Below are 72,089 nucleotides of genomic sequence, written 5' to 3'. Positions count from 1 at the left end.
GGGTTTCAGCACATACAGTATACCACCAGTATTACAAGCTAATATAGTTTTAATGTGTGTTTTCACGTTGGTACACTTAACATGCCCACAGTTTAAGCACACCACTACGGCCATAGTGTGCTCCATAGTCAGAGTATTTAAGGAGGTGTGATACTGTAACTAGTGATGGCTGATCGAGGCTTTGTCGAAGCTTCGACACTTCATTCAAAACATGGTTCATTACTCGAGGCCTCAATGACACACAGTGCTCGAGTAGGACATCTAGTGGTCAATAATATGAAGTGCAATCAAGACGTGGTCGTTGGTTCATGGATTGTTTTGGATTTGATTCGCCATGCACACATTCCTGTTTGACTACACTAGATGATTGTATGGGTTGTAGTGGACACAAAAATAATATTACTAGTAATAATAATGACAATAACTATTGAAGAGCACGTTTCTTATTTCCCATGTTTGTCTGTATCCCTATATACTCTTTGCTTATATTCTGTGTTATGAAACATTTAAACGGTGCTGCTACATTCATGAGATGCTCTACAAATACAGACTGATGTCATTTTCACATGGGGCTGGTGCAAATAAAGATTTTATGGATTATTATGGATTTTGGCAAAGTATGTCTTGGGGTTTATTGGTAAAGAGGTCAGTAAAGAGGGTGTGCTTATGTAACTGGTTATGAAGTTTTATTGAGAAATAATTTATCAACAGTTTTGGGACCACTGTTCCCTCTAAGCTGCGTGCGATACTTTTTTTTTTTTTTTTTTGCGCATTTATCATCTATTTTTTTTTTTGCCATTTTCGAGTTTTTTTTAACTTGAGTCTCGACTCGATCGTTTTTCTCAGGAGGTTGGACTTTAGCCTTTGTGCTGGAGGGTTGAACCCTCAGTTCCAAGACTTTCAAAGCCTCCAGACCTCCCGAGTCCTCAGGACCTGAGCTTTCACACAGTCTGAGGGCTGAAATTTTCTAAGTCCCACAGTAGTTCTCTGTTAGTTTGAACTTCCAGACAGTCCAAGGACTGAAATCTTAAAAGTTCCTGAGTACTTCTCAGTTAGTTTGAACCTTCACACAGTCTGAGGACTGAAATCTTAAAAGTTCTTGAGTAGTTTTCTGTTAGTTTGAACCTTCAGACAGTCTGTTAATGTTTCGATTAAATCTTTAAGGTTTTTCTTTTTAAATGTTTTACCACCTTTTAATGTTTAATTTTCTTTTTAAATCCTTCATTGTATTTTCAGTGTAATTCCTATTTGAACTTTTATTGTCGTTAAGATATAATTTTCTAATTAAACATTTAATTTTTTAATTAAATGTTTTGTCTTTTTATTGGATAGGTGTAGTGAGAGATAGACAGGAAACAGGGGAGAAGACTTGCAGCAAAGGGCCACTAGCGGGACTCGAACCCGGGACGCTGCGTCAGGGACCAGCCCTTATACATGCGTCACCCGCTTAACCCGTTGAGCTATATGGGTACCCATGTTTTGTCTTTTTAAGGGTTTAATAATCTGATTAAATGTTTTGCATTTTTAAAAATGTTTAACATTCTTCTTGTTTAATTGTATTTTTTAAATGTTTAATGATGGAAAATACTTTATCTGTAATTTCTAATATTTGTATTTTAAAAATTTTGTTTAATTTCATAATGACATGTATTGTATCGTGTTGAATTATCTCATTCAATATTTTGTCTGTTTAATATAATTTAATGTAATTTAATGTTTACCTCTATTAAACAGACAAAATATTGAATGAGATAATTCAACACGATACAATACATGTCATTATGAAATTAAACAAAATTTTTAAAATACAAATATTAGAAATTACAGATAAAATATTTTCCATAATTAAACATTTAAAAAATACAATTAAACAAGAATATTAAACATTTAAAAAAATGCAAAACATTTAATTAGATTATTAAACCTTTAAAAAGACAAAACATTTAATTAAAAAATTAAATGTTTAATTAGAAAATTACATCATAAAGACAATAAAACTTCAAATAGGAATTAAACAGAAAATACAATGAAGCATTTAAAAAGAAAACTAAACATTAAAAGGTGGTATATGTACATATAATTTAATTGTATTTAATGTTTAACTCTATTAAACAGACAAAATATTGAATGAGATAATTCAACACGATACAATACATGTCATTATGAAATTAAACAAAATTTTTAAAATACAAATATTAGAAATTACAGATAAAATATTTTCCATAATTAAACATTTAAAAAATACAATTAAACAAGAATATTAAACATTTAAAAAAATGCAAAACATTTAATTAGATTATTAAACCTTTAAAAAGACAAAACATTTAATTAAAAAATTAAATGTTTAATTAGAAAATTACATCTTAAATTTCTTAAATCTTTTAACAACAAAATTTTTAAAAAGTTTTATTGTATTATTTTTTTGTTTGATTTAATTGCTTTTTGTTATGTAGTTTATTTCTTTAATCTTCTTATGTGTTTCTATGAAAATACTTCTGTTGTCACAATCATGAGTTAGTCAATTATTCAGTTTATCAATTCAGCTTTATTTGTTTAGCACCTTTCACACAGATTACAAAACTAAACAAGCAAAGAGAAAAAACTATGATTAAAACTCAAAAACATAATTAAAAAAAAAAAAAAAAAAACCATTTAAGATGGTAATAAAATATGTTATGTCCAGGGGATGGAGGGAGTTTATTGAAGTCTTCTTGGGCTCACATGGGAAATCATTTAAAATATAAACTTTATATTCAGTCTAAGGAAACTGCAGAGTGACAGAAGAACCAACAATATCTCCTGTTTTCTCCTTTAATGAGTCGACTCTTCTTGTGCTTTCAGACCAAAGAACTACAGACTCTTCACAACCTGCTCAAACTCTTGGTACAGGACCTCACCACACGGGTCAAGAAGGTTTCCGTCCCATTTCTACTCTGAAGCTCACCTTCTCCTGCTCAAACTGCTGACAAATGTTTCTGCTGCTCTAAAGTCTGGTCTCCAGAACTTCCTAAAAACTCTCAAAGTCTCTTCTGCTGCAGGTTGCTTTGTAGAACTGTTGCAGAAAACCTCACTAAACCACATGGAGGGGCCTCAAGATAGTCGTCCAAATGAAACCTTACAAAAACCAAACTAGCACAACACAAACGCTAAAGTCTCCTGCAGCCTACCAGAGAACCTCTGAGAACAGAGAATCAGGACAGGAACTCTTACCTTCTGGACAACCAACGTTGGTTCACAAACAAGAATACAGAATGTGTCTGACCAAAAACCTCTAAAGACTCACTACAGCCAAGATAAAGACACAACTCAGCTGCACCAAATCCACTAATCACTGCACACATTAGCACCATGTGCTAACTGTGGCTAAAGGACCACATTTACCAAGACAATTATCCAGTACAAAGCCCTAAAACACACCAAGAAACACATTAAAGATGATTTTACTGCTGGAAGCTGCAAGCCAACGCCTAAAGAAGAAACTAAAGCAACAGAGCCAAACCAGGTTCACTGGTGAAGAGAAGCAGAGGAAATGTTTGTCTGCAGCTAAATAAAGCAGGAAGACAGTGAGCTGCTCAGGTGTTCCTGATAACACCAAGCAGCCACCTGGACAGCCAATAGGAACACAGCCACCTGGACAGCCAATAGGAACACAGCTTACTGGAAGTCCACAGGGCTGGCTTAGTGAAGGAAATTTAATTTAAAGTTGAAGCAGAAAGTTAACAAAGAAAGTTGAAAACCACCTTCTGATACCTGAAATCTCTAAGTTTTCACACAAAGAACACCTGAACATGTCAAACTGGTTCCATAGTAGAACCATCATTGTAAAAATGTCATAGTATGGTGTGTTGCTCAAAAAACATTAGGACCCAGCTGTCAGGGGACAAACATGTAAGAAACATGAGAACAGAGAGAACCCAACCAGTAGGTCACAGTTTATCATCCCCCAGTCATCTCCTGAAGTCCATATGGTGAGAGACATCAGTATCTGGTTGTTAATTTACCAGAGGATGCTTATAATCATGCTGATGTGGTCTGTACTCTACAGTATTTTAGTGACTCAATAAATGCCTAAGTTGTTTTTTTTTTTGTTTTGCTTTTCAGTTTTTAATAAACATTTAACAGCCTATATGTAATCAATAAATGGCTTTTGCCTATCTTAAGAAAAACTCACTCAGAACTCTGATATGTTAACAGTACTAAATAAATCAATAAATACATGCATACACACATAAATAAGTTAACACATTAACTGTGTTAAGATAAGATTTAGATTTTTTTAAAAAAAGTTTATGTTTTTGCAGAATCCAGTATTACTCACTGGTTGGTCATTACATTTTATTAGTTTGATTTCACTGTTTAAAATGATGCCACCTCTTTTCAGACAGAACCTGTGATAATAAAACAATACAAAATTTTTAGTTCCGTGTTAATAAAGCACTTAAAGCTTTTAGTATGGCTAAATGCTTTTTTCAAAATTAAATATATCACTCCTTAGGTGGTAGTGGCCCCAAGTTCAGTAAAGTTGGAAAGATATTCACAGATTCGGGCTTCCAGCATCAATAACTCATTAGATATAGGTTGTCAAAACATAAACGGTGCCTCTTTCCCATTGTTGCAAGGCAGACAATGTGCTACAAGCCCAGTTTTATCAAAAGTAGCTGTCTTTCAAGCTACAGGAATAACATTGGTGTCTATGGAGTGAACAGGGTCCGTCTGCAATTTGCAAAACCGCTGCAACAGTAAAGAGAGACAAATATTCAATAACTTCACTCTTCTACATTGTAGTGTCACTAAAATCACTGCAGCCTTCAACTGGCTCCTGTTGACAAAGTGTTTTAACAGAAATGTAAATGCTGTAATTTGATTCTTTTAATGAACCATGTAACTTGAATGGATGTGATGCTGGTGTGACCACAGTGCACACGTCTGATGTTGCTCACAGTGGTCCAAGGGACGCTCAGGGAGTTTGTGTGTTTGCTCAGACTCAGGAAAAATTACAGGGAACATTGTTTGGGACTCAAGCAGTTCCTTCTTTTACTCACTATCTCCCCAGCCTTAGAAAAAAAAAAACCTGTTCACACGGCATAGATGAGGCTGAGGTACACAGGAAATGTTTGGCTCCATTGTACAAGTTTGGGTAAACGGTTTTGTGGGTTGCCCAGTAAGCCAGTGGGTCTGCCGTTCTTTCTACAATTGCATTCGCTGTGGCGCTTTGCATTTGCCAGGCTCTACTTGCGTCTTCGTCTAATAGGCTCCACAGCTGAACTGAAAAATATTGAAGATCATCATCATCACCAGAAATGTCAGTCATTCCCTATTCAGAAGAGAAAAAGAATACCTGTGGAAGGTGCTGCTGGTGGTGGAGGACGAGGCTGTGGTGGTGCTTGTGAGGTAGATGACTGCTGCTTGGTATTCTTTATGTTAATTGTTGTGCATTCTGTTATTAAACGTTCTTTCACACTGGCTGCCACTCTGATTGGTGAATCCAAAAGTTTTGAACTGCAGAGCCACAAGTGTAGCAACAGTCAGTGAACTGTTCTTTTCTTTGGTTTGTAGTCTGTCGGCTAAGCACCTGACAAGGTTCTGTGCCAGGTGTTGTGGCATGGGGGTGGTGAGTTGGGAATATATATATATATATATATATATATATATATATATATATATACATATATATATATATATATATATATATATATATATATATATATATATATATATATATATATATATATATATATATATATATATATATATATATATATATATATATATATGTATATATATATATATATATATATATATATATATATATATATATATATATACATATATATATATATATATATATATATATATATATAAAAAAAATATATATATAAAATATATCTATCTATCTATCTATCTATCTATTCTCTACGAAATACGAAATCTGACATACTACTAACTCTCAAAGCAAAAACAACAGCAAAAAAAACAATCTATTCTGTGAAAAACAATTCAAATGAACAACACTAAATAGGGATCTCCTATCCCGGAACACTCGATCCCGCTGAGTGATTCCCAAATAAACCGAACCAATCAGGTGATTCGAAGCAGTTGAGTTCTTCAAACGTCACTGAAGTGATGCAAACGTCACGAGTCACGTGACCAAACCACGCCTCGGCACAGTGGCTCGATACGTTTGCTTCATGAGCTACAGCGCATGTGTCGAAGCCTCGGGTATCAGAGGACCATCACTAACTGTAACGTGTTATCTGACTTTGAACAGTTATTCACATGAGGTCAGGAGGCCCTTGATAAACCTATGTCAGTCACTTCTTATTCGTCTCCCTTCAACGCTGCCTCTGTCTTTTCTCTCACCTCCTCTATCTGTACTGCGTGCTTTAATACCCGGGAGCCCTTTTGCTCAGCAGTATCAACTATTAAATACTGTATCATATCAGACAAGGAGTGTTAACAGCCTGCTGTGGGCTCTAAGATTACACTGTGTTTTCACAGAGAATGCTACTGCTTCCTAGATAAACCCTTCTTAGATGCTGTGCATATAGAATTAAAAATACATGGCATTGAAACTTTATTGTGATATTCAGTAATGTGTTGGAGGTTGGGAATCCCAGTCTTGAGCCGGGTTTAGCAATCTGTGATCCCAAAGGTCAAACTCCCTGTGAGACAGTGAACAAATCAGCAGCTGTCACTCCCTCCTCCCTTAACCTGTTTGGCCTCACGCGACACTCCTTTCCTATTTTAGGGCCCCTGCTCTCTGTTGTGGCTTTCCCACAGTAGACAACAAGGCGAACTCGAAGAACAGAGATAAAGAGAAAGACAGACAAACAGTTTAATCTGACCTGGGGAGACTGAAGGAAAGCGATCACTCAGGAAAGCAGGTAAAGGCCTGACAGGCAGTGAGTAAGCAGACTGCTGGGCATTTCCATGTTTAGACTGCTGACTGTTGTTGCTGCTGTTCCCAGTCTCCTGCCAGATCGACAAGACCTCCTCCACCACCACCACCTGCACCTCTTAGCTGCTCAACTGCTTTCAAGTGCTGCAACATTAAAGGTGCTGCAGTTTCACTTGCTTTAGCTACTGTCTCTCTCTTCAGTCAATGCTGAGATTTGATCAGCCCAGGCTGCAGATATCCACCACTTTTTAATTCAAGATACTGGCTGCACCTGCTGATTTACACTATGCAGAGGAGCTCAGCTTCTACAGTGGCTCAACAGCATCTTACGTAAGTAAAGAACTTAATTAAAAATATACCTTAGCAATTAAGTTTGCTAAGTTTGCATTGATGCATTTTGTGCCCTCTAATTTATTAAATGTTTTGTTTGTTTTGTTGTTATTAATGCAGCTTTGCATTCTTGCATGGACATAAGAAAATGCAGCTCAGATCATAAGCTTGTTTTTCTACACACACCAGTGCAAATGTCAGAATTATTTTAGGGATCAAGGAGAGGGACTTAAATGGCAATTTAGAGTTTCAGATATCAAATGTATTAATGTGCAAAATGCTCCAAAATTTCTGAAATCTTGCACATTGATCCATTTCCAGCCATACGTCACATCAAACTCTATTGTATGCTCCTTCAACCACACAGAAAACAGACCTGTGATCATTATTTTCAGACATGACGTGACCGTAACTCCAAAGCAGCTGGGATGCTGAGTTATCAGGTTGCATGAACATACAGCAAAATGATTTACAGATGAGTCAGAAATAGTGCAACTTCCAATGCTGCTTGTCCAATCTTAGCCATGCAGGCAGTGGGACAAGTTTCCATGGCAGGCTGAGTCTATGGGAAACTCTAAAAGTAGTTCAGCTGTCCTGGCTGCCACCAACTTACCACTGACACACATACACACACACATATATGGACACACTCTGTACAGAGGGCGCATGGATCAAGGTGCAGGATCAAATTTTCATGTGACATTTCTGTGTGTATGTGCAGGAGTGATGGTGGCTTGTCTAACAGTTTCGAAGCCCTTGGATGCCATGAGCAGCTGAATTCCAAGGACAGCCAGTACTCTGAAGACCCCAGAGAATACTGTTATGGTTTGGCACACACCCCTAACTCACACCATCCTTTGTACATGTGCACATTTACTGCTTGCAGTGACACTGCAGTGCCAGTGAGCTCCGAATGGAAATGTCAGCTCATGAATGCAATGATTCCCATGCTCAGCTTTAGATCCAAAGGTTGAGATGAGATCAATAGTTTGACTGTTTCAGGCCTCAGATATGCAAATGCTGCATTGAATAACTAGAAAAGCACTCAGAAAGTGCAGTACTCTGCCAAGGCTGTTCATTCTCCCATATGGCATTGTCATAAATGTAGCTTTTTTTTTTTTTTTTAAGAAATGCAGCATTTGTTTATTAGTTACTGATGATCAGAAATCAATGCAACATAGAAAGTGGCCATTTGATATAGATATACCCACAAACAAAATGGCCTCGTGATGAGCACAGCCATGTCTTATGCATGTGTACCTTTATGTACGGTTAGCAAAGTGCATGACATAAATATGTAGCGGGTGGCAGGAATTGGTGGGACTCAGAAAGACCCCTACAATTTAATCAATTGTTCCTTGTATCATTTCCAACGGATAAGTCTCAAGAAGTTTGCAGCGGTCGATTTGTAGTATGATCACAATCATGTCAGCAGGCGGCTGATGTAGTGTTCACTTGTAGTCATAGTTACAGTTACAGTTACATGCCGCTATCTCGCAATGGTGCAGAAATCTTTAACAAATCCATGGATCCAGACTATAAGCCACATCACAATTTCATCCAAAACCGTTAGTCCATTTTTTAGTAATGTTGTGAAGGGACAGACAAACAGGCAGACAAACCAACACCAATTTATACATAACTCTGCCACCTTCCTTGGCGGAGTAAAAAGCAAGTATCACTTTAACCTGCAGTTTAAATCTTTTTTCTGTCTTTTTGCCAATGGCTAGTGTGACCTTGGTTCCTGCTTTTCCTTCCAAACTGCCAGCTGTGCAGGTCTCTGCATGTACCTCTTACATCCTCTGCTGCGTATGTGATGCCACAGATGCCTGACACAGTCATAAATCATAGACCAGCTTATATCATGTTCAGGTTTAATAGAAACAGAAATTCAATTTGAAGATCTCTGACAATGTCCAAGAGCTGTGTGTCATGCTAGCTGAAAGAGAACAGGTTTAAGCATCGTCATCGTTTTTCAGTATCCCGCTGGAAGATCTGAATGTATTACTCACTAACCGACATGCTGTAGCTCAGAGGAAGTTGTAAAGCCAGAAATAGCTTTAGTCTCACTTTATATAGTGCTTTCTCTCAGAGGTCTTTAAACACCAGATGAAAAATGCAAACTGTATGATGAAAGTGTTTCACATTTCAGGTCATGTAGAGATACACCTGACCACTGAGGCTTAAATTAAAATATATTCACATTTGTCTTTTATCTGTTCAGGTGGGTACCACCCTGTCCAGATAGGGGACACCTTCAACAGAAGATACCAGGTGATCTCCAAGCTCGGCTGGGGCTATTTCTCTACTGTGTGGCTCTGCGTGGACCTCAGGTAGGTTCATTTAGATGCTGCATTAAAATTATTTCTAGATTTATTGCAAACATAACAGAATTATTGTAATATATATAAAATTTTTGGTGTGTAATAAACACACGACTGGAACTGGAGTATTGATTACATGGAACTCAACCACTGTATGTTCTAATTTGTTTATGTAGCTTACAATCAATTAGAACATCGCCACTTAAAAGACTTTAAGCCACCAAATCAATTACAGACATTGGATTAAGACTTTATCTGTATAGTTTGGGTTTACAAATGCTTTGAGACAACACCAAATAGGATATTCAGAATGCAAATAAGCAACAATTATGTTAAAATAAAAAATAAAAAAAGACTAGATGCAAAAATGCAAAATGCAATATGTTAATTGTAGTACAAAGCCTACAAGTAAAATATTTAAACCAACAAATCATTAAAAAGCAAGTCAAATCAAGTATATATATATATATATATATATATATATATATATATATATATATATATATATATATATATATATATATATATATATATATATATATATATATATATATATACACACACAACATTATAAACAGCTGCAGGGTCAAAGGGCTTCCAAGTAGAGAAATAAAACTGGTGTTACAAATTTACCAAAAAGTTAAGATAGGTCAAGACCCTACAATACTATTAATGATGCAAATTGGTCTGGATCCCTGTGATGAATTGGTGACCTGTCCAGGGTGTACCATGTCTTTCACCCGATGTCAGGTGGGATCGACTTCAGACCCCATCAACTTTCTATGGGATAAAGCATGAAAACACAAATTCCAATGCACAGTGACATGAGCAGGTGATGCTACAGTTGATAACTGATCTAATCAGTGCTGCTGAATGATTTCTGTTTCACACAACTTTGCGACATTGAACTAAAGGTTTTATTATTCTATGACAATAAGATAATAATGACTTTAGGAATCTAAGAAAATACGTTTGTATGAGCACAGATTTGGTGAATTCAGCACAGAGTGTACTGTTCTGTGTTCCAGCAGCTCTGACCTGGTGTGTGTGTTGGCAGGTTAGGTCGACGTGTCGCTGTGAAGGTCCTGAAGAGTGGAGCTGGCTTTGCCCAGGCAGGACAGGATGAACTGACTCTCCTCCAATGTGTCAGTGACCCACTGCTTTCGTTTCTCCTCTCTGACCTCTCTCTCTATTCCATGCCAGTTCTTTAAATTCATTTTGTTGTTGCCAGAATGTCTTTCTGTCATGTCTTTGCCTGAATATCACTCTCTGTCTATTTTTCTCTCTCTACATGCCAGAATACAACTCACTCTCTCCTTCTCTTTTTGTTTGTCCTTATTTCCTGTTTCCCCTCATTTCCTCTCTTTTATCAGGCCAGTGGTCCTGTGGGCCGTCACCCCTCCAGTCAAAGGATTGTTCAGCTGCTGGATGAGTTCAAGCTGCCCGGGGTCAACGGGGTCCGTATCCTTTATAGAGACAGTTATTTCTTGGACACGCATCCTACACTTGACACTGCTAAGGACTGAGGAGCTATCATGTGTGGAGGTGTGTGCTTATGTCTATAACAGAGTCACTGAGAAATGCATCAACCAAATGGCACATTTCCATGCATGGATTGCATTCATTATGTTTGCTAACTCAGTACAGTATTGCAATACAGTGGATTGCTTGATAAAGCCCTTAATGCCGGGTTGTTAGACATGTGCCTGGTGCTGGAGCTGCTGGGGCCCGACCTGAGAAGCTGGCAGCTCTGTTTTGGGACTCCAGAACTGTTGCAACCTTGGGTCAAGCAAATACTTACTCAGGTAAAGCACAGTAGATCAGTGCACATCACATTTGCAGCTTAACTGCAGGAAATCAAGATCTCGTAGTGGTGCTGAAGCATTTCACTCAAATAGCTAATTAATGCACGTAAATATTTTTAAAATGCTGCTGATGAATGTAGGAGCCTTTGAATTTCATCTGAGGATTCATTAGTTTAAATAGTTTTTGTGTAACTTTATGCTTGGAAAAAATAGCTTTTGTTGCTGTAAGTTAGATGAGAGGAATGATACCACTGTTAAATACGTACATCAAGGGTGGTGGATTCTTTTCAGAGGTGGAGGAGCCATAAAGCACATCTGTGCATGTTGGCGCAGCAGAGGTCAGAGCAAACCAGATATCCAGCACATACAATGACTTTTGCCTTGCTGTCACAGCTTTCATTGAATGTATAGAGAGCAGAGTATTCAGTCCAGGTCTTTTCTTGGACATGGCAGACATCATGTCCAAGCGTCAAATATTTGCGTTAATCAACCACCTAACTGGATTCACAACCCACATTGTAGGACACCTGTTTCACACTCAGGTCACATCAGACATCTAAAACTGTATCTGTCATGTGTCCTCACAGTATTTTGTCATAGTGGTGACTTTGTCTAGTGTGTATTTTCAGCAGCACATTATTATTGCTATTGAATGACCATAGCATAAATCATCATGATATCCACCTATTATGGCCTGTTACAGGACTGTATTTATAGGAACACTACAGGCAGCAATCTGTTTCTATGATCCTTCTGTGAGAGCACGTTACTACTTGTCCCTTCCAAATTATTGTCTGGGTACAGAAAGATGTGCAATAGATGTAGGCTACTTCAAAGTTGTAGAACACAGATGACCTATTGCCCATTGCATGTAATGTTTCTGCTACCTATTATTCACTCAGAACGCTGCTTTGCCATTTCTTGACCCAACTCACCAAAGATATCATGCTCCAAACTAAAAACACCCACCAGTCCCTAACAACCAGTCTGCCAAAGTCCATTTTATTTCAGGATGTCCTTTTGCTTTTTACCATTGCATGTAGCTATTGAGGTTTCAGAGAGTTAGTCTAACACATGAAAACAAACTTCCATCAACCTTAATACACACTTACAGCTGGAGCTAGCAAGTAATTAGCTTACCTTAGTAAAAAGGCTAGAGGCAGGTGGAGACAGTTAGCCTAGCTTTATTACACCTGATGCTTTTATTTTACAAATAAAACTAAAATTATGTGAAGTGGTTGTTACTGAGCTTTAGATATGATTGTGAACAGAGCCAACTAGTTGTTTTAGCCTGTCACAAGTGCTTTTACTAATCAAAGCTAATCACCTCTTATCTCTTGATTCATCCTAGAAAGTGAAAAGTCCTCCATAACATGTTCAAAAGTGAACCTTTTTCACCGGCTTTTTAAAGATGATGATTGAACATAAACATTGCGACCATATCCCACTGTGGTTTTCTGCGGTAGTGCAAATATTAAAACTCTAATGTGCAAATAATAGCCTATCATCACTTTGGAGTGACATTTTTATTGCTAATTTGCACCTGAAGATGCTGAACTAAGAGTTTGTCGCAGAGAATACGCACCACAGTGATACACTGCTTATATCAAAAGAACATAGGACACGTTCTCCCTACTCATGCATGAGTGTTTCAGCAGTAGGTGCAAATTCTTATTTTACATTTATGTATAAATGCTGCTACCATTACAATGTCTTTTTGTTGGCAGCACTCAACCTATATATAGTTCCATATTTATGACATTTTAGAGGAAACATTAAGTAAGCATTTGTATATACATAAGTCGACAAGCACCCCTCTTATATTTGTACACTGATGCATAAAACGTGATTAGACTGCCTAATCATCTCATCGCATTCTCACCCAATTTCCACTAGTTTTCCTAACAGTCCTAAATCAGGGAGCAGTGAAGCATAAACAGAAACATCATCGAGCACTGTGTATTTTCCTGCAGGTTCTTCAGGGCCTGGACTACCTTCACACTCAGTGTAAAATCATCCACACAGACATCAAGCCAGAGAACATCCTGCTCTGTCTGGAGGAGCAGTCCCACAAAGCAGCAGCAGGGGGCAGCAGCTCCTCTATACCGACTGGGAAAGAAGCCAAGTCTACAGGCACAGTTATTTTTTTAATACTATTGCTCCAGATGCAAGAGAATGTCAGAGAATCAAGTCTCAAAGCAGTTTATAGCTGAGCTGTATGAGTGACCACACAGGATGCATCAGATATGTGCACAGAGCAGATGCATTTGGAGGCAACTTGTTTGCTAATGTCTGACTTTTATTCTACGACGTCGCTGCACTGTGCATACCTAAAGCATTTATTGTAAATGTTAATGCTTAACATATTTGATGTGCTGATATCTACACCAGAACAAGAGGAAGATATCAGAAACAATACTTAAAATATTCAATATAAAAAGAAGGCAAATGTGTCCTACCCAAACTATCAGAGATAGGCAGAACTAACAGTCCAATCCAGTATGTGACGTTATTATAGATCATCATTTTTGGAATCAATAAGATGTTTGAGTAATGGTGATTGATTGTTGTTTCTTTCAGAAAGGGGTCAAGTAAATCCTTACAGTTTAAAGGAAATCACAGTGAAGATTGCTGACTTAGGCAGCTCCTGCTGGGTGGTTAGTACTTCCTCTATATTTTACATACTGCCATTATGTAGCTCTGATATCTTACAAAACCCTAGTGTTTAATTATGTACCTACAGTAAGGGTCCATCTTTATAAGGTGGGTATTTTCAAGGATTAGAGATCATGTTATTGTATATGTCAATGTTGGGTTCTAAACCGGTTCCTCTTGCCCACCAAGCAGCCAAAGCTCATTTAATCTGCTTCACTGGCACTGTGTGGGGGTGGTTTGATCAGATTTAACCAAGACTATATTAAGCAAGCTGGATACCACTCACCACCAGTTGGGCTTGCTGCCAATGGTTTGAGTTCAATGTGGATTTCAATAATCAAAGTAAGAAGCTGAGGGGCAGTATAGGTATTCAGTGCCATAAAATCAACCAAAACACACACACACACATACACACAAGGACTGCTGATTTTGCAACCATATTAAATGCATTTATTGACCTTGCCATGATAAACTGTTTGTAAATTTGTCCTGAAAATTGTGTCTGTAAAGTAGGAAAGATTTGTTGTGTCTACACCCCGATTAAATCTATTATTCTCTGTCTGCTATCTATCTCTCTCTCTTGCAATAGTACAAGCATTTCTGTGAGGAGATCCAGACCCGTCAGTATCGCTCACTGGAGGTTTTGCTGGGATCTGAGTATGGCCCGCCTGCTGACATCTGGAGTGTTGCCTGTATGGTGAGAGACAAACCAAACCAATGTGATCTCTACACTTTTCAAATTGAGATGGTATTTGTTTGTTTTTGTACTTTAAAGTTTATTTTTGTAGCTCTCTGTTCCATGTGGAGTATAATAAGCCATATATATAATAAACATTTCATATCATGTATGTTTTATACATTAGGAATTCATTTTGCACATAATTTTACATTATTTTTGGGAATTAATTCATTTAAGCAACAGAAAAATCTAAGGAGCCACTTGGGAGCTGTTTCTAGTGAGCCGAGCCGTAAGAACCGGCTCTATTAAGTATTATCCTTATTTTGTGTCTTTATGTCATAATTATCTGTCTCACTGAGTCATTTTGTGTTTTTCTGTGGTCATTTTGTGTCTTTCTGTTTTGGTCATGATTCTTTCTGATCTTCAGGTATATATTGTAGTTGGGAGAGGGGTCAGATTTGGATTACAGTCCAATATGGAGATAACTTGTCAGAATAGATAATATGTAACCTTGAGCAGAGCAGAGAGTCCTGCATATCTTCCTCCTACAGCATCTGCCTCTTGGAAGATAAGTTGGAATGACGTCAGCTAACACCTGCAAGAAAATACCTTAGAAAGGGGAAAGAGTAATTTTTCCTTCACTGTTAAGATCTTTTAGTCTGGACCAAAGTAGTGGACAGACTGACCATGAGTATCCCTACAGTTATGTGCTAATATTACTCAATAAAACTTGAGTCACTGATCATGTCTGGCTGGCATTGGTCCTCTCTGCAGACACCTGGTCACACATCTCATGTTCTCATGTTCTCCTGTTCTCTCTCAGGCCTTTGAGTTGGTCACTGGCGACTCTCTGTTCGAACCCAAAGCCAGCGACTCTATTTCCTTGGAAGAAGGTATGTCTAGTGTAGTGCGCTGATACTGACAGGGGCATGATGAGCTCTGACACAGGATTAAATGAAATTAGTTGCATTGTAATTGTTGATGCAAATTGGTGTGTTTCATGCTTGTATGTCTTGTCTTCTTCCACCTCAGACCACATCGCCCAGATCATGCAGCTGCTCGGTAAAATCCCACCAGCTGTTGCCTTGTCGGGTAAATACTCAGCAGACTACTTCAGTCGCAGAGGTATGTGCAATCTTCAAATGAATGCAGCATGTTTGGACTTTATTTGTGTGAATGATTTTACGGTAGTTATTTTATTCCGAGTAAATCATGTGAACTTGTATACTGTAAAACAGTTTTTTTTTCTTCTTTAAATCCAGGTGACCTGCGTCGTGTTGGTCCACTGAGGCTCTGGAGCCTCTATGATGTTCTGGTGGAGAAATACCACTTTCTGTTGGAGGAAGCCTCTCGATTCTCAGACTTCCTTCTTCGGATGTTGGATTATTACCCAGGGAGGAGAGCCACTGCTGCACAGTGCCTCCGCCACCCTTGGCTGACCTCCTGTTAGCCGTCTAAAGGCCCTACAGCCATCAGCTTCAGCTTCATCTGCAGTCTTCACAGCCAGATATTTTTCAGCAGCTCAACCTGCCATATTTAGGGCATCTTTAAATTTGAATTTTTTTTACTAAGGGAACTCCTGTAGAATGTGATGTTGTTCATTTTCAGTATCAGACAATGAGATGATCTCATCCCCTGGAGCCCTGTTCAGCACTTTAAGCTTTAATTTTCTTACATTAAATTTTTTCTTGTGAAGTTTGATTGCCAGCTCTTTGAAGCCTTTAAGGAGCAGCTCTAATGAAGAGTTGATTCTGTAGTGTCTCTTTCTACACTGATGGCCTGACACTGCTAGCCAGTGTAAAGTTGTCAATTTGATGCAACCCTGTTCTAGCTATCATTCAGTAAATATGAATGTTGCTTTGTGTCAGAAAATTATACAAAATGTATTCATTTGATGATCTTTCACAGTGAATGAACTTTTTAGTTTATCTTTTGTACAGTAAAATAAACAGTTTTAAAGATTAAACTCAGGAAAAAAAGCAGTGCAAGTGTAAGGTAATTTTATTTCTATATCCCTAAAATGTACTGATTTATCCAACAGTTCATTCTTCAGCATGACAGTGCCTCCATACAGCCAGAGTCACAAAGAGCCATCTTCAGCTACAAGAAGAACAAGAAGTCAGTCTGGGATTACACGAAGAAAGAGAAGACACTGAGACAGATTAAATCCGCTGAAGAACTGTAGCAGATTATCCAAGATGCTTGAAGAAGCGTACAGCAAAACTTATCAGACGTATGAGCAGGATATTTTACAGCAACTTGATGCTCGCATCTTGGACCAAAGAAAGTACTCAGACGGTGCAGTACTCTGCCAAGGCTGCTCAGTCGTATCATTTCCGACGGCTGAAATCTAGGAAAAATTTGTGGCAGAAATCATGGCAACATAGAATGTGGCCATTTAATATAGATGTACCCACAAACAAAATGACCTTGCGCTGAGTGCATGTTATATATGTGTACGTTATGTACGGATACCGAATCACATGACCTAAATATGTAGCGGGCAGCAGGAATTGATTGGGACTCGGAAACACCCCCATAAATTAATCAATTGTTCCTTGTATGATGACCCTTGGATAAGTCCCAATTTGTCCGCAGAGGTGGATTTGTAGTAAAATCGCAGTCGTGATCGTCAGCAAACAGTTGACGTAGTGTTCACTTGTTCTCATAGTTACAGTGACGCCGTGCCGCTATCTTGCAATTAAACAGAAATGTTTAGCAAATCCATGGATCCAGACTATAAGCCGCATCACTGCTAAAATCTAATCATTTGGTCCTTGTGTCATTTCTGACCTTCCTGGAAAATGTCATCTAAATCCGTTGGTCCATTTTTGAGTAATGTTGCTAACAGATAAACAGACAGAAGGACAAACGCACGCCGATCATCACATAACTCCACCGCTTTCCTTGGCAGAGTATAAATGTGTGGAAATGCACCCAGTAGAACTGCTGTTAATACACTTCATACAAAGTTAATTGATAACTTGAGGCTATTCATGGTACTACTTTGGAAGCATCCTCTCTTTACTTTTAGTGTTTAAAATCCTCACACAGTGCCATCTAGTATCCTTTGGATGAGAAAATACTCCCCTTCTTAAATATACTTTATCTCACAAAGTTATCACAATTTTTTTTTTTTTTGAGGAAACAAATGCCATAGAAGTCCTGGTCATGTTCAAGAAAAACATCTAATCAAAACCTCCTGTGCCTCAGTAGGTTTCTATCTTTTGCTTCCTCTCATACTCCAAAGACAATGGTTGAAGTTTAATTGGTGATTCTAAATTAGCTGAAGGTGTGAGTGTGAGTATAAGTAATTGTCTGTCCCTCTATGTTGGCACTGTGAGGAACTGATGACCTGTTCCAGGTGAAAACAGCACAATGTCAGATTGGAGAGTCTCCAGACCCCTGTGATCCTCTACCAGACAAGGCGTGTAGAGCTAATGGTTGGATGGATGGATCTTTGGTTCATTTCGTTGTCTCTAATGACACAGAGATCTTCTGACATTTTTCATGATTGTTCCACATTTTATTTTAATATGCGTTCTCTATAGACTTCTAGTACTCATTTGCTAGTCTTGCCGGGTACCTTCCCTTATAGAATGGGAACGTTCTTACATACGTTTAAAGCTGCAGTCATCAACAGTTTTTCCATAAACACTGACTAATTATTTGCATTGTGAAAAGGGCTGCATATTCATCACCCAATTCTCACTTTCCCACCAGTTCTAAAAAGATTTTAAGCTATTTATGCTCATTGTTTATGGTCTGTTGTAATCAATGCCAACTAACCAGCGCAAATGACAGGCAGATGTGAGCAATTAACTGCTGAACATTGTTGCTCATGTTAACATTAAAGATCCAGATGTTTTATTTCTAATTTAATTACCTTCAGATGGCCAGAAATACAACAGTAGACTAGCAACTAAAAAAAAACAACTAAATAAAATACATATATATTGATGCAAAAAACCACCCACATGAAAAACAAAGAGTAAAAGGCATGAACATTTGATAGCACAGAGTAGGAGTATTTCAAAAATACTTTAAAAAAAGTGAAAAAAAACATTTAAAAAAGAAAAAGAAAAAAAACCTGCAGCCTAGGAAAACACCTTAGCTTGATGCTACATTTATTATGTTTCAGTTTTCTCTCTGAACTTCTCTCATTAAAGAATATTTCTGCTCATGCAAACAATCAGAGTTCAGACTGTGGGAATATTAATAGCTCCTTTAATACAAATACTGTTCACTTCCACTCCTCTTTAATGCAGCATGCAGGTCTATGCATGGCATTTTTTGATTCTGTACAAGCTGTGCTATGGCATGTGTTACTTCTTATGAATCCAAGGCTTTAGGATGCAAACCTCAGGTCAGAGAATACATTCATGCTGGACCTAATAACTGGACAAGATCAGGTTCCTAGTGTTTGGTCCAGACTGTACCAACCTTCAAATTACTGGCAAAAACACAACTTAAAAGTAAAAAGATGTCAAGTGCAACAGGCACAGAAAGCTACTAAAAAAAACGGCAACATGACCTTGCTTAAGACCATAAGCATCAAATGACAATTTGACTTATCCTCAGCTAAGCTTTTACCATCAAGGTAGTGTTGTCCAGGACACCTGTATGACAGCTACACAGAGTACTTTGATCATACATTATCCACATGTTTAAAATAGTTTCAAATGACTGCTCCCAGTCTGTCATCCTATCCAGCTGTACGCTCTACACTCCTCCAGTGGGTTTTCTTTATAAACGACTGTATAACCGCACTCTGTCCTGAGCCGACGACACTTCTTGGGCCATGAGGTGGGCTTCATTGGCCTGCAGAGGAGAAAGAGAGAGAAGAGTTTTCATCAGACTGAGCATAAGTGAGGCTTTTAATAAATCAATGAGCACAACCTGAACTGATTAATCTACTCACGCGAAACAGTAGAAGCCAAACTCATGACAGAAGCACTTGTCGCAGCCTCTCCGGAAAGAGTCTCCAGGTTTGTAGTACTTGTCTTTGTATGAGCAGATGCCTGCGGAAGAAATGAGCACCAAGGTGACATATCTACCACATCTGTGTTCACATTTTCAAGCTTTTCTGTCCATTTGAACCTTACAGGTATGACCCCCCCTGGGTGAAAATATACTTTTTCAGGACAACAAAACTTTGCAAAAGCTATAAATGTCTGTCCTCTCAGCAGAACACATAAAGCCCTGCTGCAAGGGGTCAGGCACATTAATGGCTAAATCCAGCGTCCACGGTGAGCTCTCCTCCCATTCCTGCAGGCTGTGGGTAGCTATCCTCGTGTGGTTTGTCTGTCACCTTGAGAAGGGGATCAATAGGAACACACTGATCTGCTGTGAAGAGCCCCACGGGGCTGAATGCAGGGTCAGGGTACAGAGGACAGAAAGTTCGGTGTTCACCAGATGGGGTTGGTTTAACAGCTAGAGGTACCGTAAGTCACAGTGCGTGTGCTGATTAACGTGAAAAATAGTAACCCCGGGGCTGGGCAGGGGGCATAAAAACACCTGATTTTCAATAATAATTCTGCAGAGGAACAGAAGTAGTTCTTACCTTTTTTGTGATATACTGAGGCTTCTGAGGATCCGTTGCTCAACAGAAGGATGAAGGAAAAGCACAAAGCAAATACCAGCGACAGAGGGCATCCATGTGAGCTTTTAATTGGAAGTGACATTTTGGATAAAAGTTGAGAATGATCCACTTATTTAATACTAATTCTGTCTATTCAAAAGACTAGTGTTTCACTAAATCTAACGTGACTCTCCAGTAACACCAAGTCCTTGTGAGGGCCACAGTCACAGACACAGGCTAATATTTATAGTCTCCAAGAGGAAAAAAGCATCTCCACATGTCTAGCTCTCTGGTTTCTTCCCAGCATACAACTTTTGTTTCAGAGCGAGATGTGTTTGGAGTTTGGCTGTGTATCCATGCGTCCCTAAATATTACCCTCGGCCATGGTTTGCTGCATTAAGGCTGCGTGGGTGAAAGGATGAGCCAGCACTCTGACCTGGACTGATTCAGCGGTGGCCTCTAAACAGCTGGAACCTTCTGCATCTTTTGTTTGCCTGTTTACTGTCTACCCCCATTTTATCATTTATTCTCTTCCTCCCGGTGCACACAGATGCTGACTATTAAAGCTAAATCTATTTTTATGACTGCTGACACAGCCAAAAAAAAGACAACTCTTTGTGCTGACATCGCCCCTTGTGTGAAGGGCCAGATTATCACAAAAGTGCATTCCAAAACACTGCAAACTTTCTCTGGAGATACAGGGATCTTGGATCAGCACAGTGTGAGTTGCCGTTTTTTAAAAGGGAAGCAAACTGCATCTGATATTCAGACAGTGTGAGGAAATGAGTGTCATGGTTTGAGCAGGAAATTTTCTGCTTTTATTTTATTTACGTATGCTGCCTTTCATATAGCATGAAGTAAAAGACTGTAATGTTGCCAAGAAAGCATGTCATGTACACTGCCCTTCAAAAGTTTGGGGTCACCCAGACAATTTCATGTCTTCCATGAAAACTCACACTTATTCATGTGCTAACATAGTTCCACAAGGGTTTTCTAATCATAAGTTAGCCTTTCAACACCATTAGCTAACACAATGTAGCATTAGAACACAGGAGTGATGGTTGCTGGAAATGTTCCTCTGTACCTCTATGGAGAGATTCCATTAAAAATCAGCTGTTTCCAGCTAGAATAGTCATTTACCACATTAACAATGTCTACACTGTATTTCTGATTCATTTAATGTTATCTTCATTGAAAAATAAATGCTTTTCTTTCAAAAATAAGGACATTTCTAAGTGACTCCAAACTTTTGAACGGTAGTGTATTTTTAAGCTAATGTCTAAATATTTGAAGGTCAGATCAAGAAGTTCTCAGTTTTGAGTATGCCATTATGAAATACATACCTAGAGAAGAAAGCGCGCACACACACGCACGCACACGCGCGCACACACACGCGCGCGCACACACACACACACACACACACACACACACACACACACACACACACACACACACACACACACACACACACACACACACACACACACACAGAGAGAGTGTGTGGATTTTACCGGATGTGTGACCAACCACAGGACAGTTTGCGGTCAGTCTCTTCCTTCCTGCCAGCCTCAGGCCAGCAACCGGTCGACACACCACGCTCTGACAAAAGAGAAAACAAACCGGACATCAAGGGACTGGAGGAACTTGTGGTGGCCGAGGGGAGCTGCGGTTAGAAAACCACCAGCAGCCTTTAGTCACACAGGAACATGGAGAGCTGCACGGTGGCTCCATGTGTGGACTTTTGCATGTTCCTCCTGCGTCTGTATCGCTTTCCCAGGTGGTCTCATAGTGAACAATATTATGTAAAACAGACATTCTGAAACTTGGCTGTAGATGTGACAACTAGTTGAAGAAATGTGTCTATGTTATAAGACACAGCCCCTTGTGAGTTGTGTCCTCTGCCACTGTTAAGTACACTGCAGTGAACTTGAAGACCTTAACTGTGTGTGTTGACTCTCTCTTTGCTCAAAATTAACTGCCCAAAGAAGGCAAAAAACAAGAGAAAGTTTTAATAAAGACTATTATTTTTTGATAGTCTATAAATACAACAAAGGGTCACAAGTTCTCTCTAAAATGAGCTTTTTCGCTCACATCTCAGAGGCAAATATTACACTTTACAAGTAGCTTTGCAGATTTAAGTTAATAGCACAAAACATGATCAAACCAAATCAAATCAAATAAATTCAGTATGAGTCAAAAACATTTTGACAATATCTAAATCTCAAAAATGTAAACAATTGAACACTTGTATATTTTTTTCCTGTCTTACATCACTCCCCTTATACTCCTGCTGCTTAATGGGAGAACTGAGCTGCTGCTTGCCCTGACAGTATTTTGAATCGTGGTCTGAATGGTGTCAGGGTCGTTCTCAAACACATTTAGAGGAGCTCATTGGTCAAATTTAGACCCGTACAAGACGGCGTGTTGGTCTGGATCCGCATCGCAGCCCGCCATTTAGTGACCCCTGTCCTAAGCCATACACCTTTCCCCCATCCCATACAACTTCACTGCTTCCTAACACAGAGAAGGCGAATTTATGAACGGGAAAGTGAACGTTTGTGAATGAAAGTGAACGAAACATACTGATGCATATCTTTGCACATTTTTAAGTGGTTGTACGAAAATTTGGGACCTTTTCTAGTGGGTATGCTGGGTATACCTGCATATCACATAGACTATACCACTGGTGTTACATATACATTATTCTGAAAAATACCATCCTGCGCATTTAGTAGATTAATTTTTGGTGCTTTAAGAATGTCTTGCTAAAATATTTTTGTACTCTTCCTTTTGCTAAGTATAAATTCACTCCAGACTTTTACCTGTAACAGGGTATATCCACTCAAGATCTAGACAAGATCTGAGTCCTTCTTCCTCCTCTGGTTGCAAAGAAACCACTAAAAAAAAGAATTTACTGACTAAATTCATAAATTCACTTTTGTAAATCTTTAAAAACTGTCTTGTTTTAGAAATTTTTTGACTTTTTGAATTTAGAGTACCGTTCTCACCATGTCAGTTGGTCTGTTGGAAAAAGTGAAACAATTCATAGATGATTTCTTTATGTAAAATGATTATTTAAGACACACAGTATTTTTTACATTTCGCGGGAAGGGTATACAGTTTATTAATATTTACTGTAGTGATTCTAAAACACTGTTATTTTTGCTTCAAGAGCATCAAATTTAATTAAAATTATGTCCACAATTTGCAAACAAGAAAAACACTCAGAGAGCGCAGTACTCTGTCAAGGCTGCTCAGTCATTGTATCATTTTCAAAGGATGAAATCTTTAATAAAAAATGACCTGACAGGCGTGTTTCATGCATATATACGTTATGTATGAATACGGTATGGAAAATTACAGCTGATCTCACTCAGGGTTTTTTTTTTCAACTCTAACTTTTACTTAACTTGATTGTAAAATGTGCAACATCTACCAGGTCATTTAAAAATTTTTTAAATTTTTTTTAAACTAATAAATAACGAGGTCAGCATGGTCAATGGGAATTCAGTGAGGAGACCGGATTTTCTATCCTGCCACAGGCAGGGAACTATAGTGCACCTTTTCATTAACTTTAACCACAATCTTTCCGGAGCCATAAGCAGCTGTTTTAGTGCCTAACCCCGACCAAACCTTAATCCTGCAATTACATTTGCCACAATGTTTCTTTAACCCTAACCATTCTGTAGTTGTCATGCACAGATATTTTAGTAGAGAAAATTATGAAAAACGTTGATACCGGATGTTATGCAGAATTTCACAGATCATTTAAAGACAATACTGTGTGACATTAGTGTGGTGGGATAAGTGTTTGACCTCTGTGGCCCGGCACAGGATATTTTTACATGCAACTGTGTGTTTTTTCTCTTGTAAAGACAGCAAGATGCATTTTAGCATTTTATACCAGAACTTACTTTGCAACACTTTCAAGTGATACTGTTTTAAAAACCTTCTAATAGAGCATTCATCACATATTTTTTCCTTTTGTTTTTTTCCACCGTAGAATGGTCTCATTGCTTTGCCATGAAACTTGATACATACACTAACGTTGAAAAGTTTAGGGTCACTTAGAAGTGTCCTTATTTTTGAAAGAAAAGCGGTTTGTTTCAATGAAGATAACATTAAATGAATCAGTTTAGACATTGTTAATTTGGTAAATGACTGTTACAGCTGGAAAGGGCTGATTTTTAATGGAATATCTACATAGAGGTACAGAGGCCCATTTCCAGCAACCATCACTCCTGTGTTGTAATGCTACATTGTGTTAGCTAATTGTGTTGAAAGGCTAATTGATGATTAGAAAACCCTTGCACAGTAATTTTAGCACATGAATAAAACTGTGAGATTCCATGGAATGGACATTTGGACATGAAATTGTCTGGGTGACACCAAACTTTTTCACGGTAGTAAATAGTTTTTATTTGTGTGTGTGTGACAAAACAAGCAATGTGTCGAGGCTGCTGTTGTTTTGGAGAGGATTGCATGACTGAGGCTGGACTGACAAAACTGCTTATCGTGATCTCTGAATGAACTGAGAAATTAATTGGTATTTGTTCCTCATATTCAGTCAGAGAAGTTGTATTCTAGGCTCTCAGACCGTGTAATTACCTTGTATGGTAGATGCACTTGCAGTTTGTCACCTGATAGGCATCCTGTAATTTGCAGACTTTCTCTAAAACCATGGAGCTGATCTGCATGGAAGCTGACAGTTTATTTGCGTACTTCAGTCAGAAGTAAAATTTGAGAAATAACTGACACACTGCGGCACAGTGGTTGGCTGAGGTCAACAGTTTCTACATGAGTGATGCTGACTGTGGTAGGTTGGACGTTACAGTGTGGTGGGTCCACAGTCTGCTCTCAGACACAGAGGCTTCTGCAGAAAAGGACCACACAGACACACAAAACTCCAATCACAGCTTTATTACCTTTTCTGTTAGCGGCAGTTCATCTCCTCGAACCTACACAAACCTGCTACTAAGTACTACTAATTAGTAGCAAGAGTAGTGATTAGTTGTTTGCACCAGCTGGTCTGAGATGAGTATTACAGTATAGCTGCGATTCAGCTGATCTTCTGGAAGCTACGACAGTTCTTTAATGTTCTGCATGAACAACCATCACAACTTAACTCATCTATCAGGGTTTGTCCTACACTTAATCTCTATTTAAGTTTCAAATGAAATGCAAGGTGGGGGAAATGGATCCATGATTGTGTATTTTAGCTTTGGTTAAGATTTTGGGTGATGCCCATTGGGAGCAACAAGACCTCAAATCTTTTCATTCACAGCTGTAAAGTTATAGACCTGGACAGTGCAGGGGATAAGGTGCCAAACATGAAGTGCAGAGGTTATAAGCTGAGGCAACATCAACCACCACCAGAACTGAAGAAGCCTCTTGGATGAGAGGTGAAACGTCTTCAAGGAACCTTCTTAAAGTCCAGTTGGATTGATTTAAACAACTTTGGATGAAGTGCACTGTCTACAGATTGCGTCTGAGGCCTTTGTTGCAGGTCCTCCTCACATCTCTGTCCTCTCCCAGCTATTAAAAGATAAAATGTCCATAAAAGATAATTCATAGAAATTGTGGAGTTTCTTGTAGCGGTCGTTCTCATACAGTTTATATTTGCAGAAATCATGCAACCAGTCTTGCTTATAGAAATGTTGGTCAGTGTTTCCCTCAACTGAAATATGTCAACAGGTGTTGATTTCTCTGAGATTATGTACATTCATGGTGGCCAAGGGATGAATTCTAATGAGTTCAGTGATTCTCTGACCTTCCTCTAGTGTCACAGAAATATCACGGCAGCTGTTTAAAGGTGAAGGCCTGCAGTTGCTCGGTAGTTAGCAGTGTTACCTTGCAGCTAGAAGATCCCTGGTTCGCATCCCAGCCTAAACCTGGGATTTTTCTGTAGAGAGTTTGCATGTTCTCCCTTTGTATGCATGGATTTTTACCAGCTTCCTTCCACAGTTCAAAAACATGCTGAGGTTAATTGGTGATTCTAAATTATCCGTAGGTGTGAGTGTGATTGTTTACCTCTATGTGTAGCCCTGTGATAGACTGGTGACCTGTCCAAGGTGTCCCTCGCCTTCACTCCAAGTCAACTGGGATAGACTCCAGGCCCCCGTGACCCTAATGAGGATTAAGTGGTGTATAGATAATGGATGGATATTTAAAGATGAAAATAGAAGCATATATTCATGCACCAATGAAGCTGAAATGCAACAAGGTTGGTGATCATGAACCTCCATTGTGTTTTGTGTTAATTTGCTAATTAGCAAATGTAAGCAGAGATGCTACACCTTGAATCAAGATGGTGAGCACGGTAAGCAATATTGTAGTGTAACTGCGCGTCAGGGGTGAAATTGCTCCAGATTAAATCAGGGGCACAATTAACGATAAACTCGGGAGATGTTCATATTTTGGATTGAATATTAATAAAATGTATCAATAGCAATGAAAGAGATATTTTCTAAATAATACAGTCAACTATAACCATAACCCTGACAAGAAACTGAGAATTTATGCACAGCAGTTCAGCTGTTTGCTTTCAGAAAAGTTTTTATTTTAATGAAGCCACACTGGATCACAATGACATGTCACAAGATGTAAGTAATTGCAAAAGTTACTCCTGCTGTGCCACCTGCTTTAGTGGTGCGCAGATCCTGCTGCTGTGTGATGCTACATCTGTTTAATGAAGCAAGAGAAAAGAAGCTGAGCTTGGATATCAGCAGGCAGAACTCCATTCCAGTGGGCTCCTGTTCATACCCATGGTAAATTTAGATTTATAGTGAGACTTTATTTGACCAATAAGTTTCTTCTGGCTTGTAATGATAATGTTACGGGGGGTGCTGGAGAACCCAGGCGCAGACATAAAGAGACTGGCGGAAATGTGATTTAAGGAAAGGCTTTTATTTTACCAGAGAACAAAAACAATACATAAATGGAAAACTGAACTGGGGGAAAACAAGACTAAACCAAACCACTAACAAACACTATGAATTCAAGAACGGAAGATCACTAAACTAGAACAAACAAAACTAAGCAAAGGAGGGGTACTTACAAAATGGGGGAACTGAACAGAAGGGGTAGGGAAGCAGGCTCGAGAAATCTGGGGTGAACGGAGACGAGACTGGAGCTACTGGCTGGGGACAAAAAAACAGGGCTAGCGGGAATCCAAAAGAAGAACTGAGTCCAGGGTGAGGGAAATCCAATGGAGGTGAAAACAGAGTCCAAAAACAGAGGGCATGTGGGTTGATGATCCGGCAGAGAGTGAATGAATGAGCAGGGTTTAAATAGTGGAGGTGAGGTGGAGAACAGGTGAATGGTGTGACCTGATTGCTGCAGCTGAAACTCATTGTAGCAATCAGCAAGACAGAGTGCAGGCAGGTCAAGCAGGTGAAGCAGGAGGGTGAGAGACAGGGAGATAGAGAGAGACATGAGGGAGAGGTGACAGACAGAGGGAGCCAGAGAGAGACAGGTCAAAACAGAAACAAATCAGGACTCAAGGGAGAAAGGAGGAAAAAGAGGAAAAAGGGAAAGAAGGGCAGGGGCTAGAGCAGGATCCTAACAGATAAAAAGATAGCAATAAGTTAGAGGTGTGAAATTTCAACAATTTCTACCTTTTTGTTTCACATAATTACCAAAAGTACCATCTTCAAAATTGACACAAATTTGTTGCCAATGACAAAAGCTTGTTTACTGGTGTATGAACCATTGGATTGCTGTGGTGGCAAAAGAAGACTTTTCCACAGATTACTGACATTAGTTTTGGACAAGGCATTTTTGGTGAAGATTCACATAAACTGCATTACAGTCTCTAACACTTGTCACATGTTTGTCATTTCCAGCAACAAGAAACCCATTGAATAAATTACAAATTCACTATCAAGAAAACAAATGACATGAGTTGGACCCATTTTATGGCTAAACTCTATATCATGGTTAAAGACCCTCACAATTAAAATTCAAGCTTTTTACCCTGTAAACTTGTCCGTATGGTGTTTTTCTTTTAAATGTTGGAAGATGCATCATAAGTGAAATGAGCAGTCAGTGCTGCAGCCTTGAAACAACAGTCTTAAAAACAGAGATTCAGACTTTTGAGGTTTCAAACATAACAGATGTAATGAACCAGTGGATCTGGTTTCCGGTTTGAAAATGCATGACTAAATTACTTTAACATTACAGCTTGTCATCATGTAACGTAAGATAGTTTGAGCAGAGATGTGTACATAAGAGAATGTATCAGACTGGGATGCTATGCACACCCAAAGGACACAGACTTGCCAGTTACAAGGTAATGAACATCTTGCTTTATTGTCTATTTGTCTCTCAATTAACCATAATTTACAAAATTGGCCTCTTGCTGGATGGAAACTAGAAATTTATGATTGAGAACGTAACATCATTAGGAAAATGTTTGCGAAATTAGTTAGTTTTTAACAGACTTCGAAACATTTTGGCTTCTCTGTAACCAAATGTGTTGCCCCCTGCTGGCTTGTAGAAAGAATGCATGCTTAAGGCACTTTGCCTATACAGACCCGGAGGCTACGGCCATCGTTTACATATGGTCTATGTGGATGATATACTAGCGCCCCAAAAATGAAGGTAAAATATCTAGATCACTCTCTGCTTCGTGGTTGTAGGATTACTTGCTGTGCTGCATCACAATCAACACATTCAGAGTGATTAAAAAAAAAATGTAATGATCCATTTAGACACAATTCAACAACGACACTGTTGTACTCTGAAACCCATTATTTCCAATGGCTTGTGCTGGCCAATGCACAATTTCACTCTGATGCAATAGTCAGAGTTCAAATTAGTTGACTTTGGCCAATGTACACGCTGATGAATACCCAGACGGCCAATAGAAATAAGCATCCAGCCAGGCATGGAAGACAAAATGGAAGAAAAAATTATGTGGGTCACGATACACGTTTGCATTACTAATTAGAGCTGGGGAAAAAAAGTCAGATCTTTCTATTCTAAAGTGTCGTTTCTGGAAAGGGCCTCACAGCTTCTTGACCTACGATGATGTAAAACATGCTTAATTGTAGCTAGTGACGTCTGTGTTTCAGCAGCTTCTGATTCACTGCTTACCTGCTTTTTGTTGATTCTTGGTTGACTCTAGACCATCCTGATCAACTGTCTCTCAGTAGCAGGCGACAGCTTGTGTTGACAAAACTGTACCATTCACCGTATACCTACAAACAATTATTTGCACAGTTGACCTGAGATCTGTAGCTCCTTTGAAATGGCTCCAAGTGACTTTCTTGACTAAGTCAAGTCAGTGATTTGCTTTGTCACATCTGTACTCAGCTACTTAGTCTCTCCCGCTGTAGTGTTTATGATGTAAATCAAATGGGTGTATCAGATATGCCTTATTAAGTTGGAGGAGTCACCAGCTGTAGTCAATTGTAGTTAAGACACCATGCCACTGAGATCATTTGTTTAACACCACTTTCTACATCATCAAAACCGATAATTCACATTGCTGTATGTGTATTTTTGACCCAGCAGATGTTGTCATATTTCCTGAAGATCTATAATAAATCTCTGAAAGAACCAAAATGCATGATTTTTATTTTTTATTTTTTGTGACAAAGATGCATGCATTTCAATGATTCCATTATATATCATTTAAGGTACTGAAGAAGGTTGTGGGTTCACGTCCTGACCTGAGATCTCTATATGTGGAGTTTGTATGTTCTTCCTGTGCATGCGTGGTTTCTCACCTGGTGCTTTGACATTCTCCTACAGTCCAAAGACATGCTGAGGTTAATTGGTGATTCTAAAATGCCCATAGATGTGAATGCGAGTGTGATTGTTTGCTTCTATGTGTAGCCCTGTGATAGACTGGTGACCTGTCCAGGTGAACCCTCCCTTTGCCCTAAGTCAGCTGGGATAGACTCCAGCCCCACGTGACCCTACAGAAGATTCAACAGTGTATAAATAAGGGATGGATGAATATTTATAGTCAATCATCAGAAAGCTTATAGTAGGTCAGCAGTATGTGTAAACAAAGCTTAGGATGTGGTATTAATTTTTTTTTAGCTGACTTAATAAGCGATCGTTCGTAACTGGTTTAGGTCCCACAATCCTCTTGTTCACAGTTTCAGTACCAAACATAAAGTCGGCAAATCATTTGAGGCTTCTAAGAAGTAGAGTTTTGTACTGAAGTGGAGCCAGCTGTGTGGTATCTAAGTGTTACTGTGCTGCACAAATGGACGCAACATCGACTTCAATAAATAACACTGCTGGGTGACCAGTGTGGTAGTTTCTGAGAGCAGACCACACAGAGGAGGAACCCACTGATAAATTACAGGTACTTACCGTGACAGGCTGTGGATTCTCCAGTCACAGGCGGTCTCAGGCTATGCCACCCTCTTAGTGCGCATCTGTGTGTAGTGGCCCTGTGTGATATTTTTGGTTGTGTGACTCACCCTCAACACTACGGCAGAACTGGGTGCTCTGGCTTGGCTGTTAATTACATGAATAGTTCTGTTTCAGCCACAACTTCATGCACAATGATGGATCCAAGCCTCAGGACAGTGTCTGTATAACCAGATGTACCAAACAGTGTTTACTGCTTTGCTTTAAATCCACACGATTGGACGTTGAAGTCATTAGTACAGTCTGGGTGTTTTTGAATGTAAAATATCTTTATTCGACCCTCTCAAAATGTGTTTCAATAACAGAAATTGTCATCGTGGTGAGTTGGAATACTAGTCACAAATAGGAATTAATTAGACATTGTCATTTTCAAATCAAAATCAGTATGTCATCATAATCCATGAAAAGCAACAAGCTTCTTTCAGAGTCTGTCCACCTGCCCACAATCAAGCAACTTTATAAACAGACTTTTGTACATTTTTGGGTGTTGAGATTTCAACAAGCACTCATCCATTAGTGAGTCAAAACTGAATCTGAGATGTTAAGTCTAATGTGACTGAACAGCAATCGTCACACATCATACCAAAATACATAGAAAGTAAACCATAACAGAAAGGAGTCTGTAGTTAACACATAAAACAAAGATCTCATCAGTATTACTTGACAAATATCAGTATATCATTCTTTTGTTATACAAAACCAAAACTGTTGTTTATCTTCTTTTTTTTTTCTCATGATAACACATGATAGTAGATGGTATTTTGGCAACATCTGCATTTCAGGAGTTAACAGAAAGTCAACTATTATAACGTAAGTCACTGGACATTATTCATCTTTGCACCCAACCCATCCCACCCCCAACAATATGTCTTTATACATGATATTGCATGATAAAAGAAGATGGAATCATTGACATATCAATGACATTTACATAGTCCACAAACACTTGGTTTGCAGCTTGAAATTGAAATGACTTCTCATTGACTCTTTTATTAGCTTTTCATTCTTTTTCACATCTTCAGATAATCCTGTAAATACAGATTGAGGTGAATTCAGCTTTAGAAGTCCAATCACAAACTGAAAATTAAAGTTCTAAATATCAAAACATCTCCCCAAAGTAAGTTAAATAAGTGGGGGGGAAAAAAACTTGCCTTAGTTGTTTTAGGTTCAATCTATTAATGACTTGAAACTGAATTGACCTCAAATCATGCAGTGAAACCCATCTAGCTTCAGAGCTCAGTCCGAGTATGTAGTCTTTAGTAGAAAAAACTACAGTGTCACTACTTGTTTTGCTGGTTCTGCACCACATCTGAATTAAATCAAGAGTTCTTAGAGGCACCTGGAGTGGTACAAATATGTGCTCATCAGGGTTAAGGTATTGTCAGTTCCTTGTTAAGGTATTTTTCAGTTCATCGTCAAGTCTTCAGGAACGGAGTACCCGGAGAGAAGACCAGACCAATGATCACACAGGCAATGATGCTTGGAAGCCTGGCACGACTACTTAGGCCTCAGGGCTTTTTTTTCTTCCTTTGTTATATTCTTTATGTAGATTTGTTGTAAAATACGTCCTGGGCCCATGAAGTATTCGCAAATGACAGATGCACGCTATGGAGATATTTAAATCACAATAAATACTGTGTGAGAGGCATTACTGCCTGCTGTATGCAAACTTTAGATATAAAAAAAGTGTTCTGATTTTCTCAAATGATCACGTACATATCAAAAGCAAAAAAATATGCCTTGCTATCCCAAATGGACGAGGTCTGTTTGAATTTCTTCTCTTTTTTTAATGTTTGCACAGTAAATTCAAGGTTAAAGTGAAAAGAAAGGTTTCTTGAATGAGGGCCCAACACTTCTACCCTAAGATGGTTGATAGATGTAGGCCTAAGGTCTGTGCAGAGCCTGCATGGACAGCATCGTTAGATTCAGCATAAGGGCTGTTTTCATATTGTCTTAAAGGCCCAGCTTGGAAAACCAGTGTGGTAGTGCTATTCTATTCAAAGCTTTAATGCTGCAGAGCAACGTGCCATTTAAACAATGACATCGTGACCTCATCACGAGAGCATTAACCTCAAAGTCTGGCTTGTGTATTCGACTTGCTTGTGTCTGTGGATCATTTCCATTATGAGCCTTTAATACAGTACTGTGTACACAGCTTCCTGAGAGTTAGCTAGCTACCATTCTAAAAAACACTGCACATCTAGCTATCTGCTCATTACATGTATAGAGTGTAGGGACGCACCACTAACCCACCCAGGATGACCCACAGAGCCAATCTCCAACACACACTAGGCCTCTTATCTTCTATTAACGCATTACCCATGTGTAGCGGGTTAATTGGAATTCTTAATGTAAGTGTAACGGTGTCGTGTGATAGTTTAAGATTAATTCTTTGACTTTCTTTCACAAGGAATGTGTTAGCAGTGCATCCCTAACAGAGCGTAACATGGATTACAGTTAAATATAATGCTGTATAATGAGTCCCTCACTAGGCTGAGTTTTCCTCGCGATATAGCCCAAAATGTAGATCACCTTGTTGTTGTTGAATTGCTCAGTGAACTGGATTTAATTACTTTGTAGGGTTTACAGTATGATCGTACCATTCCCTTAAATGGGCAGAGCATGCCAGTTTCTCATATGAAACAATTATGCGTGTGCACAGCTAATTTCCAGGCTTTAGGAGGCTCAATTACAGTATGTCAGCCTGAAGTGCTGCTCAGAGAGGGATAAAAGCCCCATGGTGCCCTGGATTACAGCGGCCTTCTTTGTCGTACTGAGCAACCGCAGCTTGTCACGTTAGAATCCTAGTTGTCACCGGTATCATAACAATCAGTGTCACTGATGCAGACAAATCAGGTGGCTGGAGCTTACAGAAGCCATAACTTTGCTCACGGGTAAAATGGTGAGTCACACAACTCACACAGGCAGCACCATCAGCCCGAGTATAGAACACATTTGCAAGTAATCTTCATTATTTAGATAAATAAAGGTACAGATACTATTTTTGTTGTTCCAAGCAGCACATATTCCTATAATCAAAATCAGTAAAGTGCAGTACCCTGCTAGTTATCACATATACTGGCAAGCCGGTCACCTCCAGGGCTGCTTTGTTCGAAATATTCAATAGAAATTACACTTTTTATGCTGCTGGTGTAGCAGTGATCACCCTCCGAAATGTGTCAGCATGGACAACAACAGGTGACACTGGTGTGTCAAGAGCTACATCAAGTTACGCTGTTGGAGGAACAATAATCAGGGGGGTGTTGTTGGCATGTCACAGTAAGGATGCTACATGAATCATACTCTTTAGTTCAGTGTATTAGCTATCACTGAGGACAGTGCGGTTATGTCATTTGAATTTCTTCCTGGAGGGGGTTTACACCCCTGGTTATAAAATCACTGTATCGTCGCTGTTTTATATGCTGATTCCAGTACAACTGATCTTAAAGGGCCTCACGCAAGAATCCTTCGCAGAGTATAAAATTGATTAATAATAACTTTAAAGCTTGACATAAATTTCATCATCTGCACAAGGATCCACAGAGAACGCAACAACTTCTACACAGCAGGTTACACCAATTGTGCTTGTGCAAGAAAAGCAAACTGGATGCCCATTTTGTGCACTATTGTGTTCTTCCTCTTGCTGTCAGGAAATCACCTTCATGTTTTCTAGTAGCCATGTGTGGAACGTGACTGTACTTTGTGTCGGGGCACATGTGTCCAAACATCGACCCAGGTCCCATGAAGGGAACATCCTGCGTCGCACACAACACTTTAGCCTCATCCAGTGTGTAGTCCAACATCCAACTGTAGGTTGTGCGTAAAAGCCTTCCATTGGCTGTTTGTTTCTGGTGGTTTTGTCCTTCCCTTCCAATATCTGCATGTTACCATGCCTTTCACTACAGGAAACAACAGCCTCCAGACAGAAATCTACCACATTGAGAATTCCAAATTTTTGCAAAAATTGCAATAAGGCAGCCCTGCTAGGTTTTTTTTTTTCTGTTTTAATGACAGTATTTGCCTACCTGCATGCAAATGTTTCACCACAACAGTTCCTCCCATCACTATTTTGAGGGAACACCAAAGCTGCATCTTTGATTGGCTCCTCCCAAAGTCGATCGTGATTGGTTCAAAGACATGCAAACAAGCCAGTGCATTTCTTCCCCTTTGCAGACTGATAGTGAGGCGTAGCCAGACTGCTTTATACTATAGTATGGGCTGGCAAAGCAAGACTAGCTATTGTATTGTCTTTTCACGTCAATCTCCTGTCACTTCGCCGTGACTGCCTCCTATCTAAGATGGGTTTTTTTTAGCATGCAGCTTCATGTCAACCCATTTTTCCATTGTCTCCGATGGCATGTTGCTAATAATACAATGGCAACAATTTCCAACTGCATTAGATCCATGATGGGAATTTTTTCTTGTTACTATTGGTAACATTTCTGTGAATGAAAGTTGCCCACCAATGAGCTCATTGGGTTTAAACAAGCTTTTCGCAACAAGTACACACAGAAAAAGACAATATCTAACAATGCTCTTGCGTGAGGCCCAATATTGCAGAAGTGCACCGCATTCACAATGAATTAAAAATGGAGACCTATTCCTGTTATTATGACATGATCTTAAGGTGGTCATCAGTCATTATTGTACTTTGTAGAGGACAGGGGCAGGTGCCACCTGATTCAACATATTGAATATGAGCTATGAATGTCATACTGAAGTCTGCATTGACTTTTTACAGCAAAGTATTACAAATAATTATATTTAAAAATAAATAGAAGGGTTCCAAATTAGCTATGAACAGCTGAATTTGTTTTTGTTTCTTTTTTTGCCTCCTATCACAGGATGCAGTGAAATATATCGCTAAATGACTTACAAAGATGGTCAGGAAATTTCAGTCCTTATGATTGTAGTCATTAATGTACACTAGTCTACAAAATATATTCTAGCCTGTGATAAAGAGATTTTTTTTAAGTCAATTTTACCACATATAGTCTTCATTTTGCCTTTTCTTTTGGTGAGTACAATGCACTTCTGTACAACATGTTCAGTTTGGCTACTTTTAGGCTAATTTATTTTGTGAGCAAGTGTAATCTCTCAAAAATCCTGGCCCAAAATGAAAAAAAAAAAAAAAATGTATATCAAGCACGGCTGGAAGGTTTCAGTGGTAAATTACAGTCTAACACTAAATTCTGTTGACTAATATCCTTCCTACGGAGGCAATGTTTTGAAGTGATTTTGTACTTTTTAAGAGATTTAGCTTTTTATTTTGGTGTTTTTCTTCGCAGTGATTGTGCCCCACTTATGATTCCTATGACTACTGCAAGCAGCGTTGCTTCTGCAAAGAGGCAAATAAGTGACATCACCTTAAGACAATGCAGCACTTGGAGCCGACTCGGACAGCCATATTCACACAGTCTTAAGACATCTGTAGAGTAAACTGATCACTGTATGCTGGAACCATAAACTGGAGTAAACTGCACACTGGAGAATGAGATTACAAGTTAGTACAAAGGAGTGAACTTGAAACAAAACAAACAAACAAAAGAAATAGAGACCAGATTTCTAAATGTGATGTGATAGCTGCAGTTAAATTCAGCAATTTATAATTTACAACATTCTGAAGGGTGAAAAACTACAATAATGGGCTTCTTTTTAGGCTACGTTGATGAAGGGGAAGTGTCTTTTTTTTCTGTGTCAAAAAATTGTGATCATACACGATCAGTTGGATTCACGGTGCTCTGCTTCTCTGTGGATTATCCAGCTAAATTATCAGATTCATTCCCATCTGTGTAATCCCACCAAATCGGTAGTAAGGAGACACAGAAACACAATGAATTAGCACGTACTTTGATGCTCTTCCAGTACAAGGAACACTGAAACCAAGGGTAGAAATACCATACTCAAATGCATTAGAGTCAGATGAGGTTTTGTTGTCGGCTGTTTCTGTCAGCAGTAATGTTATTTACATTGTTCAGTATGTACAGTAGAGAATCTCCCAGAGATGTTAGGTTCTGTAAAGCTGCAATGGGGTACTCCTTTAAATTCCTCACATTTGAAAGTCCTTAGATGAAGAGCCATACGAGTCCCTGTTGAAGCGTTTTGGATGCTTTAATAATGGACTTGCTGCTGTATTGCGAGTCTCGACTCTATCACTGTACGAGGAGTATCAATAATCTGCTCTCTGAAGCTATGAATGCACACAACACACGAACTCAAAGTCAGTAATAGCAAGATTTGAAAGAAACCATGGTAAAATAATAGATGGACATTATGGTTCTTCATCATAAGGATTGAATTTCTCACACAAATCAAGACTTTAAATACAGTAAATCTTTTTTTTATCATAAAGGTATTCATTGAGAAAGTCATGTTAAATGCACTGTACAACCTTGTATATATTTTTTTTCAAAATATAGTTTATCCCAGTGTGTTTTGTTGTTTTTTTTTTGTTTTTCTTTTTTATCTTACAGAATCCTGTACACTTGGTGTCTGCATTGAGATTGGGTGATATCCTGATCATTGGAGAGAAGAGAGTAGAGGGGGAGAAGAGAAAGAGGAGAAAAGAGAAGGAGAGAAGTTCTTGAGTGCCGTTGTTGCCCTCAGTGGAGACGCTGCACTCCGTACCGTGGCTCTCTTCTATCCCGCACCTCAATCTGAAAAATACAAGACCCAAGATTTAGTTCTGTCGTGATCATGGAAATAAAAGATCCAAGGTAAGATTTAAAGTGGAAATCCACCAGTATTTGAAACAGTTTACTTGTCATGTTGAGGACTAAAGAGGAAAGTGGCTACTAGCTACATTTCCTTAAGTGTACAAGATTAAATTGTGTACATATTCAAAAATTCGATCAAAAACGTTGAAATAAACTGTCAATCAAACTTGCACTCAAATAACTTTCAAAATTCTTAAAAGTATTTCAACACAAATAAATAACGTTCTTTCAGCATTAAGTAATTATGTTAGACCAACTTAATGTGCTTAAGTTCAATCAGTCAATTGGCCCAACTTAATTCATTCAGGTTAAGCTAATTCATTTTACAGTGTTTAAAATAACCTTGTAAATGGAATTGATCAAACTCAGATCAACAAAGCTGCTTCAGCAGAATTCCTTAATGGTAAAAGAAAGCTATTTTGTTGTGTGGAAATGTCTTTCCATGATTTTATTACATTACATTATATGCATTCAAAGAATTATTTATATGCCTGTTCTCAGTGAAAACATTAATAAAATAACCTTAGTTACCTCATAGCTGTGTCAGGGTTATCTTGGTTCGGAGGCAAAATTTTTAAAACTTGGAGCTTGACCTATTCTAAAGCTTAAAGGTCAGGGTATCAGTCATTATTTTGAACTTTAAAAAAAAGATTCTTGGAGGTCCATTGGCTTTATTGAAATTCAATATTGCACCGAAGACTGGACTGAGGTTGTTTGTTTCCTGATTTTTTCACAGCACATTTACTGTATACACTACCATTCAAAAGTTTGGGGTCACTTAGCAATGTCCTTATTTGTGAAAGAAAAGCACTTTTTTCCCAATGAAGATAATAATAAATTAATCAGAAATACAGTCTAGACATTGTTATTGTGGTAAATGACTGTTCTAGCTGGAAACGGATGATTTTTAATGGAATGTCTACATAGGAGTACAGAGGAACATTTCCAGCAACCATCACTCCTGTCTTTTAATGGTACATTGTGTTAGCTAATGGTGTTGAAAGTCTAGTCGATGATTAGAAAACTCTTGTGTAATTATGTCAGCACATGAATAAAAGTGTGTTTTCATGGAAAACATGAACTTGCCTGGGTGACCCCAAACTTTTGAACGGCAGTAGATTTAAAAATAAATAGATAAATAAATAAAAGATGTCACTACATCAAACAACAAGTTGATATTTACATTAATTTATTTCATATCACATTTTAGCAAATACGAATCACTGTATTAACGATACTATAAAATATGCAGCTAAACTGCCACTGAGACTGCTGACGACATCTCAAGCTATTCTAACTAACAAATTGTAGAGGTATATAAAAAGCCAATAAATGGATGATGTCATGTAAATGAGTTCTTTTTTGTCTCTATAAACGTGTAAGCTAATTTTACTGGATAATTTAGTTTAAATTCACTGTTTATCTGCAAATCTGCACAGCAACACAAAACAGCCAATTTGTTTTAACTATAAGTCTGTTATTGCACTTACAATCAACAATAGTTCCCATATGTCCAATGTGATATCCAGTGCATGATATGATAGAGGTGTGGTGGAAATAAATTTAGGTAAAACTGTTCCTCAGCAATAAAAATGCTGAGGGTCACAGTCTATGAGATTGTTAATAAATACTGGCAAGAAAAAAAGAGACCTTCATGAGCACTGTCAGCTAATATGGCCGGTCGCTGCACTTTCCACAGACAGATATGAATGTATTTTTTAAACATAATTCTTCAAACATAATGCATACAGCAAAAGTCAACTTACCCTTGACACAGCAAAATCTGCAAGGACAGAAAAGAACAAGTGTTGGCACATACACAGTGAGACAATACCAGAAAAAGTGCATATTTGTGCACAACATGAATATGCTTATCTAAGTATAAGTTAAGCATTTAGCAATGACTTAGTAGTGCAAATTACAGCATACATGTCCATGTTTTGTTTTCATCTACATTTCTTTTCACTTAAAGTTGCAGTGCAGTAAGATAGGTCATACTTTACAGTATACAATGTAAAAAAAAAATATTAAAAATACAATAAAAGTATGTTGAGAATGTGTCTTTTGATTTGGTTGATTCAGCTTAATTTCCTAAGTTAAATTAATTAAATAGACTTAATTGTTTTGTATTTAAGATGTTTATCCAACTGAAGCTTTTTGATAATGAAAGATGACACTTGAGATAAGAAATGATAAAATAACTCAATAAAAATAAACTGAACTCAATTTAAAGCCCCACACAGATCTGAGTTGCTTTAGATTAATTAACAGAAGCAAGCCTTGTAAATTGGATACACTCTTCAAGTCTTATTTTAAAATAACGAAGCCTCCTTAGTTAATTTAACTTATTGAATGAATTTGAATCAGTCAAATCAAAAACTTGTTTTGTGTTTATCTGCATGTCTCCATCATGGCTCCACATGGAAAAGATCAGCCAGAAGAAATGCAGCATCTGGTTGTGACAATTCACAAAATGGAAAAAGACTTTTTAGTGTTTTGGTATATCCACAGGCAGTCATGGTGTAGCTGTAAATGTCATCTCCCCAACACTATTTTCACTCATGCAGCCCCACATCATCCCACTCCCACCTCTGAGCTTCACTGTCTTTGCTATGCATTCACTGTGGTAATCCTGGTCAGGTTCCTACTAAACATGCTGGACCCCTTCAGAGCCAAACAAATTTTGGTCTGTTGGTCTCTAACCAAAGAGTGTCTCACAATTTCCATCAATGATTTTTCCTTACATTTTGTCCAAGATTATTCCAGCAAGTCAGCGTTAGTGTCAGTATAAAACTAGGTTTCTTTTCATTTGATGCCATCTATAAAGCCTGTTTGAAGTCTGTCTGTTCAGCAGATTGTGGAAGAAGTGCACTATCAATGGCACCATCTTAGTAGGGTTTGACTACTGTGGTTCTGATAAGTGGTACTATGACTACTTCTGTACTTTACTGTTGTAACAATGTGTACTCTGATTTTTAATTGGTCACTGATCTTCCTGTATCCTTTTCCGCCTTTCTGAACTCCAACAGTCAGACTTTTATTGTTTTTCTGGCAATTCTTTTCCAATTGGAGCCATTATGCAGACATGCAGATCGACACAGCTCATAGGTCCAAACCTGTGAAACTTGTGGTGTTTACAGCTCATTTTATAGCCATGTTTATGCAGTTAGGCTAATGTGAAACAACAGCTTTATTCAGTTTTGTTTCACAAATTCCCTGACTTGTGTCAATGATCGGTCAAATGCATTCACTTTAGATCTTTTTAAATCTTTTTTTTAGTTTCTACTTTAGGGCCTGTAGTTTAATTAACATTTTTATGAAGTATCCATTTTCAAATGTTCATAAGAAGGAATACTCTGCTTGTCAATTAAGAATTACTTCAGTTATTGATATGGTGATTTTGGACAGGGGTGTACTCACCTCTGTTGTAAATATAAACCTTGATATCTTTCTTACTGCACTGCAGGCTTCAATCATTCACAGTTCATTTTTCTGACACTTTTAGGGACAAGTAAGAGTTCCATGGACTGTCCACAGTTCAAGATAAAGGGACATGTTGTTGTTGTTGTTTTTTTTTTATATAAAAGAAACGTGAGTGAAGATGGAAGCTTCACTCAGCTGATGAAGCATTTGATGTGTTAAATGTGTGAAATCACCGAGACTGTCAGTGAGGTTAATCAGATAAGAACAGAAAGACACGCCCACGCTCTGGAATATCTCCAGTTACCATGGAAACCATCGTGGAGATAGACCGTCGGAGAACCGAGACATCTTATGTCACTATTCTTTCTCTTTATCTCTGTGTCTTCCTCTCTCCTTTACTCTATCTTGCTCTCTATCTGTCTGTATATCTCACTCTCTCAGTCTGCTATGTCTTATGTCACAGATCGTTTTCTCTCTGCATCTCTTTCACCTTCGCTCTGTTTCATTTTCGTTGTGCTGTTGCACATTGGGTTTATGGAGTCGGATCAAACACAAAATCCTTATATAAGGAGACTTTTTATTGTTTTGCATTGTATCTTTTACTCTCGCTCCTCCACCGCCACCTTCTTCCATTCCTCTCCTCCTCTTCCTCTCTTTTCAAACAGCTGAAACAATGCGATTCAACCGTCCTGATGCAACATCATGCAAACTGTCAGAAACCCTCTGGAGGACTCTCTCCCACTCTTGAATTCAGCAGTGAAAGCAATTTGGCTGGAGATACTGAGGTCAGGTTGGAGTGTGTTCATTTTTCTAGCAGGCAAGTCTTGTTCATGTTAACAGCCTCACTGGTAATGCCTCAAAATGAGAGCTGGAAGAAGACCAGTCTACCTTTAAAAGCTTGGAGTTACCATTAAACCGGTTTTCTTTTAGTTTTATTTCATTTTCACTTTTATGCCGGTTTACAGAAAGGTGGTTTAAAGGTATAACATGATCATTTAGAATTCAATCAGCTCCGCTAATAGTGCAAAAACTCATTTTCTTTTGATTATACCCCTTCTCTAAACAAACGCTCCCATCATAGCTTAGCAAGTTTAAATAGCTCTGAATTTCTCTGCATGATGAAGCACTGTGCACAAGGTTACAGAATGAGTTTTTGGAGGGCGGTGTCTTTTGCATTTCAATAATGAGAAGGATTCAACAGTGTTTTCACATGTTCTATAGGATTTTACCCTGAGCATAGACGGCTAGGTCACTGCTTTCTCAACAAACCTGGTGTTATTCCCAAAGTAGATCAGAATCTGATTGGCGAACTGTTCTAATTTGAGGTTAGGTTATGTTACAAAGAAAATAATTCAGCCCTGACGGTGTTAGAACGACACGAACAAACCTCCTTATTTTTATGTCTTTTTCATGGCTCATCAACTGCTGAGGATACAGATGTTTTGTCAGGATATGAGTGAAGCTGTATCATGTTTGTAGACACTGAGTGCATATTTAAATGTGTTTTACAGGGTTCTTGCTTGAAAAGAACTGAAAATATAGAAAAGTTACTATGAGGGGGAGATTTCAGAAAAGTCATGGTGTTGGCACCATTGAACTGAGCCGCCAAGATATAATAAACTCTACCAGTGACACTTGTCAATGGATATCATCTTTTTTTTTTTTTCAAATTGCACAGTAATTTTGCCACAATTATTGTAATTGGCATTTAACTGGCGTGCTGTTTGTGATCTGTAGGTGTAGCAATAGTAGCTTAGTGGTCAACTACAGAAACTGGATCAGTTTTGATTTCTTGGTCAGAGTTTTGTACATTGTATTGTACAGACCAACCATGATACTGTTCATTCTTTACTTTTGTTTGGTCCACCACTACTCTAATGTGGCTACTAGTCCTCTGGTGTTCCATACCAGATGGTACTAAACATAGCAATAAACAGCTCAGCTTAAAATCAGCATTCATGAAACAAGAAACATCGGAGCAAGTCAAACATGAACATCAGAAAATAACTGAATGAATCTCATAAATAAAGGTATCAAAAAAAATTCAATGGAATCTGGAATATAACCTTGTAATCATTTTTTTTTTTTTTTTTAAACATCAGTCCTTTACTTACCTTTGTTGTCTGTCTGCAGATCATCAAGATAGAAGTCTGTCTGCCGGTTGCCCAGGACGAAGGCCAGGAAGGAGAGGATGAGGGCGTCCAAGATGCCCATGATGGCCAGCATGTAGGCCCAGCGTACAGAGCAATCACCCAGGGAGTATTTCCCCGTCTGCTCCCCGCACATGTCCCGGATCACCTCGGCGTCCCATCCATCAGGGAAGATCATGCAACCCAGCACCAGGCACACTCCTGCAGGAAGGCAGAGGGAAGGGGACAGGGTGGCAGGGTTAAAGCCAGAACTGACACTGGGTTTGTATTGTTACAACCCGGCTCCACAGTTGCAACAAAAACTCGGAGACAACCACTGTACGGTGAAAAACAAAGGTTTATTGCCAACTAAAAGCAGTCCACAATGCCATCAAGGCCCAAACGACACAAAAAACCCACAGGTGAGGCTGGAGCTCCACAGGCACACCAGCTCCTGTCAGCGAGCCCCTCTCAACTGGAGAGGAGAGCAGTTAAATGCAGCTGAGCCACTGATTGCAGGTGTGGCTCAGTCAGGTGGCGACCCTCAGCTCCTGATCAGGCACACCTGGTGTCGAGACGAAGAGTCGTCACAGTATGCAACCATAAAGGTGGGGATAAAGACAGAGTTTATGTTCTTTAATAAATGCTTTAGAATGCATTGAACTTTGGTCCATTGAAAATGCTTTTCCTGAGGAAATTAGTGAATGTGGCCCAACGATGGACTAGATGGAAACTCTTCTCATCTCTCTGTCCAGAAATACAAGGCAACTATTTCAACAATAATTAGCATTTTAAGGTGAAAACTGACCTTAGAGACATGCTAATTACACCACATTGAAACACCATTAGGTAATCTATTTAAAGATTAATTTATTTTTAAAAAATATTTTTCTCTGTCCAGGAATCTCTCTGTGTTCTTCACACACACACACACACACATGCACACGCACACGCACACGCACACACACACATATATATATTAGTACAAATTTATGTTCATACAGCAAATCTGCTTCCACCTTGGTGGGTGTATTGCTGGGGACATAAGGAAGTCCAGTTCAAAGCAAATCGGATGAACAGGGGCTGAGCGTGGGTGGTTCCCCTGTTGCTAGGCAATCATCAAAGGCAAATGTACAGTGTCAGGTGATAATGTCACATACTGACAGTGCACTGCACTAGTATGTTAAAATGCCATTTTGTAAAACAACTGCCTACCTGTGAGCAAACTGGGATATCAATTGATTCAATATTTTGGGATGAGCTGATATCATATCTTGCTAAACATTACTGATTTGTTCAGTGATCCCACCAATCAGCCATACAATCCACCCAGAAGTGACCACTCATGGTTCCCCATTGTGTGTCCATTTATCATCAATTAAATTTGACATTTTGGAATTTTTAAAACATTTTGTAATTATTCAGGTTGTTCCATCAGAGATATGCAGATTAGCATGTGAGCCTATGTAGAAACATATTATATTCGGCTACTTTCCACTGAAAACGTAGGCAAAATTGGCAAGCTAGATAGCTACTAAAACAATAAAAAATCTTAAATCTGCAATTTTACATTTTTGTAATGAACTGCAAAACATTACTTAAATAATTCAACTTAATGCTTGTAGCAACCACAGCTGCAGTTTTATAACCGCAGTATGTGGCTGGATAGAGTCACTGAACTAAACACTGCTGATGTGAGCAGAGTTTCAACTGCGTGTGTAGAGCGGTTAGTGGTGATACAGTAGAAAGATGGAGTACATGGCCCGTACACATTATTCACCTTCAGACAATTGAGAGAGGGTAGGAATTTAAAGCATACAGATCAGAAACAAAAGAGAGTGTATGCAACACACACACAGTTCAAAGCCCTCAGGGGAAATGCATGCATGCAATCTCAACACTACAACCAAAATGGTAATCTATACTTTACAGCTCTGCTCATTCATCAAAGTGGGTGTCACTGGGGAGCTGATTGTGCCATATTCCTTGCTCGCCAGCACTGTTTCAATAGCAGTCAGCTTGTGCCTGAGGGGCTGTAAGTAAAGCAATGGGCTCTACTGGGAGATGGCGAACATACATGGCAGACGTCACACCGAATCTTCATTCCAGACCAGACATGTCTTTTCCACGGGCAACATCACTTGTGATACACATGAAAAGTCAGACAGATTTGGCTGAGTTGGTGATTATTACGCTTCGGTCCAATAAATGTTCGAAAGATTTAACGTCTGGAGCTCAATTGGTGTGTAATTATGAATGTTTTAAGTGTGCAGCATGCGTGCTGAAGGATGTTGGGCAGCATTCAAACAGCAGCTGCTGTTTGGAATGAGCTGTACAGTAACACACAGATCATTGGGCTTTCAATACATTTTGCTGATCATCATATCAACAGATTGACAGCTGAGCCTGCAGGCATACTGAGACACAATATAGAGAATCCTCTGTTTGTTGATTGATTTTACAAGCTAAGGACAACTGGCATTTTGCCAGACATTTATAGATATAACCGGTTTCAACTTGGACTGCACAGTGGATCGGTGGTTAGCACTGTCGCCTCGCAGCTAGAAGATCCCTGGGTCGTGTCCCAGCCTGGGCCTGGGATCTTTTTGCATGGAGTTTGCATGTTTTAGCTGTGCACTCATTGGTTTTCTCTGGGTTCTTCAGCTTCCTCCTATAGTCCAAAAACATGCTACGGCTCTTTGGTGATTCTAAATTGTCTAGAGGTGTGAATGTGAGTGTGATTGTTTGTCTCTATGTGTAGCCCTGTGATAGACTGATGTACTGCCTGTTTCCTGCCTGTTTCCTGCCTTCACCCCAAGTCAGCTGAGATACACTCCAGCCCCCCGCGACCCTCATGAGGATTAAGTGGTGTATAGATAATGGATGGTTTCAGTTTCAAATGAATGAACAAATCTAATGTGCCCTGAGGCCCCACATGGTTTCTCAGTATTCTTTAATATACAATCTGCAGTTTGGTTTGTACAGGAGTTGTTGAGGGCAGCATGTTCCAGAACTAGTGAGCTTATTGAGTTCGGGCACACACTTGTAGTGCTGCATGGCAGCGAGCACTTAGAACCACAGTTTGTCACTCATGATGCAGACTGATCCAAGCTTAACGTTGTCATGCAGTAATCATTTGTGTTGGCTGGCTGTCTGGTAAAGAAGAGAAGGTGAAAACTGTGTGTGAGCATCAACCTATTTCCTAGATGCAGCACGTACCAGTGAAAGTCAATGTCTATCAAACTCACTGAAATACCAGAAAAGAAACTATTTGTTCACTCTTTTTTGGGCACTACTACCACTAAGTCACAAGCAGAGACGACACGACTTTACCAAGTAATATAATTGTAATTCAGTTTTTTCAAAAAGCAGTTTCATTGGCCTAAAAAATGCGACTGACCTTCAACTATGACGGAAAACTCCCAGAAAATGTAGTGCTTGTGGGGTCTGTCGGTGATGGATGTAAGTGTATTAAAGTGATATCTATTAGTCATGTTGTTGAACCCCATCACATTAGAGATTCCCGCCTGGACGACACTGTTTATCACATACTGGCCATCCATCATGAGAAAATGGTGGGTGGTGAACAGATGAGGGAGGATATGAGATTAGTCACCACCTCTCTGTGTAAACATGCAAACACGAGGAGTGTTATTTTAAGCTGAGACGTACAGCATTTGAAACTGTGACCGCTCCACTGACTAAATGATTGCACACGTAATGAGAGATTGTAATGAGAGAGAATATAATGATGATAATACAGTAAGTAATGAGAGAATAGAAGAGCAAAGGAACTAATCATCATGGGAAATCACCAAGTTATTAGTTTCTTTTATAGCCTTTATGCAAGATATTAACACAGATGAAAGGTGATAAAATCATTAACTGAGTAATGAGTGTCAGGTAATGTGGTTTATGGATTTTTGATGAATGTTTCCCCATCTGGCAGGAAACTTGTCCAAAGGCATTGAATGTTGGTTTTCCAAAAACATGGCTGCAAAACTACTCGTAGATTCCTGATGGGTACAATATGTTAACCACAACAAACTAAAAAGATTAAACAGTCATTTTTTGTAGTAGTATTAAGTAGTAGTCTTACTTATGTGAGTATGTGTAGTGGAGCAATTTTGTTCACTAAATATACAAGTACAGTGTCCACTGTTAGTGGTTAAAATCTGATGTCTTTGATCTATTATTTTGCTTGATGGTGATGTTGCCTGGCAACAGAGCTACTAAGGCTCCACCCACAGGCAGCCAAAAGCCAAAATGAGGACCACAGTAGGACCCTAAAAATGGCCACTGCTTTTCAGATATACTTAAAACTCAACAGAGCATTTCCTTGGGTCTCCAGCTATACACCTGCCTAATATGAAGGGAATCCGATGTACATTTGTTGAGAAATTCAATAAACAGACACATACATAGACAGTAAAGTTTGTGCTATCAGCAATTCTTGTCACTTATTTTGAATCAAATCACACTTTGTCATTGTAGCCTCAGACTTTGTTTGGTAATTACTAACTGTAGTCAAAGCCATTGCTGAGTTCTCAGATAGTGAATACCCATCACCCCCCTGTTAGTTTTGAGCATTACTGCCACATTCAGATCTCAGCAACTACTGTTTGTAATGTATAAAAAAAAAGATCTATAACCACAGAGAGAATGCTAATTTTACTTTACACAGAGCTTTCCAAATTTCTATTTAAGGAAACATGCATGGGGTGTGAGGCCAATATGTCCTCTCATCTAGAGCCCATTTCATGAACTCATGGGATCATGTTTTCCCGTATTAATTATGAGGCATGCATTGCATTACATAACACTTTAAATTTGCTAATTCATCTGCAGTTTACGAGTGACAGTTCTAGATTTCATGTATGTATCAAATCTGACTCAAAGTAACATCCATTGAGGTGTGTGATCATGCAGTTTCCTTTTTCTAATCTAAGTGAATGCATTTCCATTCAAATGCATTTCAGCAATTGAAGATGATGTTATTAATTGAGATTCAGACCATCTTCAGTTCAAAAGTTCAATTCAGTTAGTTATTAGTTCCATCTGGGGCAACATAAGGCCTAAGCATGGCATGTACAGTTTGAAGGGCTAATAGCTCTGATGCTAGCTGTTAAATACATTGTTTTCTGAGGCTCTAACATTCTTTTAGTTCTCTCAGTTTTAAACCAGGAAGCTGACAACAGTGCACTTCACTTATGAAAGAAGTTCCCCCAAAAGCTACAGATTCCTTATAGTTAATGCAGTTTGAAGATCACCTGTGGCACCCAACTTAAGTGCACGATTTTCAGTCTCTATATGTATATTTCCCCCAATCGTCATCGATGTTTAAAAAAAGAAATTCAGCTAGATCTGTTCAATATCTCATTTCAGCAGCAACATTGTGAACATGTATACCATTCACATCACAGGAGGTACAATATATAGTAACACAAATTCACTCACAACACAGCATGCTACATTTTTTACTTTTATTTATTTATTTTTTGTGACAGCAAAAGAGAACTTGGACTGTTTTCCATGACTAACCTACAATAGAAGTGTGTCTGATAGAACATAATTAACTGTACTTTAAGGGTTCTTGGAAAACAGAGTTTTTTTTTTTTGTTTGACAGTCAGTATCCACATAAGATAAGATAAAGTTCTTTATTTCTCCCCACTCCAGGGGAAATTTACATTGTTACAGCAGTTTTATTTACAATATATACAAGGGTGGCAAAATTTTTAACAGAAAAAATAAAAATAAAGTTTAAAAGTGCAAAGATGTGCAGTGCAAGAATGTCTGTGCAAATTTTATGGTTTGGGGTGGTAATGATATAGTCCAGTTTATGTTAACATCAGCCACTGATGCTGATGTTGTAAAGTCTTATAGCAGATGGAATGAAGGACCTGCGATAGCGCTCTTTCTTGCAGGGTGGATGTCTCAGTCTGCTGCTGAAGGAGCTGCTTAAAGACCCCACAGTGTCATGCAGTGGGTGAGAGGGATTGTCCATGATGGATGTGAGCTTTGACAACATCCTCCTCTCACCCACCTCCTCTATGGAGTCCAGGGAACAGTCCAGGACAGTCCAGGACAGACATGTGCACAGCAAACAAAAAAAGGCATGCAGTGTCAGTTGTTTGGTTGCCCAATTAATATAATATTATCCGTGGTCATGATTTTGACCTCTCATAATTAAATGAACCAGGCAGACTGCAATACTGACGCTTAAAATGCTCCACTCATCAAAACCAGGCCATGATGATGAATCATTTGGTTTCAGCTTGGGTAAATCTAACATAGGGACTCTTTATTTCACTCACAAGTAATTTTGGTCACACATCTGTCATACAAGAATTGATGGAGAGGCTCCTGTGTGCACTGCCAGCTTTCTTCTACCACAGCCTGTATGTGAGGTGTTCAGGGTACAGTTTTATGTATCGTTTGCCTCCAGGAGATAGACTGAATCAAGTCTTATTTTGATGCAGATTTGTAATACAGCAGCAACATACCATGGCATGGAAGTGCAAGCAGAGCTCTGCAACAAAAATATTTTCTATCTAAGATCAATGAATAACTGCAATAAAACCCAACAACAACACATTAATTCCAAAAATGATATATAGTGTTTTGGAAAGAAACTCTTTGAGTGGCGTATGGCAGTATGACAGTGATGAGCGTGTGACAGGGTCTCTCAGGGCATTCTCCTCCATCTGCCTTTCCTCTCCATCTTCAACTCAAGCATTTACGTGGGCTAAAAATAGCCCCCACCTTCTCACAACCCAAGAAAAGCCCTTTGAAGTTGTTGGGGTTTTTCCTCTTCCTTCCTCCCCTCCGCTCTCTCAAGACACTGCATTCTGAACTTGGAGGGGAGGAACTTCAAAGGCGAAGGGATCGAACATGGAAGGAGGATGGGAGGGAGCAAGGAGAGATGGACAGAACAGAACAAGGAAAAGGAAAAATAAAAGAGTCATATGGAGAGGGAGAGCAGGAAGGTTACCGCTGCTTCACTCCGCTGTCATTTAAAAAAAAAAAAAACCTCAGTTCATCACTTCCTGTCATTTCTTCTCAGCGCAGCTTTCACAACCTGTCAGCTGTTAGGAGGCATCAAAGCCAATCAAACCAAAGATAACATCTGGAAGTACACTGCCTGGGCACGTTTGTGATCCAGCTAGTTAAAATGACTGTGAATCAATTTATTTATAGCACTTTACAGATATTTATAAACCTGTTACGTAATGATTTTGTCAGACTGTCTTATCTACATGTCTACACAGATTCTTTTTTTTCATTCTTGACAAACAACCAAAGATGATTATATAAGAGCTCTAAAAATACCATCAGTGTGTTATATATAAGTGTGTGTGAAGTATTTTTGATGGGAGCAGCTCAAGGCTCCACACTATTCCTCCTGAACAGCTTGACTCTGTGTTTGCTGTGACGCCATCCAGCACTGGTCTGACTGAGTCTTGGTTCAGCCCACTAGTCTTTGACAAGATGGTCACTGTGTCAGATTAGGTGATTAGTCCCAAATTCTTACTGTGACGTGGCCAAGACACTTGACAGATGTTGGTCCCACTCATAGCATGACATATTTCATGGCCTGCATGATGTCATCAGTATGGAGCTGGAAGTGACCAGCTTGTAAATACAAGGAATTTGAAGTGCTGTGTGTGACTTTTCTGTCTATCAGCCTGTTTCTTGCCATTGCTGTGCATGGACGAGCATCTGTGTTTCTGTTGGTCAGCATCACAGAACACACTGGAAGTTGACAGAAAAAAAGAACAACAAAAAAAGAATCATACACTCTTTTTGCTTAAATGTCAAATTTTGGTTGTCATTATATATGATAGACTACATGTAATGATGACCTGGTCATTCATTAGGCTACTTTTTGAGTAGCATATCAGCATTTATTAAAAAGTAGTTGTGCTGTATTTGGTTAAATTTTGCACGAATACCTTTACTTCCAGTTGAATAAACAAGCATGAAGGTCTTTCAGCTTTTGGCAAGCAGGTGACCTGATGCTGGTTGTTTCAGATTTTCCACTAGAAGTCTATATTTGAGATTTTTTGTATAGAAATTAGTACACATACAAAGTGTTTGACTTTGTGCCAAGAAAAACAGGATCCTGTCTCCGATCTGTGTTATTATTGGAGAGTATGTAAATGTGCAGTTAGGTTGAGGAGAGTTTCTGGTTTGGAAACCTTAGGGTTGCATCTCTGCTTTTTGCAGATGATGTGGTTCTGTTAGTCTCATTTAGCTGCACCCTTCAGTGCACAGTGGGACAGTTTACAACCACATGTGAAGGAGCCTGGCTAGGAGTCAGCACCTCCAAGTCTAAGGACATAGTTTTCTATCAGAAACCGGTGGATTGCTCCCACTGGGTTGGGGCGTATTCGCCTGATGAATGAGTCTGCGTATTTCATAAGTGATATGAATACCGAGTGTAAAGGCCAATTCATGCTATTTGCATCAGTGTGGACAAAATTTGTGACTGCTTGACTGCAAGCGCATCAACTGTGCATGTGCCAAGAAAACAACTTGTGTTTAATACAGATATTGAGGAGTTTCTCCGTCATTCACACCTTTGTAATATATCATTAAGTGAATTTTAGTTTAAGTAGTTGCTGCTGAACTATAGAGGAGCTTTGTTTATACATGTCTTCATCAATGGACCCCAAACAGAGCAGGAAGTCATCATTTCTCCAGAAATCCTCTGCTGTGACAACACACTATGCATGACACACCTCAGGAACAATTACTGATACAATGCTATAGCATCAGCTGCTGTTTCCCCACGTGTTTTTCTGTGTTCGATATGAGGGAAAAGCAATCGGATGCGTAGCAGACCGGCTGTATTATCTGAATAAACAAAATACGAATACAGCCACATCAGTAGCTTGTCTATCAACCTGCACACATGGACACAGAAACAATGACTTGGCCTTAGGATGAACAGATGAATCATCAACAACTCAGCAACATCAGCAGTAATGCAGGTGTTGTACTGGACTGGCATTTCACCGGTTGATCTATGGTCCGACCCTCATTCGTGGTCATGAGCTCTAAGTGACAGAAAGAATGAGATCACAGACACAAGCGGCCGAAATAGGTTGCCTCTGCAGTGTGGATGGGCAGACTGAGGAGTTCAGACATCCAGGGGGAGCTCAGAGTCACCGGTCCTTCATGTCAAAGGAAGTCAGCTGAGGTTGCTCTGGCATCTGATTAGGATGCAGCATGGACACTGTCTTGTGGACTTTTTCCAGCCATGTCCACCTGAGAGGAGACCTTTGTGTCAACCTAGAACTTATTGGAGGGATTACATATCTCATCTGGCCTTGGAACACCTTGGAATCCCTCATGAGAAGCTTGAAAACATTGTTGCGTGCCTGGACTGCCCTTCTTAGCCTGGTGCCATGGCAAAGAAAGTCATATAAAAATCCACATGTACCACTTTCTTTAAAGTACTCATTGATGAAGTTGTTGGTACTACTACAAATACTGCTGCTGTAAAGCAAAAATTAATCACTTCACTTCAATGATACTATGACTGGAGGACTATAAACAAATAATTGAGTTGATTACTGCATTGGGAGTATTTAACATGTGGATGAAGGACAAAATTTTTTTTATTTTAAATGGCAAATGGTAAAATGTAGTGTAGGAGAAGTATGTATAGCAATACCTATGTCCTCCCAGGAAAACCAAAAGTATCCGTTACTTCAGGTAATGCACCAAAACATTATTTATATACAGTATGTTTAAGATGTCCCCTTCTGTAATTTTAAAATCCAAGTGTAAATCAGCATTTACACGCTGCTGTCACATCATAACCTTCAGCATCTAGAAGTCATCCCAGAAATATAAAAGCCAGCAACATAATTGGATACTATAAACTGCGGTAAATAGTTCAAACCCTTGGCCTCTTTGTGGCAGCAAGAACCTGCAGGTTGAAGTCCAGCACAGAGCAGCGGAGTGGAAAGGTGTGAAGATGACTGCATTAAGAGATCACCGTGCCCTGTCCATAATGTAATAAAGCTGTCTGAGGTCTGCCCTTCCCTCTGCTACTGTGTCTAGACCTTGGCCTGCTGTCCTCCATCTATCTAATGGACAGCTTCCTCGCTGACATACAGAGTTTTATTAGGGTTGAGATCAAGCCTGCGCGTGTGTGTGTATGTGTGTGTGTTTGATTTTGAGTGTGCAAATTGCTGAGAGGGCAGTTTACAAGATGTTGCTGCCGCCAGGGTTCACTGGCCCACTTGGCATGGAGCTCCCCCCTCCTCTTTCATTTTGTCTTTACACTCGTTCACCTCTACTCACTACTGTAAATTCTCTCAGTGCTTCTTTCTAGTTTATATATTTATCATTTATTCATTGTTTGGTAAATCTGTCTGTGCAGCATCACACTCTACTGCAGTAGCTTGCTGTATTTTTAGAATAAACATACACATATACAGCTGCCTGAAACAGTAAATGTGGCACATTTATCATACTAAATTTGCTCTGATTTAAAACCTCCTTGTTGCTTTTTCTTTATTTTCAGTCATTTGTGTGTCCTTCACTGGCTAGGAAGGAAGTTGCTGGCGTGAGTCCTGAATCTTGAAAGACAACTGGCAGGTTTACGGATGCTTGAACACAACCATACCACGCATTGAGCCACGATAAGCAGTTTTTTGAGATACAGAGGGATCAGTGAGCACCCCATTTGACAATCCATCTATTTCAAAATCAGGGGAAGAGTATCGCACTGAATCAGAACTGATACTGAATGCTATTTTATTTTACCTTATCACACTTGATTTCAAATTGTGTGGTAAATTTGAAGCACTTGATTTTCAGCAGCTTTATCAAAATTTGCAACGCATCTTGTACAGTTCTAAGTGGGTTTCGCATCAAGTTGCATAAATTGGCAAATCTGTAATTACAACATCGTTTCAAGCTACTGCAATTAAGGCCAAAAAAGAGTCTGGAATCACTTAATGATTTTTCCGTAGACAATAACCATGTGAAATAGCTATCAAAGAAATCACTCTGTGTGTGTGTGTGTCTGTTCTTCACACATCTTAACTGGGTGTGTTCCTGGGGACCCAAGGAACTACAGTGTCGAATGTGAAGCAGTGTTGATAAATGATGATAAGTGTTGATAAAACCTTCCTTTTCGACAAAGCTTATAGTTAGGGCTGACTGGGGGACCCTGACGGGGTGAGCTGGTGTTTTCATTTGCACAACTGACTTCCCCTCTTGACGTCCCTTTAGTTTGCCCCTAGTTATGCTGCTATAGGCCTAGGCTGCTGGGGAACCTCTCTGGATGCACTGAGCCCTTCTCTAACTACCTATGTATTTACTATATATACCATTATTGCATTACATTCACTCTGTTTCTTTCTGTGTCCTTTCTCCGAGTGTCCCTGGTCCCAGAGCTGGATGCTGGATGCTTCAGATGTGTGGTTGTTCTCCCACCAACTGTAACCCTCTACCTGTAACCCTCTACCTCTTCTGTCCCTCTCAACCCGCCCGGCCAGCAGGCAGATGGGTCCCCCCACATTAGAGCCGGGTTCTGCTCGAGGTTTTTTTCCCTGTTAAAAGGGTGTTTTCCTTGCCACTGTCGCCTTTTGGCTTGCTCTGGGGGTCAGGCATATGGGTTCTGTAAAGCGTCTCGAGACAATTTGACTGTAATTGGCGCTATATAAATAAAATTGAATTGAATTGAATTGAAATGGTGGCCATTTTGGGGTTTATCTCTTTTATTTTTGCCTGTGGGTAAGAGTTTCTGAAGCTAGACAACATCATCTAAGGTAAATATATTATGTAATAGATCAAAAAAAAAAAAAATTTGCACCTCCTGCCAGGTAACATGTCAAAGATAAGAACATCAAAGGCAAATACCTGATGTCGCGCGATAATGTCAATGTCATGACAACGTATTTCTTATAAATCATTTATGCTACAGGTCTCTTAAATATTTGACAAAAATAAGTCATGTGCCTTTTTTTGCAGGTTTAGTAAAAACACAACAGATTGGCTGCTTGATGCAGCTAAAAAGTCATCATTGACTCAAAACAGTCACTTGAAAAAAAAAATCAGGGAAATAATCAAAATAGCAAAGTATCTCAAGCATGTAAAGCCACCAAAATGTTGTACACATTGATTCCATTTTTTTTGTAAAATAAATATAAGAAATTCAGAATTCCATTTTTAATGAGAATACCAAAATTATAATTACAATTATATATTTATATATATATATATATATATATATATATATATATATATATATATATATATATATATATATATATATATATATATATAAATAAAAATTGTAAGCGGTTTATGTATATTCATGTAAACTATAAATATACATAAACTGCTTGCCGTTCAGAGGGTTAAACAGAAACATGATTTGAAGATGAATGGGAAATTCTATATATGGTAAAACACAGCATGATCGTGGATATGACAAGAAATGCTCATTTTCTATCCACTGACAGCATACAATGCCAATGCAGTAAATTGCTTGTTATTTGGGTCAACAAATACTTGAGCGGGTACGAGAACACAATGACAGGTTTGATCCCCACAGAAACAATCTGCCCATCAACCTCCAGCTGTCCTTTCATTGTGCCCTACAGCAGCACAACAAACGCTGTCATGCTCAGTCATCGCAGGCCGATTCGAAAACAAGCAACCAAAACGTAGCAAGCAAACGGCCACTTCACTTAATTATTTAATCAAACCAACAAATTTGTTCACGACACCTGGTCTAACAAGGGCGCACAAGTGAATGAAGGTGTAAATCATCATCTTCACTACCGATAATGTAAATGGATGATGTATAATGAAGCTTTTTTTTTCTTTAATTTTTTTGCTCTTGCTTGTACATCTTATCAACCGGCTTCAGAGTCTTTGTTCCTCTATCTTTCACACACACGCATGCACACACACACGCACACGCACACGCACGCACACACACACACACACACACACGCACACACACACACACACGGCTGAGTGACAACGATGAGAAGGGTCAAAGGAATCCATTATTCAGCTGTCAGGGTATTTTTAGAAACACCCCAGTGACTTTGGAATTATTTATTAAGTGCCTGATAATTAAAACATGTACGTTCGGTTAGGAAAAGCCGACCAGAAATCTCGGAGAGAAAGAGGGAGAGAAAGGCGGGGGGGAGGGGGAGAGGAAGGGGGAGAGAGGGAGAGCAAGTGAGAGGCAGGGATATCCCCCGGGGAAACTCCTCTCTCTCTCTCTCTCTCTCTCTCTCTCTCTCTCTCTCTGTGTGTGTCTTTCTATATATAACTCGACCACTGCAGCATCTATTTAACTCCTGTTGGAAACCCATGCACGTGGGCACATTTTTCTGCCACACATATGAAGCTATATGCATGCCCACACACATAGACAAACACATGCACATGGTCTTTACACATTTACTAGAGCAGCAAGAAAAAAAAAAAACACACCCTACTGGCTCCAGAAAAAAGAAAGCGTTCTCATTAATAATTCAACTCTCACACCATCACATACACATTTACCCGCTGTCTCACATGCTCACGTGAACATACGAGCACATCGTCAGCGTGCACAAATTAATGCACTTTGTTTCGCTTGCTCGCTCACATTCTGCGTCTCCCTTCTTCACATACACTGGTACGCTCTCTTCTGTGGCGCTAATGCTTCTCTTCGCAGCACAAGAAGAAAAAGCAGCGACAAGGAAAAACGCACAAAGCCAAGAAAACACTGAATTCTGACTGCTGTCTGTCAGGAGGAATGGCACGTCATTTGCATTTGCCCTTTATCCACTGGGTTTGTGTTTATATTTCATGTATCCACGCCTCATGATTTACATCCAATGCTAAAATGTTGTGTTTCCTGCATGTATTGAGGTGTCCACATGCACAAGTGTCCATGTGGGGTAAATTTCATCATCCATCCACGTCCACACATTGACTGATTTGTGGACACTCCTGTGCAGAGCAGTGAAACATGCACCAGAAAAGTAAACTAAACACATTTCATGTCATTTGTACACGACCGTTCAAAAGTTTGGGGTCAGCCAGACATTTTAGTGTTTTCCATGAAAACTCACACTCTTATTTATCTGCTAACATGATTGCACAGAGTTTTGTAATCACCAGTTAGCCTTTCAATACTATTAGCTAACACAATGTAGCATTAAAACACAGGAGTGATGGTTGCTGGAAATGTTCCTCTGTACCTCTATGGAGATATTCCATGAAAAACCAACCGTTTCCAGCTAGAATAGTCATGTACCACATTAACAATGTCTAGACTGGATTTCTGATTAATTTAATGTTATCTTCACTGAAAAAAATGCTTTTCTTTCAAAAAGAAGGACATTTCTAAGCATCCTCAAACTTTTGAACAGTAGTGTATGTAATGACATGCATACTCTATTCCACATCCTTGGCCCTATTCTTGCTGAGCACTTACACACAATAGACAAAGCAGCCCTTTTTCTTACTGCCAGGAGGTCACTATTATGTTTTCCACAAAAACGCATGTGGAACATGTTCACATGAACAAATCTTAGATTGTAGCATGTGTAGAAGTGTGTACACGTCCGTTGATCTGACTTAAAGTTCACAGCTGTCAGTGAACATGGGTGCAGAGACCATGAACTGGCCTTAAGAGAGTGGAAGTAGTATTTGTGGTGAATGGGTGTGTAACATGTCTGACTTTAAATGCAGACCAAAACCCAAACTTTAAATAATTAGTTGGTGTGCACAAATATTGCAAAATAAAGGACACATTTTTAAACTGCTGGTAATAGACCAAAAAAAGAAGAACCTCTTAGGGAGGAGATCACAGTGGATCTCTGGGACAATTAATAAAGCTGTTTGCATCGTGTGGCTCACTAACTGCCAACATTGTTTCCTTTAAACCATAGATGACAGGGGAGTTTGATTAGAAAAGATTTGTGAGGGTTGTTTTGGAAGGCAATTACAAAGAACAAATGTTTTATCATTCAGTTTGGATCCATAATATAGAGTCATACAGCAACCTCCAGTTATGGATGGTCACAGGGTGAGTTTTAGTTCACAAATGCATTTGTGCACACTTACATCTGCAGCTATATTATGCAATTATAGATTTAAAAAAATATGTTTCCATGTTGTTTATAGTTGGGAATTTTGAGTCAACTGTTATCTCTGCTTCATAATCTGATGATAATGATGAACTGATGAAAATGACATCCAAGTGATAAAGGGTGTTTTTGAGTATTGCCATTTCTGATATAAATCAAACAACTAAATACCTGCCGGGCATTGCTAAACCATCAGAAGAAATACAAAAAACTAAACAAAAAATTTTTGTTGTACACATTCACATGTCCTGCTGAGTGTACCGGTGGTTAACACTGTTGCCTTGCAGCTAGAAGATCCCTGGTTCGCATCCTGGTCTGGGCCTTGGATCTTTCTGCATGGAGTTTGCATGTTCTCTCTGTGCATGTGTGGGTTTTCTCTGGGTATCCTGGCTTCCTCCCACAGTCCAAATACATGCTGAGGTTAACTGACCACGACTCTAATGAGAATTAAGCAGTGTATAGATAATAGATGGATGGACATGCCTATGTCTTGTATTAGACTCCCTTAGAGTTCAAACCTTAACATCCATGTATGCAAGTGTAACATGAGAAATAAGCAGATTTAAATAACATTGCTTTTGCAAAATTTTTGTCGACAGATCTGCTCTGGGTCATCTGGTTCTGTTTGCTTATATTCATACAGTTCTGTTTGCCTATATGAATATAAGCAAACAGAACCAAGTATGGCACATAAATGTGCGTGAATGAATGTGAACATTAAGTATGCAACAAATTTGACTATTGCTCTTTAGTCAGATTGTACTGTCCTTGGCTATACGGGAGTGCAGATCCCAAGTTAAAACACAGCAGTCACTTGTCAGCAGGAGGATGCTCTACTTGAGGGCACAAAGAAATGGTGAGTAATGGTATGTAATCATGAACTAATGATGCACTCCTAGTAGCGACTCAGTATGATGCATCACTTTACTCAAGGGAACATCAAAATAGTAACTAACATGACAGGACACTGAGATGTGGCATTTAGCAGGTGATTTAGTGTCAATCACAAATGTTTAGGAGAGTCATTATGCAGATGTACTCATGTAGGAATGAATCATTAAATATTGGTTCACTGACATACTATCTTTAGCAGGAGTCAGTTCTTAGGTAAGCTACAGTTTTCTACTAGAATCCTTGATTCAAAGGTAAGAGGGGAACCATTTGAAAGTGACTAATCAGCACTTAGATCCTGAAGCATTCCTAATTTTATCCCTTTCACAAGACTTATAGAAACAACTGTTTGAAGTCAAAGATTGTAAGAATATTCAATGCAATGCAAGTAATCCCTCATAAGTTATGCTCTAACCTTTCTGTAATTATTCTAGAGTTTCAAGAAGTACCTTGAATGTAGAGAAGCCCTAGGTTGCTGTAGGTTTATCCCAATAAATGAACATTAGAATCAGTTTGTAACAGCTAACCAAACTGCATACTAAACTCTGAGCCTGGGCATGAAAAGTCACTTTAAACTAACAAGACTAAAGGCTAAACGAATATGTGGTGTGAGTCACAGACTGTTCCTGGTTCACATGTACAAAGCACGTCACAGTCACGCACATCCAACATGTGCGAGCAGTAACTGTTGTGAGTCAGGACACTGAATGACACTGAACAAACATAACATTCTCTGTCAGTCAGCAGTCAAACGAGCCAAACTTCATGTTGAGGATCGTCACTGGTCGTAAGAGACGGGTCTGCAACTACTACTAAGAGAAGAAACAACACTTTTCACAGTGGAAGAGCCTGCAGTTTCCAAAATCAGAGAAAGTCAGAAACACACACAAGAGCTTGTTCATTTTCTTCAACATTCACATGGTTGCACCTCAGGAATTAGTCCCCCAGAGTCACATGGTCAAGGAAGAGTGGTGCAACATCCTGAGGTGGAACACTGGGTGCAAATGACCTGAACTGTGGCATGAAGGCATGTGAGTGATCCAGCTGCTCTAAGCACGAGCTCATAGCGCTGTGATTATACACGTATTTTATTCGGCCACATCACCACAATGGCTGCTCAACAGTCACCCCTTTGCTAGATTTGGCATGCTGTGACTGTTTCCTCTTTCTTCCTGCCTCACAAAAATAAATAAATAAATAAATTAATTAATTTAATTTAATTTGAAGGGTCACCTAACATAATAGATTTACTTAGAGACCCGAGTGTTGCAGGAGCTCTGGGAGCAGTGTGGTGCTGCACAAGGAGGCTACATCAGTTTGATGACAACCAAATTTAAATCACATGTGGTTTTGTTTTTTAATTCTTATAGGTACAGTCTCTGTTTTTTTCTATTTAAATGCACCTTGAATTGGATTACGTATATATAAAACATGACTTCAGTGTGGGCGGCACAGTGGCTTGGGGGTTTGCACTTTCACCTTGCAGCTAGGAGATCCCAGTTTGCGTCACCGCCTTCCTGGGATCTTCCTGAATGGAGTTTGCATGTTCTCCCTGTGCATTTGTGGGTTTTCTCCGGGTACTGCGGCTTCCTCCCACAGTCTAAAAACATGCTGAGGTTAATTGGTAATTCTAAATTTCCCAAACTCTGCCTCAGAGAAGCTCTACGTTTTGCCATAAGTCGATCTGTTTGACTAATTCCACATGTTGCTCATTCCACATTGTTTTGTTGTGTTTTACTCTCTTCCAGAAGCAAACCAAAATACATACAACAGTATGTTATCTTCACCACCAAAAAGTCCTATGTAATCCCCAAACACACACATACACACTATCTCAGTTCATCTTTTGGATTGCTTTTCATTCACATTCTAATCCTCCAACTCTCACACCTTATCCACCGTCTTTCTATCTCGGTGTCTCACACACACACACACACACACACACACACACACACACACACACACACACACACGCGCACACACACACACACACACACACACACACACACACACACACACACTCTCTCACTCTCTCTCTCTCTGACACACACACAAAGAGCACACAGTCACTGACAGGTCGTTTCTCCCAGGACAGCTCCTCCCCTGTGCCACGGCCCATGTCCTGCTTAGTTCTGTTTAATATTGCAACAGACAGGGTCAGACGTGAAGGAGGGATGGAGGCATGAGCTGATGGAGGAGAGCAGGGAGAAGGGAGTCATCGAGCTGCAATGTTAGAGCGCCACTGAGCTTTCCTGTAGTACCTCATTTCTGCTGGAGGGATGGAGGAAAATAATTAGAACTGATGAACGATGGAAGAGATGGAGTAGAAGACGATGGGGTAAGAGACCTTGTGAACTCTGTTGGAATGAAAAAAGTGAAAGTACCTCAGAGCTTTTTCCACAAATTCATCTTTGTTCAAATAAGGTGTATTAAAATGAAAGCTGAAGCAGTTTTCCCAGGAGCATTTCCCACTAAATTAATCTAAATCGAAGCAAAGGTGCGATCAGCGAAACTCTTCACAGACCTAAGGTCCTTTTGAGAAACCCAGCCCCCCTCTCGTTCCTTTTATGTAAGTGAAAACTCTGCTTAGTCTCGATTCTTAGAGTAAAATGACCCCATTATTCACTTCCCCATTCAGGTGCGACACAACTGGGGGAAAGTCACCTATTAGCCAGACAGCTGTTGATTCACTCTTGGCCCTAACCTAACCCACATTCAGCCGTTTTTGGTTTGTAGCCTACTTCACCCTGTTGACCTCATTATTGTCTTGAATTTTCCTGATAACAAATTTCACTTAACCACTTCTAAACCTACTTCTTCTACTACCTTCTAAACGGTCAATCATTTTGGGGTTATTGCTACTTTATCCCTGCTCAGTTGTTCACGGGGCCCGTATCACACAGCAAATTGAGCCAAAGCCCCATTCAAACTGGTTTTACCTCTACAGGGGAGGTGGGGTGATATTAATATTAGCTGTCCAGGTCAGTGATTTCAATCCCATCTGGAGCGCACATATGAGTAATGTTTTCACAGCATGTCCTCTAATGATTACCACCATAATTACCTACTGTTTTTAAGCCAACACTTCTGTAATTTAAATCCCATCTTGTGCAAAGTTTAGAGCCCCAACCAGACCAAAGTTAAGTCACCAGATAGCACATGGGAAGTTATGTTTCCCACCTCCTGCTCTAATGTTGCTTTCATCTAAGCAGGACTTTTTTGGGTCATATTGTTTTCAAAGGACACTGGAGATCCTGATGACCTGCATCATGAATCTGGTTAACCAGTGTTCTGTATTTTTTAGGAATGGGACTTTTATGCGTTAATTTCGATTAATTAGTTACAAAAAAGACAAGAAAGCACTCAGAAATTGCAGTACTCCGCCAAGACTACTCAGCCTTTGTATCATTTCCGATGGATGAAATCTTTAATAAAAAAAATTACCTTGCGTGGCGCACAGGGTGTGTGTTATGCATGTGTATGTTATGTACGGATACCGAATTGCATGACCTAAATATGTAGCGGGCAGTGGGAATTGATACCCACAATTTAATCAGTTGTTCCTTGTATCATTTAGGACAGATAGGTCTCGATAAGTCCGATCATCAGCAGGCAGCTGACGTCGTGTTCACTTGTTGTCATAGTTACAGTGACGTTGAGCCGCTATATCTCACAATGACAGAAATCTTTAACAATAGAGGAGGTGGGTGAGAGGAGGATGTTGGCAAAGCTCACATCCATCATGGACAATCCCTCTCACCCACTGCATGACACTGTGGGGTCTTTAAGCAGCTCCTTCAGCAGCAGACTGAGACATCCACCCTGCAAGAAAGAACGCTATCGCAGGTCCTTCATCCCATCTGCTATAAGACTTTACAACATCAGCATCACTGGCTGATGTTAACATAAACTGGACTATATCATTACCACCCCAAACCATAAAATGTGCACAGACATTATTGCACTGCTACATCTTTGCACTTTTAAACTTTATTTTTTTAAGCCACTTTATACTGTCATTGTCTTACAGTGTGTCAATACTATACTATTTCATCCTCATCTCTCACCCCTGTATATATTGTAAATATTATTACTACTGTTCTATTATTATTTTATTCCTATTACTATGTCTATTGCTACATAAGCTGCTGTAACAATGTAAATTTCCCCTGGCGTGGGGAGAAATAAAGGACTTATCTTATCTTAACAAATCCGTGGATCCAGACTATAAGCCGCATCACTGCCAAAATCTAATCACTTGGTCCTTGTGTCATTTCTGACCTTCCCTGAAAGTTTTATCCAATTCTGGTGGTCTGTTTTTGAGTAATGTTGCACACAAATAGACAAACACAAAAAGATTCACAGACTGACAAATGTATGGCAATCGTCACATAACTCCACCGTGTTGCTTGGCGGAGTAATAACACATTTAAAAAAAAAATTAAAAAAATAATGCATTTAATCGCACCTTTCTCAGTTCCCTAATTTTTGGCACACCGATAACACTGATGCACACTCCACCCCGGTAGGTGGCGGTAATGAACCTAAAGTCTATTTGCCAGTCGTGAAGAAGATGCACAAAATGCACTGAGTGATGTCAACGCACAAGAAAGTTTGGTGAACAGTGAAGGAAGATGAGACTGCATTGCTTGGTTTGTTGGGCGGAGAGTTTTCTTTTGAAAAAACTTTCCGATGGCAGCTTGGATAAAAATGTGGTTGTGTGCAGAGAGTTTTCTTGCCACGGCAGCACTTAAAGCTGACGGTATCACCTCAATGCGAAACATGTTGCTGCTACACCAGAGCTATTGTTAGCTACGACAGGCCTGGTACCGGAAAATGGTGTAGCCAGCCCACAATAGACCACTTTTCAAGACCTTCAGAATGCCTGAGTTTACAAAAAGTCCTAAAATGTTGAATATAATAGCTATAATTGCACGTTAAGTTTGCAGTAATCTGTGAATGTAGTAGACAGATGAAAAATGCAGATAAATATAAATGAAATATTTTTGTCGTTTAAGTTCATGTATATGTCTATTTATCAATTCAGTTGTCAACCAAAATTAATTTGAATTGAAAAACTTTGCTTATAGTGTCATATATTGCTATTTGACAAAATGTGATTAATCATGATTAATTAATAATAATCCAAAAAGCCTCCAATTAATTAGATGAATTTTTTTAATTGCATCCCATCGCTTGTATTTTTGTTCCAGATTTGGGCATATCCATGTGAAAAAGAGTTAGCTGCAACTGGGAAATTTTGCACATACTTTATTACTAGTGGCATTTTCAGTAGTTCCAGTAGTTTACTATACTATTTCTGTTACTATAAGACACATTTAAGACTGTTTCTGTCTCCAAAATAAAGCACATTTCTGTGCAAAAAAGGATTATTAAATGAGGAAAATGATAGAATCACATGTCCAACCAGGCATTAGCATTCATAATTTGGGAGGTTATGGAGACAATCGTGCTAAAAAATAACTTGGCTTGTATGTCATTTGAACAAATAAGTAATTTAAGGTATTTAAAACAACCATAAATTAACAGTTAAAGTATGAAGCACTTTTTCAGAGTGTCCTGCAAAGCTTGTATAGTGCTGCCTTCATGTCTAGGAGCACTGTTTTTCTAAAACTACACTGCATTTTCAATTATGCTTTCAGGGAAACTAATTTTCTTCCACATTATGTTTATTTTCAATACAACACATCAAAGTTTATAATCTGCCATTTGTTGGATTTTTTTCCTAATTGGTCTTTTTCAGCCACCCAATCATATATTGACTGGGGCGGAGTTGTCACCCTATTAAATCAGAAAATGGAGGCGAGGCTTCAAAAAATGTTGAGAAAGAGTCAATTTAAACCTAAAGCACATTTTTCCTAAACCTAACCAAACAGTGGGTGAAACCAGTGAAAGAGGTGTGTGGAACATCACCACACAGTGGAAACGCTTCCTTCTGCGTCACACTGTTACCTTGGCAGCAGAAAATACATTTCTTTCAAACTGCAGTTGAGGTGCAGCTGAGTAGCAAAGGGACATCCAAACACCAACGGCAGAAAGATGCAGAGGAAGGAGTTCTTAGACACCGTTCATCCATCTTGTGTTAAAGCATACTAGGGCCCTTAACAATATGAAACTTTTTTTTTAATGAACTGTAAAACTGAATGTACTTCATATTTCCAGTGACTGCATTGTTAAGCTAAAAAGCATCTATATGTAGCAATGATTGTCGTTCATTATTTTGCTGGTAAACTATTGATCTTTTCTTAGATGTCCCATTTTAGTCCAAAAGGGAACGCATGGTTGTGTATAAAAACATTTCCCTCGAAAGAATTATTACAGAGAATGTCCACAATAACATTCTATCCTGACAGGTTGAACTTACCCAGTGAATGGAGCCCAAAAATAACTGGACAGGCAATTACCACATAGTAACCTAACTTCACAATGCAGACCCCTGATTTATTACTGCAGGGTTTTGAAATCAGTTCATCTTTGGTTTCTAACAGCAGTGCAGCATGCATGTAAAATCTTGAGGTATTTTTGCTGGTTCCTTTTGCAGACTATTTCTTGGCTCTGGTTTCCTTTCTTGATGTACTGCAGCTTTGCCAGTAGTTCTGCTATCAGCAGGTCAGGATGAACCTTCGTTTAGGCCTATGGGTGCAAATAGTCAGTCTGTATTGCCAAGAGTTATGAGCGCCATCTTAAAGTCCTTTTCAAGTGCATTAACCTTATTCACATTTGGTCACTTCAGCACACATAGAGGCCAACACTGGCTTATTTTCAGCTTATAGATGCCAAAACGCACTGTGTAAATCTGCACTGCCAAGTGTCCTGCATCCCAGTGTTTTGGCCCAGGTTCCAGTTTCTCCTCTCATCTTTTATTTAACCTTTACTAAACCACTAAGTCTCCCCAGTTAGAGGAACTACTCATCTAGAATCTGACATCAAGCTACGCCAAGAAAACTGCTGCCCTGTGTGGACGTTCAAACTTTTCTATAGTTTCAACCGACATGGCGGTGAGTAGATAATGACAGAATTAGCACTGGGTAAACACATCTGTTTTACCTTCCTGTTCCTGTAGCACACACTAGCCCACTACTGTGATCGAGGCACAAACTGCTCCCTAATTGACACTTTTGGTCCATTTGGCCTAAATCTGGGCCCCCGACGGTTCAGACCGGCCCTTACTGTATTTGCTATGATACACTCTGTCACTGTGCCATGCCAGGAGACCCGCTGCTCACCCAGCAGGGCAGAGTGGATGATTAAACGACCATCTCCAAGGTGGTGAACAGCATTAGGCTGTCTGCCAAGCCTATTAGACAACTTACCTCCACCACACATCACGTGTGTCCACTGGAAGGACAGTAAAACCTTCTGAAGTTTCATAAACTCTGACCAATTTAAAGCAACACTGGTGTATTTTTAGTTTGGTATTAAAAATGACAGATACTTTATTACACTCAGCATTGACTGAACACATGTGGAAAGCCAAAAAATCACGATGATATGCTGTTACATTTCTATTTTTAAAGATTTTCTTACACTGTGTAGAAGTCAAAGTCCCATATAAAAGAATGGAAGATGTTTAAGAGCAAAATCTTGTTTTAATTTCTTATTTCTAGCAAGACATGCAGCAAAGGGTCATGAGCTAGAATTGAACACAGGTCACTGCGTTCATTGGTCTCTTGCTCATCCAGTTGAGCTATCTGGGCACCTGTAAACCCAAACACTTATACAGATACATAAAGATTATAAATCAATCAAGAACAACAAGATTAATAATCTTCCATAGTAAACTATTCTCAAAACAAGATCAAAAAGACTTTTTGGCTGGATATAAGATTATAAGTCTAGGTTAGACAGTTAATTTTTACAGTGTGAAATCATTTTTAAGGAAAATACAGGACACTGATTGTGGCTTTTACTGACAACAGACAGGGCCTCATTACATTTGATGTTGCTAGTAGTTGCACGACAGAGTGGATCCATTTACCTCTTAGATTAATAGAAATTATAGACATAGATCACCTTTGTGGTGATCCTTTGGAAAGAATGAGTCACTAAACTACTGAACTGTTTATAGAGCTAATAATAACAATCTTTACTATGTGAATGGACTTTTACTTTTAATGCTTGTACATTTTAAATAATAATTTCCAGTCACCAAATTCCATGAAACACCAGATACAAATTATTGTCTGCCTTTCCAAAGGTTTATTTCTAAATTTCTGATTGAATACCAACGCTTCCTTTCCAGTCTGTGGAAAGTTAAAGCGTTAAAAGGGTGAACGTGCTGCTTATAAGAAAAAATGAAACTCTGTGGCACAGAGGAATTTAGCTAAATCAGCCTTTGTTGACAATAAGAAAAATATCAGCAAAGTTATGCCAAAAGTAGAATCTTAACCCTTTCCAAACCGGAAGCCACAGTGCCAGGACCAGGCTGTGGCACATTTACTGAAAAGGCCGCCTGTTAGAAACGGATGTAACATTGTTGTTCCTCATTTCCGTTGCATCAGAGTTGCAGTTTGATTTTGTAGAACAGGTTCAATGACATCAGTGTCACTGACTCATTGTTAGACGCCTGTTATTATCTCTCTCATTTACAGCTTTAATTAGGTGGAAATAATAATGTCAACTTTTCTTACTCTAGTCTGGTGATAGGGATGGGGAAACTATCTAAAAATTCTCTTATGCATAGAGCCCATTGTTTTACAGTTGTGTAACTATTGTCGATTGAAGTTAGGGATGTGTTTTCAAGTGCATAAAAATAGCCTAATACAGGACAGTTCCCCTTCTTCTTCTTCTTCTTTTTATTTATTTATTTTTACACAGCATTATGCACTTCAGTAGAACATCTGGACACTCCTCCCACCAGCACTTCTTGCCATTGTTTTTGCTTGATTAATGGTGTGTAGGAAGACCCGGGTTCAATTCCTGTTAAGTCATGAAGATTCAGGTAAAGAGAGCAAAATCTGTACCTCTGCTTTTCTGTCTGATTCATGCTGATTGTAGAGCAGCAAACCCTTTCAACACACTCGGCAGAACAGAGGACGGAGTGGGCAGATGAGGAAAAGAACAATACAGAAGGGAAAAAAAGTGCTGATCTCTCTCTCTCTCTCTCTCTCTCTGTGTGTCTCTCCCTCCATCTCATTCAGTATGCTGACTGTTTCTGTACAGAAAACTGACTCCCACGCTATTCTGCCTGGCCTATTTATCACATTGATCAGCTTATAAAGAAGTTGGATATACACAGGAGGCTCGCTGGTGATGTGCGTATGAAAGGGATCATGGGGGCTTTTTTGCACCTTGTGAGATACACTACATGGTGCTACTCACAGGTTAAGTCTTGCTTACTTGGCATCTAACGATGTCTCATCTACACAAATATACTAGTCTTTTTCTTACACTCTTACAATCTTACGTTTTGTTGCAGTACCAGCAGTGAAAATGAGTGTCTTTATGAATTTCTTCCTCATCAGTCATGTAAACTGGACACTTTTACTGTAAAATGTCACAACTGGACTCTGAATGGGAACCTGCATTGTGTGTAATTTGATGGCAATGTCTATATATCATTTATTCAATGTGATAATTTTCAAAAATTATAATTTTCCCCAACCCGGAGAGCATAATGCCTGGATGTGTACTTTTAGCAATTGGTGCCATACTCATTATCACTTACAGTGACATCCTAAATGCTCACAAAATCCCCTATTTCCAGCACAACATCATCTCTGGCATCTGCATGAATCTAGACTAAACCATCAAAGCCCCCATTTATAGATCCCACTTTTCTCCTTTCATATTCCATGAAGGCAGCACAACTCATTATGTCCTACACGTGTTTAGAAAACCTCCATTTGTCCCCAATCACCTCTACAAACTGTAATCTACCCACACGAGCGGCCGACAAAACATTCTCCTCCATGAAAACAGTAATCCAATCAACCTGAAATCATTCCTCAAAATAGCGAGAGGCCCATATGAACCAGTAGTGACAGGAATCTTCTATCGCTGCGAACACATCCCACCATCCTGCATCGCATCCTATGGATGGATGGATGGATGGATGAATGACATTTGCATTTCATCAGTATAAAGCAATGATCCTGCTGCTGCTGCTGCTGCTACTGCTTTCTTTAGAGATGCAGTGGTATATTCTCAGAATATCAATGGTAACGGGGGTGTGGGGGAGCTCCGGCTCTCTTGCTGCCTCCAGTAATCACTCAAATGTATTCCTACTATCTCGGTGCTGTTGTTGCAGGAATGGAAAATCTGTACAACACTCCTAATTAGCAGTAACATGACAGGGCCTATATACCCTTAAGACTACAGCGTATTGATTTCAGTGCACTAAAAGACAATGAAACTGCTGCACACACACCTTTCACCTGATTTCTACCCAGTCACAGGATATTCCTGAGATGTGGCTCTCGAGCCAGTGGTAGCTCACAAATGTCTTATTTGCACAAGAAGAGCATCTTTTCACATTTCTCAGAGGGTTAGCTTGTTTCTATTTTCTCACAGTACCTTAGAGAGCAACAGATTTTGGTGTAAATGTATTAAATAAGGGAACCACCTCACTAAAAATGTGATTTTACAGCACCAACACTCAGAAGGTGTCCATAAAACAGAATTGTTAATTGAGATTTAGGTGGGTTTTACCTCCTTCCATTGCCTCCCTGTGTGACTTAAAATACACATCCTGTCCTGAGCTTATAGACCCACATGAGAAAAGAAAACGTGGAGGCTTCCTACCGCACAGCAGCTGCATCCAGGCGCAGGTCTTGTAAACGGTGGAGGTGTTGCAGAAGAAGAAGAGCGCCATGCAGGCGATACAGCTGAGGATCAGCACCATGGACAGCAGCACGAACACCGAGGCCGCCTTGAAGGCTCCGGACGGGATGGAGCTGAAGTCGGAGAAGCTGCCCACGCAGGTGAGCTCCCGGCTGGGCGACGGCCCGGTGCCCACGCAGTAGTGGAAGAGGCCGAAGTAGCCAGCCTGCGGCGTGTTGACGCTGTCGCCGATCCAGTAGGGCTGGATGAACACCACCACGTTGACGATGGCGAAGCAGATGGTGAAGATGGCCCACAGCACCCCGATGGCCCGGGAGTTGCGCATATAATTGTCATGGTAGATCTTGGAGGCTTCTTGGGAAGGCAACATGTTTTTATATATATATGTATCTTATTACACCCCCGTCTTGTTCTTCTTTAGAAGAAAAAAAAAGTGAATTTGTAAAAAAAAAAAAATAAATATAAAATAAAAACAAATCCCTCACAGCTCAACACACCTCAGTATCCAGATATTTTTTTTTCTCGGTATGAAGTATTTCTTGCGTTAAAATCTCCCCTGCTTTGGCTGTTTCTTCTGTGGCTGTTAAAGACTACTAAATGGGCCTACAGAACCACACAATAAAACCTGCAAATATGTGTATGATCTCACAAGACTAAACATTGTCAAAATGAATGGGGGGGATGCTACATTGAAGCAATACAAAATCATAGCCGACCTATACCTCTAATGAATAATTTACCAACACCAGTGATTCAACATTGCTGTCTAAGGCTCGTTTCCTTCAGGCTACACCATAAATGATTAACAAAAATCCATCAAAACAGGATTTTTTTCCTCTTTATTTCACAGTCGTCGGATGGAGGGGGTTAAAGCTGTTTTTCATCCTCATCCATCAGTCCAGAGCTCCCTTCAGGATGTCCTTTATTACCATCCGTGAGATCTGATGCGTCTTGTTGCCTGTAGCGCCAGCGGTGGACCCCGTTTTTACCTTCCGAGGCATCCGTGGGGTGCTCCCCTATTCCTCTCCTTTAATGTCCACCCAGCATGTGGAAACCAAAACGCAACAAAATGAAAAAAAATAAAAAAAATAAAAAAAATAAAGACCAGCTTTCAACACGAGCCCTCTGTCAAATTTCAACAGTCCTTTCTTGTAAATCCGACATCCTCCACCGCCTCGACTCCATTATCATCATGGTTTTTGTCGTAGCCTTTATCCAGTATGTCTCCTCTCTCTCTCTCTCTCTCTCTCTCTCTCTCTCTCTCTCTCTCTCTCTCTCTCTCTCTCTCTCTCTCTCTCTCTCTCTCTCTGTCTGTCTGTCTCTCTCTCTCTCTCTCTCTCTCTCTCTCTCTCTCTCTCTCTCTCTCTCTCTCTCTCTCTCTCTGTCTGTCTCTCTCTCTCTCTCTCTCTCTCTCTCTCTCTCTCTCTCTCTCTCTCTCTCTCTCTCTCTCTCTCTCTCTCTTCCTCCGTCCTCCTCCCGTTCCCCTGCGCGCCCCCCGGAAGATGCTGATGTTGTACTGATGACAGCGATGGAGCGCGTTCACGGGCGCAGCAGCAGCAGCAGCAGCAGTGGGGGTGAAATTTGCATCAGTGCGCGCGTCCGCCGCCTCCGTTCACCTTGAATTTGAAATTAGACCAACATATCTTCCCTCACGTTTGGACCAAGCCCTGACGTTTTCCATGACACGGAACGCGGAGCTCTGTTTGAAGAGCGTGTTGACTCAGGGAGGCCGGTGTGAGGAGATGTTTGAGGAGTCAAACGGGAAATCCGGATCCTGTTATGTTCCTACTCATTTGCAAAAGCCTTTGTTGACTGCAGTGATACTTAAACTAGACTAATCTTTACAATAACGGCCTGTTTGACATCTGAAAATAGATTTTTTTCCTTTTTTCTTTCTGTCTTTCAGGAGTAAATTCTTTGGCTACATACAAAACACAAACAACCAGAACAAGCAGACTTCTACAGACTACTGGGCAGAATACAGGAGCTGCAGGAAGACTTGATTTGAGGGGTCACACACAAGAGACAAAAACATGGATTGACACTATATAGTGAATTTTTTGTTACTTAAGAGGACTTACTCATTCAACCAAGATAACAGCATCTATGGGCTACAGACTGAGGTCCCTGGGTTCCCCAAGAAAACAAACATGCAAACAAAAAATTACTGTCAGGACAAAAAAGTAGAAGAAATAAGCAGGCAGCCACACAAGTAATCAAAATAAAATGGGAGAGCACTAGCCTGTGTTTTAACCCACGGAAGGAATGCCGATTTGGATTTGATGATTAAGTGATGCTGTGATTTTGGTGGGAAACCATTATATGCATGCAACCATACTGATTAAG

General features: G+C 39.4%; 2 protein-coding genes across 2 annotated transcripts; one reads left to right on the top strand and one right to left on the bottom strand.

Moving 5' to 3' along the window:
* Positions 1 to 6,736: 6,736 nt before the first annotated feature.
* si:ch211-220i18.4 (SRSF protein kinase 3) lies at positions 6,737 to 16,673 on the top strand. Its single transcript, XM_023289156.3, has 13 exons — positions 6,737 to 6,884; positions 6,969 to 7,228; positions 7,950 to 8,053; positions 9,453 to 9,561; positions 10,610 to 10,697; positions 10,926 to 11,013; positions 11,251 to 11,357; positions 13,331 to 13,490; positions 13,938 to 14,014; positions 14,602 to 14,709; positions 15,515 to 15,584; positions 15,724 to 15,816; positions 15,954 to 16,673. Exons 2-13 carry the CDS (start codon positions 7,185 to 7,187, stop codon positions 16,139 to 16,141), a joined length of 1,236 nt encoding a protein of 411 aa, XP_023144924.2. The 5' UTR covers positions 6,737 to 6,884; positions 6,969 to 7,184; the 3' UTR covers positions 16,142 to 16,673.
* A 14,238-nt stretch (positions 16,674 to 30,911) lies between these two features.
* On the bottom strand, positions 30,912 to 70,978 carry LOC111581132 (LHFPL tetraspan subfamily member 4 protein-like). The gene is made up of 4 exons (XM_023289155.3): positions 69,705 to 70,978; positions 42,915 to 43,151; positions 39,144 to 39,160; positions 30,912 to 37,317 (listed from the first exon to the last, which is right to left on the bottom strand). Exons 1-4 carry the CDS (start codon positions 70,111 to 70,113, stop codon positions 37,264 to 37,266), a joined length of 717 nt encoding a protein of 238 aa, XP_023144923.1. The 5' UTR covers positions 70,114 to 70,978; the 3' UTR covers positions 30,912 to 37,263.
* Positions 70,979 to 72,089: the final 1,111 nt, after the last annotated feature.

This window comes from Amphiprion ocellaris, chromosome 8 (assembly GCF_022539595.1).
Source record: "Amphiprion ocellaris isolate individual 3 ecotype Okinawa chromosome 8, ASM2253959v1, whole genome shotgun sequence".
Lineage (NCBI taxonomy): Eukaryota > Metazoa > Chordata > Actinopteri > Pomacentridae > Amphiprion > Amphiprion ocellaris.
Note: the sequence above shows the minus strand (reverse complement) of the source record. Positions and strands in the feature narration are given on the sequence as shown.

Coding starts and splice junctions, on each gene's coding strand:
- LOC111581132 (XM_023289155.3), bottom strand. CDS start 70,113: ATGTTGCCTTCCCAAGAAGCCTCCAAGATCTACCATGACAATTATATG. Junction 43,152..69,704: donor CTGGATGCAGCTGCTGTGCG/GTAGGAAGCCTC, acceptor GCCTTCCTGCAG/GAGTGTGCCTGGTGCTGGGT.
- si:ch211-220i18.4 (XM_023289156.3), top strand. CDS start 7,185: ATGCAGAGGAGCTCAGCTTCTACAGTGGCTCAACAGCATCTTAC. Junction 7,229..7,949: donor GTGGCTCAACAGCATCTTAC/GTAAGTAAAGAA, acceptor GTGTATGTGCAG/GAGTGATGGTGGCTTGTCTA. Junction 15,585..15,723: donor CTCTATTTCCTTGGAAGAAG/GTATGTCTAGTG, acceptor CTTCCACCTCAG/ACCACATCGCCCAGATCATG.